This window comes from Rutidosis leptorrhynchoides, chromosome 6, assembly GCF_046630445.1.
Source record: "Rutidosis leptorrhynchoides isolate AG116_Rl617_1_P2 chromosome 6, CSIRO_AGI_Rlap_v1, whole genome shotgun sequence".
NCBI lineage: Eukaryota > Viridiplantae > Streptophyta > Magnoliopsida > Asterales > Asteraceae > Rutidosis > Rutidosis leptorrhynchoides.
The window spans coordinates 26766015-26838103 of NC_092338.1; the positions used below are offsets into that span (position 1 = coordinate 26766015).

At 33.9% G+C, this 72089-nt stretch overlaps 4 protein-coding genes across 8 annotated transcripts; 1 reads left to right on the plus strand and 3 right to left on the minus strand.

Annotated features, from left to right (window-relative positions):
• The first annotated feature begins 15071 nt into the window (after positions 1–15071).
• LOC139852892 (peroxynitrite isomerase Rv2717c) lies at positions 15072–17866 on the plus strand. 3 transcript variants are annotated; one of them, XM_071842234.1, is made up of 5 exons: positions 15072–15310; positions 16097–16237; positions 16430–16501; positions 17089–17223; positions 17553–17866. In XM_071842234.1, the coding sequence occupies exons 1-4, from the start codon at positions 15149–15151 to the stop codon at positions 17206–17208; spliced, it is 495 nt and encodes a 164-aa protein (XP_071698335.1). In that variant the 5' UTR covers positions 15072–15148; the 3' UTR covers positions 17209–17223; positions 17553–17866. The 3 variants fall into 3 exon arrangements, with proteins under 3 accessions (XP_071698335.1, XP_071698337.1, XP_071698336.1); XM_071842236.1 differs by having other exon boundaries at positions 16433–16501; positions 17553–17858; XM_071842235.1 differs by lacking the exon at positions 17553–17866 and having other exon boundaries at positions 17089–17422.
• A 484-nt stretch (positions 17867–18350) lies between these two features.
• On the minus strand, positions 18351–24294 carry LOC139851572 (succinate-semialdehyde dehydrogenase, mitochondrial-like). Its single transcript, XM_071840655.1, has 20 exons — positions 23943–24294; positions 23728–23841; positions 22988–23087; positions 22669–22717; positions 22481–22568; positions 22291–22401; positions 22136–22198; positions 21605–21715; positions 21282–21347; positions 21110–21187; positions 20946–21023; positions 20515–20581; positions 20313–20398; positions 20042–20074; positions 19894–19926; positions 19635–19735; positions 19438–19523; positions 19243–19349; positions 18767–18844; positions 18351–18685 (listed from the first exon to the last, which is right to left on the minus strand). The coding sequence occupies exons 1-20, from the start codon at positions 24051–24053 to the stop codon at positions 18653–18655; spliced, it is 1593 nt and encodes a 530-aa protein (XP_071696756.1). The 5' UTR covers positions 24054–24294; the 3' UTR covers positions 18351–18652.
• Positions 24295–29627: 5333 nt separating this feature from the next.
• LOC139853163 (uncharacterized) lies at positions 29628–40372 on the minus strand. 3 transcript variants are annotated; one of them, XM_071842543.1, is made up of 6 exons: positions 40326–40372; positions 40130–40240; positions 34174–34291; positions 33821–34048; positions 30254–30492; positions 29628–30178 (listed from the first exon to the last, which is right to left on the minus strand). In XM_071842543.1, exons 3-6 carry the CDS (start codon positions 34236–34238, stop codon positions 29841–29843), a joined length of 870 nt encoding a protein of 289 aa, XP_071698644.1. In that variant the 5' UTR covers positions 34239–34291; positions 40130–40240; positions 40326–40372; the 3' UTR covers positions 29628–29840. The 3 variants fall into 3 exon arrangements, with proteins under 3 accessions (XP_071698644.1, XP_071698645.1, XP_071698642.1); XM_071842544.1 differs by lacking the exons at positions 40130–40240; positions 40326–40372 and adding an exon at positions 34860–35498; XM_071842541.1 differs by lacking the exons at positions 40130–40240; positions 40326–40372 and adding an exon at positions 34375–35498.
• A 1952-nt stretch (positions 40373–42324) lies between these two features.
• Positions 42325–43975, minus strand: LOC139856101 (polyubiquitin 11-like). Its single transcript, XM_071845336.1, has 2 exons — positions 43918–43975; positions 42325–43159 (listed from the first exon to the last, which is right to left on the minus strand). Exon 2 carries the CDS (start codon positions 43157–43159, stop codon positions 42470–42472), a length of 690 nt encoding a protein of 229 aa, XP_071701437.1. The 5' UTR covers positions 43918–43975; the 3' UTR covers positions 42325–42469.
• Between the last annotated feature and the right edge of the window lie 28114 nt (positions 43976–72089).

Sequence of the window (72089 nt, forward strand, 5' to 3'; positions counted from 1 at the left end):
AAGAATTTAAAGAATGAGACAGAGTTCTTCTTTTCAATTCACGATTCAAGCTATTTCCTGGAAAATTGAAATCAAGATGGTCTGGACCATTCATAGTCAAAAGAGTTTTCCCATACGGAACGATAGAATTAATAAATTCAAATGGAATTGAATTTAAAGTTAATGGTCACAGAGTTAAACATTACATAGATAGTCCAATGGAAGTTGACAATGAAGTTAATCACAATTTCGATACCACAGCTAACTAAGTGTGGGGAGAATCAAGTCTTTTAAATGATAATATGTATTTCTGTTAGAGTTAGATTTTCTGTTTTCGTGTAGTTCTTGAAAATGGAACCCGAATGGTCTTTCCCTAGCAGACCCTAAAGAACTAGTCTTCTCCCCCCATTCTGAATTTTTATTTTTTTTTAGGTTTTTACGAAATGAAGACTTCCTGTGAACTAAACCATGGTCTAATGATACACGCTTTGATCACTAAACGTAATAATGACACACTTCCGAGTGATCTAGTATCAGTAATCAGAGAAAGATTGGACGTAGTAAGAAAAGAATCCAGATGCGAAGATAATAAGTTACAATTTGGTAAAGGAAAATCAAAATCCGCAGCGAAAAGAAGAGCATGACACCTTGAAAGATGTCACAAATGCGGAAAATGGTCACATGGAGGTAAATGTTCAAATAATCAAACCTATTCAAACACCGAATTTGTTACTTTATGCAGAGACGGACCGTTCATATGTTTAGAAGAAAAATCATTGAATGCTCGAGGTTACGCCTTTGTAGCTATGGAAAATCAATTAAACCGACTATCTTATGAATGGGATAGATCATATAACTAAGAAATATATTTCACAGGTAAGTCTGGACAGTTTTTATTTTTATTTTTATTTTTAACCTTTTGATAATAAACGCTAATTTGTTCGCTATAAAGTATTAAATTGGTATTGAATAAAATTAGGTTTGGCGACCGAAATTATTGATATCATTTAAAAATTTATTACATCACTGCGAAATTTAACGTGTATTCTTAAGGTATAAATATCTTTCATCAATCAACCCAAAATATATCAAAAATTCGTCATGAGTTAAATTAGGTCATGGAGCCGAAATTACTTTACCGAAAAGAGGGGCGCATATTTTTGATAATATTTGATTGATTAAAGTGGGATAAAATACCAAAAAGATTTTTAATTTTATTTTTACCATGTTTTTAAAATTAATATATAAAAATTAAAATAATATTGTAAACTTTTTAATCAATATATTTAAAATTGTCAATATTTGAAAAATTGATATTTTTAAGTTTGTATGTATAAAAACAAAAATATAATATAAGTTTGGTGTGAATTTTTAATTTTATGCATTTTAAAATTAAGTTTGGTGTGAATTTTTAATATTATGCATTTTTAATTAAGTTTGGTGTAAATTTTTAATTTTATGCATTTTTAAATTTAAGTTGTGTGAATTTAAAAACAAAAATTTACTTTATTTCGTTAAGTTAAAAATATGATTTTTAAAATTCATCGTAAGTTAAAGACTAGGTCTTTGAACTGAAATTGTTTTACCCGAGGGAGGGACGAGAACTTTTATTATCATTATTTTTAATCTTATTGAATTAAAGTATGCCAAAAACATTAAAAAAAACCCAAAAATCTTTGCTTTTAAAACCACGCTTTAAATAGACAAATTTTAAAATTTTGTCGAAGGACGGACTAAGACATCGATCCGAAACGACCTCATCCTAAAACAAAGGAAAACAAAATTTTAAATTTATTTTATATTTGTTTTATAAGTTAAGGATTATTAAAAAAAAAAAAAAAGCACCGCGACTCGCGGAGTTTGTAAGGTCCAAATGCCGCGACTCGCGGAGAGACCAAAATACAGAAAAAAATAAAACGGCCAGAACTGATCAGTCCACACCACCCACACTCCAAACTGCGAAAAAACCCCGAAAATATACGAAAAAACACTCTCAATTTCGTAATTTTTAGCCGTTTTTCATCAAATCTTTTACTAAAATCATGTTAAGAAGGATGCTATCAAGGAATTACTCAAGGAAAACGGTAAATTTCTACACCTAAACACCATTTAATCCGAAAACTAGTGTTCTTGAGCAATTTTTTACCCAATTCGATTTTGATGCTTTTTAGTGTAATTATGCTTAAATTGCTTATGTATTATGCTTGTATAACCTAGATTGATGCTATTTAACATGATTAGAAGCCTTAAACTTCAAATTTTGAGTAATCTAGGGTTTGTGTTCTTGAGCAAATTTGGGGCTTTTTGATATAAACAGGTTATGGCCGATTTTTGTCATGAATTATTACTAATAGTGTAACATGTTTAGGTAGTTAAATGATCCAAACTTTGAGCCTAAACATGATTTTTGAGAATTAAAGTAGACTTTTTCAAGTCTAAAATTCATGAATTTGATTTTTGAGAGATAATGTCATTTGAAACTTGTTTAATTGCTAGTAATGATTATTTTGACATGTTATTTGAGTTGAATGCTTATGAACTTGGCGAACATTTTCGTATATGCTTATTTGAAAAAGTGTAGATTTGATAAAAATATGAAAATGAGCATAAGTTTGATATAAATTGGACATGTCATTGTAATTATTTTGATTGATGATTTTGCTGACACAAATGCATATTTGGATGCACAAAAATTGTGTTTGATGTGTTTTTGCAGACTGAAAGGGATGAATCATCATCCCAAGCTCGCAATGCTCCTCCTGAGAATGCGGAACAACAGGATGTTGATAGCTATTATAAACAAGATATACCTCATCCAGTTATGACATTTTCAGATATGCACTTGGAAGATTTGCACCCGAACTTGAGATTTGACAGACGTTGGATAGATTATCCAAAATATCAAAGGGGCTTGCATAATCTTCATTCTAAAGCTGTTGAAATACCTAGGGTAATAGAATGGGCACCATTAGAAGCTGTAGAATTGGCCGGGTCAATTAGAGAATTACTTACACAGAGGTATAGTAATTCTACTTTTAACGATTGGGTACGATTATTCAGCATGCGTAGACCTGTATATAAAGTATGGTGTGAAGAATTATTGTGTAGTATAGAAATAAATGATCGGGTAGCTAGTTTAACCGATCGATCTTTTATTAGATTTTTGTTAGGAGGTTCGATGCGCCACATGTCTTTACTAGACATGACTCAGGCCTTACGTATATATACGCCTGAGGAGTTAACATCTGCCGATTGTAGAGGGTTGATATTGAACGGTAGGAAAATTGATGAAAATTTTGATACGCATGGTGTATGGAGTCAAATGACTAGCCATCACCGATTTAAAGGGGGAAATTACTCTTATTTGGATATAGATAGAGCAGAGTTAAGAGTAATTCATAGGTTTTTAGCCAATTCGATTACACAACGAGGTAAGAATAAGGAAAAGGTAAATGAACAGGATTTGTTTTACCACATGTGTATTCGAGACCCACAAAGCGCTGTAAGTATACCTTATTGTGTGGGTTATTATTTATCAGCTATGGTTAGGGGGATGAGACCGCACAGTATAATAGGAGGTGGTATATATATTACACTAATTGCTGAGTATCTCAATGTGGATATAAGTCGGGGGGGATTATTAGTCGAAGAACCAGAACCCCACGATACAATTGGTTTAAATGTATACCATGGTGCGAAGGTTTTGAAGAGGCGAAATAACACCGCAGTACAATACCATGGTAGACATCCACATGTTGAGAGAAACCAACAGCCAGGTAATGTGGGAGGGGGAAATGAAATGACAGAAATGCAAAGGTTTATAGCTTCACAAGAGTATGAAAATGCTAGACATCGAGCATTTGAAGATTGGCAAGTTCATCAAAATCAAATCATAGCTCATTACCAACATGTAGGTAGAAACTATATTCCTACTCCATCGCCCGTATTTCCTCCCTGGTCTATAGAGATCCAACCACCGTATCCTACGTATAACCCAGCCGAAGCATTCTATAACACATACGGTTATGCATGGAACCCCTACTGGTATCAGTATCATCCCTAGTCTACTTAGTTTTATTTATTTTATTATTTGTAATGTTGATACAATTAATATTTATGTTAATATTGTAATAGTTTTTATAATTTTCTAACTTTTATTATTAGATTTTAATAATTTTTGAATGTGGGGTAATATACCAAACTTCAAAAATATGTATATATGTTTGCAGTTTATCTTATGTACACAACAGGGTAAAACAACGCGTTTTCAAAGACTGGCATTAAGTTCAACAAAAGCAACTAATTTTGACGACAAGATGCAAAATATATGTGAAATAACCACAAGACGGAATGAAAAAAATGATGTGCACCATTTATCATTCAGAAAACAAACGCCAATATGTTTGGAAACTTTGGTAAAATTTAATCATTTCTACGCTAATCACCCTCAATAATTTAAATTGTTACTGATTTCTTGCAAATGAGGGCATTGCAAGATCTTAAGTGTGGGAAAAGGTTAAATTCTTTCGGATTTTTAAATTTTTTTACTTTATACACTTGGTTACCATTAAAAATACTAGTAAAGCAGTAGTTATATTAGAATCTAGTGCTCTCTGATAATAAAGAACATCCCTAGTCTTATATACTGACTACCCAATTCTAGTAAAATTTCAAAATTTCCAATTGATTGAACTCAAAATCATGTTTATACATATTTATGAACGATAAAACTAGGTGTTAACACCGAAATTATTGTTACCTTGGAAAGGACATAAATTGAGAAACAAACTAAAATGTTAGAATTCATTTAAGAATGGAATAGAGGAGAACAAAAAGGCAAATAAAAGAAAATAAAAGCCAAGTGTGGGAAAATTTACCAAGTTATTTTAAACATATGTCACATATTTCTGTAACAAATAATTGAAAATATTTTTGTTTTGAACGATAATTAACTGTATTACCCGATGAAAGAAAAGAAGAGATGGATCTACACGATGAATCAATTCCATCATTAAAAGGAAGTAAAGTCTTCCGGAAAAAAAACGCGCTTCTTGATTTAGGTCAGGAAGTTGTCGTCCAGACCAGCTGTAGGTTGACAAAAAATCTAGAAAAATCATCTCTAAAATCAGCAGGAAATCCACGGACCTCAGCATCAAACAGGGTCGCCAAGTGGTCAGATTTATCCTAAACATGAGAAGGATTTATCTCGTACAATGGGGAGGACACCGTGTAAATTAGCTTGATAAGACTAATGAATCAGATCCCCAGAAAGGATAATCTCCTTAAAGATTAAAAATCAGCTTTTAAGACTGATATTACTCAATCCTTGAGATTGACCTTAAAGATTGAGAATTCAAACTCATAGAATTCAATGATATCTAAACTCGAGCTTGAACGAGAAAATATTTTGATCAAAATTACAAACCGATTTGTTTTCTAAAAACCCATTTTAAATGCGTTCATTACCATTGAACGTAAAATCCTAGGAATTCACCTGAAATTCATTAGGTCACCTGAACCAAATCGGGTGTCAACCGTAAGAACGGTGGTTGCATAGTATGGTCAAAGACAGGACCTTGTGCCAGACCGAAAAATTATAAGGGTGAGCTTTACTATTGCTCCTACCAAGGATAATAATTGCGTCCGACACGTTATAGACCATAATTAAAAGCATGTCAGGGGACATTGCCTTAACAGTTGCTTGTTCAACGCTTTCCTTTACAACCGGACGGTAGTTTACCAAAGGTAATATACGGAGCAAGTATACTGGACGTGTTGCTTTCCTAATACAAGGTTAGCAAGTGGGTGACACAAAACCACAAGTTTTAAGCTAAAATTTTCAAATCTGAAACCCACCAAACCCACAAAAAGAATTTGCAAACACCGGTGAAGGGTTATTCCGGAAAACTTATCTAGGGTAAAAACTAGATTTAATTTTCAAAAGATCAAATGTTTTCATAAAGATCCAATTTCCTTAATGGATCTAAATTTTTATAGTCATGTGAGACTGTAAACCATATCGTTACTACCATTGTTTATACCGCCGTATAGAAATCACTGATGTACAAAGTGTGAAGAATAAAGAAGTGATTTTAGTATTTTAAGACTATATTGCTTGAGGATAAGCAACACTCAAGTGTGGAAATATTTGATAATGCTAAAAACGAACATATATTTCATAGCATTATTCCTCAAGAAAGACAAGCTTTTAGTTGCAATTGTTCTATTTACAAGTGATATTCGTTTAAATAATAAAAGGTGAAGACAAAAGGCAGATTCGACGAATTGAAGACGCAAACGACCAAAAAAGCTCAAAAGTACAAAAGACAATCAAAGAGGTTCAAATTATTGATAAGAAACGTCTCGAAATTACAAGAGTACAAGATTCAAAACGCAAAGTACAAGATATTAAATTGTACGCAAGGACGTTCGAAAATCCGGAACCGGGACCAGAGTCAACTCTCAACGCTCGACGCAACGGACTAAAAATTACAAGTCAACTATGCACATAAATATAATATAATATTTAAATAATTACTAAAATTATTTATATATTTTATTTATTTATATAATCCGTCGACAAACAAAGAGCCAAAGCTGGGTGAGCTGGAATTACAAACTCCGCGACTTGCGGAGTTTGAAGGCAAAAAATTACGCGACTCGCGGAGCCCCAATTTCAAAAACTGCCTATAAAAGCAAACGCAGTTTGACCGAAAAAAGATATCAATAAATCAATCCATCTATCTATACGTAATATTTATATTTATAATTTATATTTTAATTTTAATTTTAATTCTAATAATAAGGGTATGATAACGAATGTTGTAAGGGTGTAAGTCGAAATTCTGTCCGTGTAACGCTACGCTATTTTTAATCATTGTAAGTTATGTTCAACCTTTTTACATTAATGTCTCGTAGCTAAGTTATTATTATGCTTATTTAAAATGAAGTAATCATGATGTTGGGCTAATTATTAAAATTGAGTAATTGGGCTTTGTACCATAATTGGGGTTTGGACAAAAGAACGACACTTGTGGAAATTAGACTATGGGCTATTAGTGGGCTTTATATTTGTTTAACTAAATGATAATTTGTTAATGTTAATATAAAGATTTAAAATTGGACGTCCCTATAAATAACCATATACACTCGATCGGACATGATGGGCGGGGTATTTATATGTACGAATAATCGTTCATTTAACCGGACACGGGAATGGATTAATAGTCACTAGAATTATTAAAACAGGGGTGAAATTATGTACAAGGACACTTGACATAATTGATAACAAAGTATTAAAACCTTGGGTTACACTCAGTCGACATCCTGGTGTAATTATTAAACAAAGTATTAAAATCTTGTTACAGTTTAAGTCCTCAATTAGTTGGAATATTTAACTTCGGGTATAAGGATAATTTGACGAGGATACTCGCACTTTATATTTATGACTGATGGACTGTTATGGACAAAAACCAGACGGACATATTAAATAATCCAGGACAAAGGACAATTAACCCATGGGCATAAAACTAAAATCAACACGTCAAACATCATGATTACGGAAGTTTAAATAAGCATAATTCTTTTATTTCATATTTAATTTCCTTTATTTTATATTTAATTGCACTTCTAATTATCGCACTTTTATTTATTGTTATTGTATTTAATTGCACTTTTAATTATCGTACTTTTTAATTATCGCAAGTTTATTTTATCGCACTTTTATTTATCGCAATTTCATTATCGTTATTTACTTTACGCTTTAAATTAAGTCTTTTATTTATTTAATATTTTACATTTTGTTTTAACTGCAACTAAAGTTTTTAAAATCGACAAACCGGTCATTAAACGGTAAAACCCCCCCTTTATAATAATAATATTACTTTTATATATATTCGTATTATTATAAATTAAACTAATATAGCGTTAAGCTTTGATTAAAAGATTCCCTGTGGAACGAACCGGACTTACTAAAAACTACACTACTGTACGATTAGGTACACTGCCTATAAGTGTTGTAGCAAGGTTTAAGTATATCCATTCTATAAATAAATAAATATCTTGTGTAAAATTGTATCGTATTTAATAGTATTTCCTAGTAAAATATAAGCTATTTCATATAACCTCGCATAACATCAATTATGTAATCTCTAAAATCTTAGAGATTATTTATCCCAGTTCTAACCGTAAATCAGATAAATAGAAGGAAGAATAGAAACTCTGACAAGAATGATGCGTAAGGTACAAGCTAGACTTGTTTTACCAACAACATCAATAGTACCCTTAGTCTCACCAGCACAGTTAGTGCTGTCGACATCATTAGAATCATCAGCACCTCTAACATCACAAGCTCCGCCAGTTCAAGAAAGCACCGTGGATATTATTACAAGTCAACAACGCGTATATTTGTATCAACGAGTTATGAAATATTAACTCATTCCCTCTGAAGAATTTATATGTATATCTTATATATATTTTAAAACCATCATAAATCTCTTCGTACTAAGCTATTAAGTATGAATTGAAAAAGGGTAAATACTACTCGGTTAAATTCATATTACTAATGCTATGATGTACATCTTTCGTTAACAACTTAACCTTCGTTAACTACAATCTCTGTTTCAATCCAAAGAATTCCGTTTCATAATAAATCAAGTGTATTATTCAATAATATGGTTGATTTTACACTTTCATCTTCAATGTACTCGAAACTTTCTAGAAAACATCATTTGCACCTTGCGAAGTTTGCAAAAATTCCACGAATATCAACACCCTTCACCAAGGAATATCAATAAGAATAAATAATGAAGTATTGATTTCATTAGCGAAATACTCCGCAAAGATTATGTAATCTTTAATATTTTAGAGATTATTCATTTCTAATTCAAGCCGAAATACAAATGAGCTTAATATAATATTAACTCATTAAATCTGTATTACATCTGAAGAAAATATACATACATATATTTTCATAAAAACGGTAATAAAAATTCTTTTGTACAAAGTATTAATTGTGAAATCTTTAACGGGTAGGTAATACTCGAGAAATATATAAGTTCACAATTAATATGTTATATTGTACATTCTTCAACTTTGATTCAAAAATTATTAACTATGCTCACAGCGATATACAATCGTTTTCATACAAATTCAATTACATATTCTGATATTGACGGATCAGAATCCAAGTCATAACTCTTAACCGGTGAAATCATTCTTAGATCTCTACATCTTTCAAAGCTATACTTTGACTTCAAAACTGTGAAAGATCCTTTGGTATTGTTTTTACCAAAAATAACATTGCAATTCCTTTTCAAAGTATCCAGTATTATCAACCAGTCAACGACGACCTTTCAGACTTGTAATTTTGGCATATACGTTTTCGTTACTGGGGAACCTTTCATGTTCCACCACATTAGCAGAAAATTTACCAACAACTTCATTGATCTTTGACCTTCCGAAAAATCCTTATACTCATTGAAACTGTATCATGTACTCATCCACATATTGCAACGGTGATTGCCACATCAACTATCGAGAATTAGCAATCAGTATTTTGAATCTCGCAGCATTTTCTACGACAACAGTTATATATAGATAACATCTATCTTCTAGACTTACAGATTTCGAATGTGAAGTTTCTGAAAAACACCTTAAACTACGAACTAGTTCTCGAAATCTTGAAAAATGCTGATGAAGCAGCAAAAACTGTAAACGACCTTAACAGTAAAAAGTTTGATGATAAAGGATAGTGTGCTGACAATGCTCAGAAAAAGAGAAAGTTTGGAACTGGAAAACGGATTGAGCAAAGTATGAAAGAGGCTGTGGATAAATCACAAGGACGAAATCTGTCTTCAAAGAATCCAAATGATTCAGTATCTGCTGAAGCCATTAACGAATACCTTGCTTCTGAATCTAAACCCTTGCGGACAATATTCTTCATCATCCTCTGATATTAGAAATTCTAAGATATCATCGTATCTTTCATTATAAATATCCTCCATATTTCTGGAGATAATTCCATAATCATTCTTATCGAAAATCAATTTTCTCCTTACGATATATGTGTTACACCATAAAAGAAACTATTTTAGTTTCTAAATTCTGAAACTTTCAAGTTTAAAATATAAATGTTTTGAAGTAATGTTGGGAATTGAAGCATGGGTTAGTATAATATAATGACACTTGATCAACTTGATTATATTACAGTAAGTCATGCTGAGTTTCTAATGGAACGTGATAAAGGTTCACAGATCACACCCTCATCATAAACCATGTTACATAACTCTTTCATTCTATATAATCTCTAAATATATCAAGAAAATATATTTCTTGATGATTCGGTCTTTTCCGGATATTCTGGTAATTTGACAAGTCAGATTGTGCAATTACCGTTTCTTTCTTAGAACGTTAATTATGTTTTTTTTTCTGAAATTCTGGACCATTATTCGCTTGACTTAAGGTCGGGAAGAGAAAATGAAAGCATGAAGCTCCGAAATATAATGGAGAACATAAAGCCCGATAACAACCCCGAAATTACAAACCGTGTATATCAATGCGTATAGCAATATAAAGACACGGGAGAATGAAAAACACTATAACCCCAAGGTAATAGTAGAAGAAAATAACTTCCTCTGGTGGCAGATGAAAAAGAAGAATGAAGGATACGATAGCCAGGAAAATATCAAGAATCAGAACTAGATTAAGCATTTTCACAATCTATTGGATGTATGAAATAAGAAAGAAGATTATAGGAGTGGTGAAAATAAATGAAACGGAAGAAGTCAATTTATAGCAATCGAGACAGATTACGCATTTAATCAAAGAAAATCCTAATTTCCGCAAATTCCGAAGAATCAAATCTTATTTAGATTATGAAGATTTTCTATTCCTTAAATTCCGAAAATCAATCGTAACTAAGTCAAAAGCTAAGACGAATCTCTATTCTTTCATTTCACTCTTTTACGATAACTTCTCTCATACGCTTCGAGAAATCGGATTGTTTTATCCATATAATTCAACGGTGATAAAATTCTATTTATTAACTCATATTCGTCATGAAAACATTTCTATTGTTAGCCATGACGACCTCACTTAAATTTCGGGACGAAATTTCTTTAACGGGTAGGTACTGTGATGACCCGAAAATTTCTGACCAAATTTAAACTTTATCTTTAAATGATTTAATGTTTCCGACACGATAAGCAAAGTCTATGAAGTTGAATCACAAAATTTTAGAACTGTTTCATGTATTAAATTACATTTGACTGCTCTCGACGATTCATGAACAATTATATGTATGTATATATATATATATATATATATATATTGTAACGACCCGTCAAAATCGCTATTGACGCGGCACGTTAATCATTGATTCCACAGTGAGGTTTTGACCTCTATATGATACGTTTTGATAAAATATTGCATTCATTAAAATAAGTGACTTTCTAAACATAGAAAGTTATAAACATGTGGGCGAGTGCTTAGGTATAAGCAAAACCCCGAAATACATAAGTCTTTAATTTACAGGTTGACATCACAGTCCAGTTATTTATTACACAACGCAGTTTTATTTTGAATGCAATAAACTTTGTACAAAGCATGAGAGACTCCATGCAGGGAACAAGCACATCACAGCGGAAGCATTCTAAGGACCTGAGAATAAAACATGCTAAAAAGTCAACACGAATGTTGGTGAGTTATAGGTTTAATTGCTCGAGTCATAAACATATATAAAGATAGACCACAAGATTTCATCAAAAGTTTATCAATAGATTCTACGTAACAGAGCACCCTGGTAACTAAACTTAACGCTATAGTGATAATTACCCCATTCGTTTTAATACACGCAAACCAACGTGTCTTAAACTCAAATAACATACGTCCGTTAAAAGGCTAGCGCTCTAGCTCGGACGGGGATGTCAAGCCCTATGGATCCATATACAATTATTCGCGCCCACCAGTCCATATCCTATGTACTGGCAGCTACTAGTTACCAAAGCTAAGGGATTTTCGGTTTAACTCAGTGTAGAATTTAGTATGTACTTGTGTCTTATCGCGTTTAAAATAAATTGCATATATTCTCAGCCCAAAAATATTTAAAGTATTTAAAAAGAGAGACTATAACTCACAGTTCAATATTGCGATTCAATATTGTAGGCAAATTGCGTAGACGTAATGATGGTAGACGACTGTATGGTTGGTCTTGGATTCAAGAACAATACCCCGAATAATACCCAATATTTCCTTAGCTTAAAGCGGTTTGAAACCCGAATTAAAACACCCTCGAATATACCTTATTATTATTAAACTTAAATTATAATTATAATTATAAATATAAATATTGTTTACAGTTTAAGTGAAATTTTACGTCGAACAAGCTGCGTATTTATATTACTTTTCGATTTACTGTAGCTCATGCGATCGCATGAGTTTTCAGTGTTTTTGCCATGCGATCGCATGGCCGCCTTTTCTGTTTTTGTTTGCTAGTTCGTCGACATCAAATAGTGTTTACTGTAGCAAATAGTGTTTTACTGTAGCAAATAGTGTTTACTGTAGCAAATAGTGTTTTACTGTAGCATAGTCATTTTTACTGTAGCAATTAATGTTTTACTGTAGGAAAGTCGTTTTTGCTTGTACATCTTATAATATATATATATACATACATATATGTATATTTACATAATATTAAATCATAAAGAGAATTGGTTTAAATTAGTCGAAATTTTTCGGGTCATCACATATATATATATATATATATATATATATATATATATATATATATATATATATATATATATATATATATATATATATATATATATATATATATATATATATGTGTGTGTACAAGTAAAAACGACTTTCCTACCGTAAAACACTATTTGCTACAGTAAAATGACTTTGCTACAGTAAAACACTATTTGCTACAGTGAAACCGTATTTTGCTACAGTGCTACAGTGAAAACGACTTGCTACAGTGATTTGTTACAGTAACACACTATTTGCTACAGTAAAACACTATTTGCTACAGTAAACACTATTGCGCGTCGACGAACTAGCAAACAAAAATAGGATAAGGCGGCCATGCGATCGCATGGCAAAAACACTGAAAACTCATGCGATCGCATGAGGTACTGTAGCAGGCCACATACTATAAAAGATCGATTCATTCCTCTGTATTATTATTATTATTATTATTATTATTATTATTATTATTATTATTATTATTATTAGTATTATTATTATTATTATTATTAAGATTAATATTATTATTATTAATCTTATTATAATATTATTATTAGTAGTATATATACCTAAAATACTACGACGAGGTTATGAGCGTGTCACATTCAAAATGGATTTTTGAGAGGGATAGAGCTAAGGAAATTATGGGTTATTGCCAAGGAGGTTATGGGTAATGTTCGAGGGTATATTTGTGAATCAAATCTAGTGTTTATCATCTCTGTTGCGTCTACGTACTTTCCTACAATATTGAATCTCAATATTGATACGTTGAGATCTACGGTTATTTGGTAATCCGAGTTTCGATCACATTTTGGTGAACGACTTTATATGCTGCTAAGGTGAGTTTCATTTGCTCCCTTTTTACTCATTACATTTTTGGGCTGAGAATACATGCAAATACTTTATTAACTGTTTTACAATATTTATATGCGTGAGTTTCATTGATCCCTTTTTAATTGTTTTTGCAATACATTTTTGGGCTGAGAATACATGCACTTTATTTTAAACGCAATGGATACAAGTACATACTAAATTCTACACTGAGTTTGAACCGAAAATTCCTTAGCTTTGGTAACTAGTAACTGCCAGTTATAAGAACTGGTGGGCGCGAGTAGTAGTATATGGATCCATAGGGCTTGATATCCCCGTCCGAGCTAGAGCACTAGCCTTTTAACGGACGTATGCTATTTGAGAAGCGTACACGTTGGTTTGCGTGTATTTATTAAGATGATTATACAAAGGGTACAAATTATATATACGTTAAGTTTAGTTACCAGGATGCTCAATTTCGTAGAATATTTTGATAAACGTTTCTGGATGAAGCAACTAAAAACTTGTGATTCACCTTTACATACAGATTATACGAAACAATAAAACTATGAACTCACCAACCTTTGTGTTGACACTTGTTAGCATGTTTATTCTCAGGTTTACTATAAGTCTTCCGCTGTTGCTTATATGTTAGACAAGCTACGTGCATGGAGTCTTACATGACATACTTTTCAAGGAAACGTTGTATTCACCAAATCATCACCATGTATCTTATTTTGACTGCATTGTCAACGGAAGTACTATTGTAAACTATTATTTACGGTGATTGTCTATATGTAGAAATCATCAGATGTCGAAAACCTTTGATTTAAATATTCGTTTATGGTGTGCCTTTTCAAAAAAATGCAATGTTTACAAAACTTATCATATAGAGGTCAAATACCTCGCAATGAAATCAATGAATGACGTATTGTCCATATGAATTTGGAGCGATCGTCACAAATTTCATAATTAATATTAACTATTTGTGGAGCCCTCGCTTCGCGCCGGGGGCTTCGTTTTGAGTGCGAGTTAAAAAAAAATCTTGATCTACTTTGTAAAAAAGAATTTTTTCCGACATCTAACATTGAAGGGTTGTTCCTTTTGTGAAAAGTTGCTTCTTTTAGCGTTCTTTTTTTTTTTTTTTTTTAAAGTTAGTTGATCTATTTTGTAAGAAATAATGCTTTTCGACATCTTTTGATAGCATTAAAAGGTTGTTCATTTTATGAAATTTGCCTCTATTATCGTTGAGGAAAGAAAGAAAGAAAAAAAAAGTTAGTTGATTTGTAAAAAAGAATTTTTTTCCGACATATTTTGATAACATTGAAGGGTTGATTCTTTTACGAAAGTTGCTTCTTTTATCGTTGGAGACAAAAAAAAAATATAAAAAAGGTAAAATGACAAAAATACCCCTGATTACTATTAATGAATAGTGCTAGAATGTTTTGTATATTAAATATCTTGATAATAATTTAATTTAATTTAATATTTAATAATAGCAGAAAAGAAATTAAATTAAATAGGAACAACAAACCAAGCAGCCTCTTGTTCCACTATCTAATAACAGTGTTTCTTTCTTTGAGAAAGTCGCCGGAGAAAATTACGGAAGATGGACAGCGGAGATGGAAAGACGGCGGTGACGGTGCATCCGGCGATCGAAGGCCTAAGTTATCTACTGGGAACATGGAAAGGTGTAGGAGAAGGTGGTTTCCCAACAATATCCGCATTCACTTACGGCGAACAACTCACTTTCACTCATCCCGGTAACAAGGTTTGCTCTTTTTTTTTGTTAAATTTTCATTACTATTCTAACTAATTATAATTTGAGTTAATGTTACTAATATAAAGGGATAATTACTTGAGTTGCCATAATTTACAATCTTATTTAACTCCTGAAATAAAAAGTCAAAAGTATTTCGCATACAATTGTGTGAAGCTTGGGATATGCTCATAAACAAACCATTTCTGTGAATTTTATGCTATTTTGTGCGTTTTTTTCATAATTTCCCTACATGTTACATTCTAGTATTCTTATAGTAGTATATTGTGATTCCGATAGTACTTGCATTAAATAAAGCCTTTTTTTTTTTTTTGAATAGCGATTGGGATCACCCGAGGGGGACTAAACCACCCGTTGCGATCATCTCCCGTTTCGACTATGCCGATGCAGCGATAATAACCTCGCCCCCATCGCTGCCCGGGAGGAAACCTTGAAACCGATCCAAGGGCACGGCCAAGTAAAAACCCCCCTCCCCTTTACCCCCCAAACGATATGGGAAAGGTGCCATGGGTGGATACTTCATGGCAGTGATGAAATTGTGTTTTTAATATGTAGCCAACGCGGGTCGAACTCCTGACCTCCCATAAAGGAGGCAGGCCACCAACCGCTGGACCACATCACAACTTCTAAATAAAGCCTATTTAGTGTAAAAACATTGTAATTATTTGAATCTTGTATTAGTAACTCTTGAAATACTTGTTAAAAAAAAATTGAGTAAACATTTAATTTCATACTATTGTACTAATGAATGATGATTATATATGTGTGAGGGTGTAGCCTGTAATTGCCTATTCTCAGAAGACTTGGAAAATTAGTTCTGGAGAGCCGATGCATTCCGAGAGCGGTTTCTGGAGACCAAAGCCTGATGGAACTATTGAGGTTGTCATTGCTCAAAGCACTGGTCTTGTTGAAGTTCAGGTTATTTATTTCACCTTCTCAAATCGTCATTCAACATTAATTTAATTTTTGTCTTGTTATTTCTCTTGAGATACATTAACTTATAACCCATGTATCCATGAAAATTTATTGGCCTTATAATGAAAGAAAATTACTTTCAAGGATTTACATTTTTCGTGGTAGTTTATAACCTTTTTAGAGTTTAATCGTCAGCAGAAAGGAACATATGATGCAGAAAAGAAAGAAGTGAAGCTTGTAAGTGAGCTTGTTGGAAATGCTTCCAAGGTAATGCAATGAATGTGATCTACAAGTTTTAATAAATATTATGTTAACTTGTTTTGCTAATTCATATGATAACCATTGTTTCCCAAGCTTCTAAGGTTTTGAACGCGTGTTAGAAAGCCTATTTGATGTTTGCGTTTGATATACATGTGCATTTTCCATAGTAGTGAGGACTAGACTTGGGTTTTGGATTGATTTGTGGTGGCAATCTGGACTGACTAGGTGGACAGGTTAACATGTCAAAATGGGTCATTAATAAGAATATTCAGTAAAGGTTGGGGTGGGCCAGCAAACAATATTTTGTGCTTTATTTTTTAAACTTCACAGATAATTAATGATCCAAATGACTAAATATGATCAAGAAATCTACAGTTTGTAACTCATAACCCTTATTTTCTTAAAAAAAGATCTTGGAGGCTGTATGCTCTTTGAATAATACATTTTAGGTGACATTTTCATTTCAAAATATTTTGATTTTAGTTCTACTAATTTTATCCTTTAGAGGCAAATTAGACTCTAAATTGATTCATTTATTTGAAATTTAGAACTCATCATGTGATTTTGATAGTCCTGTTGTGTTTCTTTAACAGGTTAAAGAGATCACCCGAGTTTTCACTCTGATTGATGACGAGCTATCTTATGTGGTAGAGATGGCAACCAATCTCACCAGTCGTCAGCCTCATCTGAAAGCATCGCTCAAGAAGCTCTAATGTTCTTTTGATCAGGTCTTTGCACAAATCTATACATACAAGATATTTACTAGTTACACCTTTTCAGAACTACTGAATTTATAAGCATTGTTATACTTTTTTCTGATTTTATCGTCTCATAACAAAAAGAACCTCCATCTTGCAATTTTTGAACTTTGCTTACCAAATTTGACAGTTATACAATATCTGAATAAAAAGGAATTTTATTGTTGTACTTCAGTTGACAACTTATTTTTCAGTATCAAAGCATGACTAAATATTAGATACCTCCAGGTTCAAAATCACCCCATGTCGAAGAATTCATACGCTATAGTACAATTCACTTGCACTCCCTTTCACTGCAGCTTCCAGCATCACCGAAGATTATGCAATAGGTGCATTAGCACCAAGTTCAAGAAATACTTGCAACAATCAACACTTCGTATTTTATAATGTAAGTATTAAAAAACTGCAACAAATTTTAAAGGTTTTCATGTACCTATTGACGGTCTGAGCTGCAGCAGCCATCAATATTTTCCAACAGCTTTACTGTAATGTTATTTTTCTTACTTCTAGTCTGTCTAGTAAAGAATTTCCAATATTAAGAGCATCTCTCATTACCAGATTCAAGACAGAACAGTAATGTATTTAGAAGTTATTCGATGAATGATTCAACTTCTATGCAATAATATTCATATCATAAGAAAATGGCAATGATTAAGCCTTGTATGCATACATATCATATGTGCAAGTGTACAAGACTAGAAAGATTATGAACCGCGTTTGGTTTAAAAAAAGATATGTTTTTTTTTTTTTCTGTTGGAAAACAAGTTTTTGTCTGAAAATAGATAAACTGCATTCTTAACCATGCTGAGTTTATCAAAATTCAAATAACATTTATTTATTCATTTCAAGAAAATAGTAGTATAAAGTAAATTTATGTGATTATTTACAATATTTTACATGAAGGGGTAAATCATCAAGCATCATTTCCACAATAATTATAGTCTTTAGTTGGCATCTTTATTATAACTCTAATATAATACCTGGATATAAAATAAAACTAGAAATTAAAATTATTTTGGGACAGAAAAATGTTTTTGAATGGATCTATGAATGTGGTAAAAATATTGCATTCCATTGTACTTAATTTAAAACGTTCATAGCCAGATATTAAGGTTTTCTATTTTGTGAATGGCAGCATCTGATACACAATACTTTGGGTAGGATCTACATCTCTATCTTCTTATTCTGACATGATCATGAAGAGTCCACTTATTCAGATATGATTATGAAAACTTTAAGTTCAAATCCACCTAAGGAAAAACAACAGACAAACTTTACAATCTACAAACGCTTGAAACGACCCACTTCGAATGCCTCTCCTGTCGCCATCTCATCACGGGTTCTCTTCAGCATGTTATTATCACGCCATCCAAAAAACCACATGATGTTGAAAACAGAATCATCCCATGTTTCCCATGCAAACATATTTGATCTGCAGAATATTAATAACCAATAATCACATTCTAGTTCGGGGGACATTTAACCAGAAAATGCGAAAATGTTCAGAATTTACTTCAAGATACTCGTCCAATCCATATTTGGAACCTTCCCGTCCTAAACCAGACTGCTTAAAACCTCCAAACGGAGCTACCTGTATGTGATCCAAACAAGCAAGTCAACCATTAAATATAGCAATCTTCTTTTTCTAACCATTTCTGCACAAACGCATCAAATGTGACGATTTTGAGGCCATTTATACGATCACAAGCCAATCCGGTTTATTCTATGCCTCTAATGGGTCAAATGAGTATAATTCAAGCAGTTGGATAAACTGGAAATAGGTTGGGTCAACCAAAGCACATTCACAGTACATAAAACCTCCTCAATTGCTTTATTTAAAATCCAGAACTTTCGTAGTAACTTAATAGTTTTAAGTACATTTAAAACACTTCCCAAATATTCAAGAAAATCTTGTGTTTGTGGGTCGGCCCAATTTGACCAGTTACCCAACCAACCCAGTTAGCCACCTGTACAAAGATGGATATGTACCTCTGTAGAAACCAATCCTTCATTGACTCCAACAATACCGTATTCAAGAGCTTCAGATACACGCCACGAACGCTTGATACTGTTTGTGAATATGTAAGCCGCTAATCCTGATAACAGAAAATAGTATTTAGATGTACAAGTCAAGAGATACGATCGCATATCAGGAGTCAATATATATAGATCATATACAAAAACCTGCGTTAGTGTCATTAGCAATCTGTATAGCTTCTTCTTCTGTTTTAAACCGTATTACAGGTGCAACCGGCCCAAATACTTCCTGCCTGTAGAGATAAAGATTCAGAGTATTAAAAAAATGTTTAAGATTCAGAACATAAAACAGTCGTCACAACAACATTAAAATTCTAAAAAATACAATAAATGTACAAGATTACCTTGCTATAAGCATCTCGTTTTTTATATCACCTATAACTGTAGGCTCATAAAAAGTAAAGCCAAGGCTATGCCTCTTACCACCGAGAAGAACTTTAGCTCCCTGTATCAAACATTATCGAAGACAAACAAGTGTTCGACCATCACATAGAGAGTTGGTAAAAGTGCATATAAGCTAGTAAGAGTACAATTAAGGCAAATGTGCTAATGTCACGAATTAAGGATAATGTTTGGATTTTTAAAAATTCCAGAGAAACAAACCTTTGAGACAGCATCTTGTACAAATGAATCAACCTGCAAGAGAACATTTAAAGACGTCATGTGATATAGGAAACATACGAGTAAGACAAGAATACTTGAATAAAATATTAATTTATTAATAAATAAATAAACGAAATAATTATACAACCTTCTGTACAGCCGCCTCATTGATAAGTGGTCCCTGCAAAGAATATTAAACACTAGTTATTATTCTTAAATACTTTCTCACTAATCAGACAAAGAGAAGAATGCTCAAAATATGGCTAACGCAAAATGATCAGTGCACCTTGAGGATATTTTGGTAATTTCACATTTATTTATTAACTTTTGAATCTGATAACTAAGACGAAACGGAATGCATGGATAGTGATCTAAAGTTAAGAATATATATTAATAAATAAACTGTGTAAAATGATTACTTGGACCACTCCATCACTAAAACCATCTCCAACTTTAAGGTTCTGAACAGCATTTGTTAACGCTTGGGTAAATTTCTCATAGATTCCTACAGGGATGGTAGTTGTCTTGTCATGCAACATTATGAAAATAATGAAGGAATATATATAAACAAACATAAGCATTCAAAAGACCAAATTCCTATGAAAATTATTTAAAAAATACCTTCTTGTACAAGTATTCTATTTGCGCAAACACATGTTTGTCCAGTGTTACGGAACTTTGTTGCCAGCTGAAATAAGTAGAGCATATAAGCAATTAGTTGGCAACATCAACAATACACTAGAGATCACAGTTCTTTACAAGGAGAGTAATAAAAGATGGACAGGTGGTAATGGAAATGATTAATGATTAGTTTTGGGATGTTATATAGGTTATAGTAGCTTTAGTGTCCAAGACTCATACGATAAAGACATGTTAAGTTGTGCAATGCAAAAATATAACAAATGTGGTGGTCATTTGTTTAACATCATATTTTTGTAACATTTGATTTAATATGATCCTACATTAATAATGTAAAAGTTACTGAATTTATGCGAGATTTATAATATGCAACATCTGTTTATAATTCTCCCTATACGAAGTGAACAACTTACGGTCCCTTTCAATGCCACTTCCAGGTCAGCATCATCGAAGACTACACAAGGTGCATTGCCACCAAGTTCAAGAGAGACCTACAATACAACAATTAAAGAAACTGTAAAATAGTGGAATGCAACATAGTTTCAAGGTATGGAAGACATGTTTCTAGTACAATTACCTTTTTGACAGTCTCGGCTGCACCAACCATCAATTTCTTTCCAACAGCTGTAGAACCAGTAAATGTTATCTTCCTTACCTAAATAGATATAACATAACTATTAACACCCTACATTATAATCTTGAACGTCTGTGAAAAAAGATTAATAGTTGTATAATATAGGTTCAAATACCTGTGGGCTCTCAAGTAACGACGTTCCAATCTTAGTAGCATCTCCCATTACCACATTCAAGACACCCTGTGATTTTTGGAGAACATAAAGATAATTAGAAGTTATGCCACTAATAAGTTTATTTCATTTTGCTTCTAAGATTTTTTATTTGTGAAACTTCATTATCTTTTGGCTTCAAATAAATTTACAAAAGACTGAAGCTTTTTCTTTGTTATCGCAGTTCTGATTCTAACACTGTGTTCTCATTGAAACCCAACCCTATATATGTCTAGTTAACTTTTTCATATACATAAATCTCATTGGTGCAAGTTTAAAAAACATACTGGAGGGATTCCAGATTGGAGGGCAAGCTCGGATGCTGCTAAAGCAGTCAACGGTGTAAGTTCAGAGGGCTTAATGATCACAGTGCAGCCACACGCAAGAGCAGGGCCAACCTGATACAACATTAATACATAAAATTTCATCTCGATTTAAACACATCAGCTGTGAAAACTAAAAGTGGCAAACATATCTGGGTTGCTTAACGGGTCGTACATGGTAACTGTGTCTGGTTTGAACAGATCCAGTCATGTCAGGTTGCCTTGACCCGTAACACATTTTGTCCAAATGTTCCAATTGTTTTAATAACTCATTGTTAAATATGATTACATAATTAATAACTTCTATGATCGTCTGATTTTTTCAATAGGTTGACTTAGGAGGTTTTATGCATTACAAATTCACTTTGGTTGACTTTTGACTAGTGTCACCCACTTGACACCCTCCCCTTTATAATATTTTTTTTATTAGTTTACCCCATTTAACCCTTTAGAGATAATCATAGCATTACATTGTATTAAATATAAATGCCCCACCTTTCTAGTAATCATAGCTAAAGGAAAATTCCATGGAGTGATTGCAGCAACAACACCAACAGGCTGCAAAAGAAATGAAATCATTACAAATCTGAAAGTTAACAATTGGAATAAAATGCATACGTTTACCATAAGATTTTGTATAACTAAACCACCTGCTTTAGAACAAACAGGCGGCGATCTGACAGCGTTGATGGTATTATATCACCATAAACACGTTTTCCCTCCTCTGCATAGAATTCAATGAAACTAGCCCCATATGTAACCTGCAAAACATAAGAAACACGACTGTTATCCCGTCCTCAAAACACAAAGACCCTTATTCAAAAGATATGACATTTATACCTCCCCAATGGCTTCTTTTAAAGGTTTTCCTTGCTCCAAAGTTATAAGCTGGCCCAGCTCTTCTTTATGCTCGATCAATAAATTATACCTAAAATGATACGGTACTCCCAATGAGTCAATGATTAAGACTAATAAATCATCATATATCATAGATAAACATGAATAACTTCAGTATCAACATTTCATACCAATTACGAAGGCGATTACTTCTGTCAGTAGTAGTAAGCTTGCTCCAATCTACACAGACAATTGATCATATCGCTCACACACTTAACAGGAACACAAATAAAGCAACAGGTATCTACCATCAAGAATAAGTCAGCATAATCTCTACCATATTATAAAGCATTAAGGACTCCTTTACTTAAAAAAACTAAGCTGCACTCGATTTGCAATAAATATATTCATCCCCATCTAAATTTAATTTTGACCTGTTTAAATATAAATTTTATATTATAGATTATAGATAGATTATAAATTTATCTCATTAGTCAACGTGAATCATACGAGAGAAGGCATCATAGGCTGAAGAAATTGCATCTTTTGTTTCCTTCTCCCCCATGCATGCAACAGAGGCTACAACATCACCATTAGCAGGGTTGTTAACCTGACAACAACAACAACAAACTTAGTCTAACACCAAAGTATTTTCACCCCTTAAAGCATACATTACAATCAACTTTTAGAATTTCCCCCACATTTGCAAATTTTCTTCAAAATAATCTTTGTTGACCAAATCAAATCACTTATATTTCATGTTATCAAGTTACATAACACTCAACGTTAGGTTCTTTCAAATCTTTCCCTCTCTCTTTCCACTATATAAACTTTGAAAAACACATAGTTAAATTCAGATTAAATCAAGCGGTCGCTGAAACCACAAAAAAATACAGTAGCTTTTTGGATATTAATATTAGTGCGTTTCAAATGAGGAAAATGTCTAAAAACAGTATAACTACTGTTACTTTGAGTACGATTAGAACTCAACTAATAACAGTTACTACACATTCACCATAATCAACAGAAAAGCATAAAAATAATTGCATTATATTCGATTCCTAATTTCTATACTAATAAACTCTAAAACACCTAGTTTGAAAAGTCAACTCAATCTAAGCAATCAGTGAAGCTATAACAGCTAACAAGATACTAGTAGTATAACATAACATATCCTCCATAAACATCTACTGCTGATAGATACATATACATATACATATACATTTGTGAGCTTAACAAAAATAGAATACCTCAATAGTCCTTCCATCATAAGCATCAGTCCATTTGCCACCAATCAAACCTTTAGTTTGAAATAGTCCTGATCTCTTAAGACGAGCAACAATACTTTCCGTTTCCGTACTCATCTGATTACCAATTTGAACCTCATTTAACCAATCAATTAACATAAAAAATGTATAATCAAAACCCTAACTAATCATTAATCAATAAAATTAAACTAATTCACCTTGCGACTGTAGCAACGTAATGAGTATGAGTGCGAGAATGAAGAGTGCTGATGAAGATGAAAACTGGTGGTGCGATGAATTAAACTACGTGCTAAGGACGTGGTTATCATGATGTACACCTGAGGAAACTTAGCTGCCACGTGGTTGACACGCTCCGCCGCTTTCTGGTGGCGATACAGATGGCGATAGATTTAAGCTCGAGATGACGATGATGATGACGTGTTGATTTGATGCTGTTTCCTGAAATAGTACTCTGCTTACACGATCAAATCAAATGGCAAATTTGCAATCCGTTGTTACGCTGGAATGAGGGATTGAAAATACTTGCTAGTATAAAGTTTCAATTGGTTTTGATACGTGTTAATTTGTTTGTATCAATTTTATTCATCAATCATATTTAACTGTTTTAAGATTTTTAATTTGTTACTAGGGCTACAAATCATATCATGTCAAATAATTTTATTTATTACATATTACATATGTTGATTTATATAAAGGATTCAAGCTACTTAATACTCATATGCTTTTTTTTCGTAGGCTACATACTCAAAAAATACTAATGTAAATCACATACTTTTAAAAAGTGTACTGATATAAACAAAAAACAACCTGTTACTGACTAAATATGTTATCTTTTGTTTACATCGATATACTTTTTAAAAGTATGTGAACTACATTAGTAATTTTTTTTTTTTATATATAGCCTACACTGGAACAAAAAAAATATACTTTTTTTAAGCTCAATCTACAAAATCGATCAAGAATTATTCTCTCAACAAATTGACTTCAGATTAGTGAATCATAGCATCAAACAAAGTTTCGTACACCATCAGAACTGATAATCAACAATAAATTCATAGAGTTTAATCTCGATTTCATCCTTCATCGAAACCGTGTCCGATTTAAACTCCGGATCAATCTGAGAGGTTATAGAGAAATGTAAAAATACATATGTGATCGAAATCTCTTCGTGAAACTACCTGTAAATTTACAGATCTTAAATCGAAATGAATCCGAATTTCGAAGTCAAAGTTTTGAAAGAAAAAAAAAACTACCTTATTTATCAGGTCAACAAGTTAAGTTGGTTTACATTAACACATTTTTTCAAAGTTTATGGGCTACACTGGTATTTTTCTGGGTATATAGCCTACATCGGAACAAAAATATATATATATATATAACTACTTATTAGCCTTAACCCTTATATAAATGTGGTTAAAATCTATTACTACCTAAAAAGTGACACCCTGTGTCATAATTAAGCCCTAATAAATTCTATTTTATTATTCTTTGCAATTGTAATATGTTCTTAACTACATTAAATTTAATATTTGTTAAATGTAGATTTAATAACTATTTGTGACTTCTCATTTTCATCATATTAAATATATTAAAAATCATAGCAAATTAGTCTTGCAATAATGATAATACGTTTTCAATGATTAGATGTTATGTGTTGATGACTTATGATTAACCATATTAAAAGTCAATAATAAATTTTATATATCTCATGTTAACTACATCATATTTAGTCGTTTGTGACTTCTTATTTGCCATAATATTAAATAACATTAAAGATCAGAAGAAGCTATTTTCCCAATACGTTATAAGCCATATATAAATATGTTTGACGATATGTGAACAACACATTCAAATAGGGCAAAGATTAATTAATTGGATTGCTCATATGCTCATGCATCAAGCATTCAGCCATCAAGCATGATGTACATGAGTATGATTTTTGTTGTTGTAAATCAACTTTCGGTGACGATGCAATTGGTTTCTTTCGTTCAATATTTATAATTGCTTTTAGTTATTGTAGATGTGTTGGATATAATATAATTTATATACTAAAAGTATATTACTATTTCTTTTGAAAATCATATATCTAATTTTGTTGCAAACTATTTAATAGGTGGGATGATATTAAAATGGTCATGAACAAGTGAAGTGCAAGATTTAAGGATGAATGAAGGTACAAATTATTTGGTTTCACAATTCTATGTATGAGCTTTCGGTTTCCTATCCTTTCAATAGATTCTATTTATATGATAATTAATTGGTTAAGAGTTTTTTTTTTATGACGTTCTTTTACTGTATATTAAAGCTCAAAAAAAAAAAAAAAAAAAACGTTTGTCAACATTTCACATCTCTCATATTTCACATTAGTGAAATTGGGTATTTGTTGTTTAAAATATTAAGAAAATAAATTTGCATATCCTAAAACAATGACACAATATGGTTGTGATTCTACTGCAATCTAATCACATTAGTCAATAACACTCAATTGTTTTGGACGAAGGGTACGAGCACTGAGATTAGCTTTAGAAGAAATTCTCATGGAAACATTTCGAACGTGATTGAAGATCTTACCAAACATGATTATGCAACATGACGATTTCCATTTCTACTAATTGAAAAGCATGTGTATAAAAATGTTATATTAATTATATGATGTATTATTCTTCTTATTCTTATATATATATATATATATATATATATATATATATATATATATATATATATATATATATATATATATATATGAAACAATATTATTATGACTATAGTTCATAATTATAATTATGAATATGATTATGATTAATTATAATAATAATTATTTTTATTATTATTACATTTTAGTTCTAATTTATATAAGTATGATTATTATAGGTGTAATGTTTTTTATTCATGTAAATATATAGATCATGTTTATTTAATTAATTTCCATAAATAATTATATATATATATATATATATATATATATATATATATATATATATATATATATATATATATATATATATATATACACACACACACACACATATGCATTGATATCTATCAATGTAAATATAAAAATGAATAGTTTGAAACTACTGTTATTATCTATGTCATACCTTAATTTTAAATTTATGACAACATTATGATAAGGAAAATGAAAACATTGAAAGTAATCATATAATTTATGAGATATAAATTACACTTATTACGAATGAATGTTTATAACTAAATTTAATTAAGGAAAATAAAAAAATTAACAGTTATTGAAAATTTTATAACATTTATTAATAGTTAATTTCATATCAATTGTTATTTAATGTTATGAACCTCCAATTTGGTTCATGCTTATATTTAGAAGTTTTTTTATGTATTCCAAGTAATTACTTATTGTCACATATGAAGTTATAAAGAGAGACCTTTAAAAATTCAATGGTAAATTGTAAAGATAATATATGTTTTAATATTATGAATCGTATTACAATATGTAAGTTTTATAATGTATTTTGACATCATATGTTAACTCATTTGACCACATTTAGTAAGCTTTTATTTATATATAGTTTCATCATACGTTAGTACATATGACCCGAATGTGCAGATTTTCGTAGTGGCAAACAAAACATATGCACAAAAATCCTACTTGACCACTTGCATGATGGGACCAACATCAACTTTCACTTCAAGGTTACTTCCAAGTGTTATACACAAACCGTAAACATATTCGTGCAACGCACGGGCATTGCAACTAGTTATTATAAAAAAGACAAATTCTAATTAATGTAAAGAAAAATTAATATAATACTCTCCTCTCAAACAAATGGGAACTGATATTCTAATATGATTTTTACTTGTTCTACATAAAATTTCTAAAATGACCTTAATTATAAGTTTACCCAAACATTATACTCGTAAAACTCGTTGTTATAATATATATATTCAGAGATAATTTAGAAAAAGTATAAAATAATGGTGGAAGAAGTAAAATACATGTTGAAAATATGATCTTCTCAAATTAAATAAGTATCTATATTTTTATTCTACTTAAACTCAAAATAAGTGTCCATTTTCAGAAAAAATAGACGATCAAAATTGCTTTCCCCTTTCCTTTTCCCTTACCCTAGGTAGGCGACTAGGGGGCGCCACTTATGTGTTTTTTCTTGAGCCTTTGAAGTCGTCTTCAATTTTTTTTTTGAACGGCAAGCTTGCATTAGTGTATCATTTATTTCAACGACACTCATCATTTGCACACACACACGCGTTCGGGAGGAAACCCGAATCGCATTACAGGAACCCGATCCTTTAACCATCCCGAGGGGCAGGCGGACCGGGTTTGAATCCTGAATGGATCCGGGAGAAAACCCCCCTGAGGTCAATCTGGATATCCATATTTCAGGCAGATTAATTAATAGGATGAGCAGAGCGAGGCTCGAACCCATGACCTAACCCTCAGCCCCAACACTCAAGGTGAAGAGGATGCCGTTGAAGCAATGCTTCATTGGCTGAAGTCGTCTTCATTTGAAAGACATAGATGGGGGAGTCATTTCTTTCGTTATGCTTTTTTTTTCTTTATTGTTATTTTTTTTTTCTTCTCAAATCTAGTCTAAAATAAAGGACAAAAGTGACATTTGATTAGGGATGACATCGGGTCGGGTTTAGGTAATCTAAGACCCGAATCCGATTAAAAAAAATTCGGCCCAAACCCGGACCCGTCAGGTCCCAATTTATTACTAACTAGCGGGTAAACGGGTTTCCACACGGGTATTCGGGTCTCCGCTTACTTACGAACTATCTGGGTAAACTGGTGTTTTCACGGGTATACGAGTCTTAATCGGGTATACGATTCGGGTAATCCGGATCGAGTAAGCGGGTATACGGGCCGGGTATATGGACTCGGATATCTTTTCGGGTATACGGGCTGGGTAATCGGATTTGTGTTTAAAATCATTCCCGGACCCGAACCTGCAAAAAAAATTAAAAAATCATCCCCATACCCGGCCCGAACCTGGTCCAAAAATATCGAGTTTCGAGTTTCCTCGTATAGATTTTTTTGCCATCCCTACATTTGACCATTAAAAAGTACGAGTATATCTTTATATTTACCTAAAAGCGATGTAAACACCAATAAAACATTTATTTCAAACGCATTACTTTAAGAACTAATGAGCATTAGTGTCTCTTTATATTTTTTTTCAATGAGTTTCTAAGCGGAATTTATACACACAGGAAACAATATTTGATTTTGAATGGACAAATATTAAGCGACCTAACTAATGCATAATTCGAGAGTTGGGGATCCATTTTAAAGGAGGATATTATGGCTAACGTTTGGCCCTTTCATTTCCTTAGTTCGAGTAGTATCAATAAGTTTTCTATATGTCGAGAGAGTTGGATTTCGAATAAATAGCTTTGTTTAGCGTACTTTTTAATACCGAAGGATATTTTAGAAAGCAAGCATAAAATTACAAGATGTGAAGTGATTATGTATTGGATTTTGAAGAGAGTAATCGGAAACTCGGTGATCACACTCAGGTATTAAGATAGATGTTGACTAAGTCTGACATTTACCCATTTTGACCAATTAATTTCTACTTTGACTAATTCATCCCAGTAAATCGCCAATTTTTAGTGACCGATTAACCAGATGTTGAACACTTAATCCCTTTTGACATAGCATTGACCGACCAACTATTGGACCGATTTTCATCATTGGGATCGGACCTCTAAAAAAGATAATCAGCAAAGTGATACCGAGTTCTTCAACACGGCTTGTCAATATAAATAATAATGATGATATTTACACTTCCAGACAAGTGTCACAGTTCATAACTTGCATTGCATTTCTTTCAAAGACATAGTAATAAAGTAAATGTGTAGTCAAAGCCCATATCATACTTGTGAGATTCAACAAATTCTATATCTAGATCAGTTAGTTACTTACAAAAGCTTGTCACTAGATCATAACCTATTAAAAAGAAGTTAAGATTAGTCCTACACAAATGCAAAGCCATATCAGACCTTGGTAACATCTTAGGCATCCACCTAGAAGAACTGAACCCAAAATTCAAGTAGTCACTCCAAAACCTTTGTGCAATTGCCCAACTTCACCTTTCTTATTATATATCTAATAATGATAATGCTGCAAATTTGTTTTGAACTACCAGGGAGTTATGTTTACCATGTTCCATTCCCCGTTCTTTAACACGTTTATCATGCGCAGCAGTACCTTGATTCTTCCCCTTTTCATTATCTTTGGATTTTTTATTCTTTGCTATCTCCCTTTCATCTTCACCACGTTCCATTCCTCGTGCTTTAACACTTTCATCATGTGTAACATTGTTAGGTGCCAAGTCTAGATTAACTTCATCAAAACGAGGCATACTTCTAACAATTTCAAGAATTGGAATGAGTTCTCTATGAACATAATTAAGCCGGTCCTCAGAAATCATCGATTCTGAATATAAATCTGAAATAAGAGATTTAAATGAAATAAGAGATTTAAATTAAACAGTACAGTCATCGTCACTACCCCAAGTCGTTATATCATCAAATGAATATACATCATCATCATCATGCGTAGCACCACCTTGATTCTTCCCCTTTCCGTTATCTTCAACTTTTTCATTAGTTGGTATCGCCCATTCATATTCCCGTCCGCAATCCATATCCCAAACCCAACCTCTACCCATTCCATATTCATATACAACTTCTTTGGCTTCCTTATACCTTGCTATCACCCCTTCTTCCAGTGAGAAGATTTCTGGATACCTGACAATAGATTTTCACAAAAATCAGTAATCAAAACACACACTGATTTTTTACATACATAAAACAAATTTAAAGACTTGCTAGTAATAGAAGTTTAAGTAAACTAAGAATGAACAAGGATATGCAAACTGATTGTGTATTGATTGATGAAATGTTTACAACCCTACACTTGCTTAAATACATCACAAATCACAAACATAATGATTAACACACCATAACACACCAACTAAGCCACACTAGTAAAGCTACTTTACACCTATCATACATGTAGAAATGAATCACTCAACATGGGCAAAAGTGTGCCAACAATAAAGCAAAATACCAAATTAATTAAAAGCAAATGAATCAAGATGGACACTTTGAGTTGGCATCAATATTTTAACACTCCCCCTTGGTGCAAACTCCCGATCAACAATCCCTAACGCCTCTCGAAATTCTATGAACTTGGCCTTCATTAGAGCTTTAGTAAAGATATCGGCTACTTGAGCATTCATCCTTACATTTGCTAGCTCGATCTCCCCGCTTAGAACCTTTTCACGAATAAAATGATATCTCATTTCAATATGCTTAGTACGAGCATGAAAAACTGGATTCGAAGCAAGCTTGATTGCACTTTCGTTGTCACATCTCAGTTTGACAACATAATCTACTTTTTCAAGTATGTCACCAATCAACCTTCTTAATCAAGTACATTCTTGAGCAGCCATTGTTGCAGCTATGTATTCCGCTTCCGTGCTAGACAAACCAACAACATCTTGCTTCTTGCTACACCATGAAATAACCGCGGAACCTATGTTAAAACAGTAACCCGAAGTTGAATGGCTATCATTTGCGTCTCCCATCCAATCTGCATCCACGAAACCATTTAACAAAACATTATCACACTTCTTATACCACAAGCCATGACCTATTGACCTATTGATCCTTTCATTTGGCGAGAAATACCATTTGTTTTACAATAAGTAAAGAAATCATTTGACATGAATTCTCCACCATTATCACTCCTAAGAGCTTTTACCTTTCTCCCAAATTCGGATTCGGCCGCTTCTTTGAACTCTATGAACTTTGATAAGGCTTCACTCTTCTCCTTTAAAAACTTCACCCAAGTATACCGAGAATAGTCATCAATTAACACCATGACATAGCAATGACCGCTATAACTTGGTGTTCTTGTTGGCCCCATCAAATCCGTATGAATCAAGTCAAGTAAACCTTGTTTTCGGTTTGTTGACTTCTTATATGGAAGCCGGTGCGACTTTCCATATTGACATCCTTGGCATATCACCTCTTCACGAACATTCTTGAGTTTAGGAATTCCATCAACTAGCTTATGTGAGAATATCTTTTGCAACATTTGATATCCCACATGGCCTAGTCTTGCATGCCAAATAGCTCCGTTGTCGGTTTGGCTTGTTTTCTTCACATAAGCTTCACCCGCGGACAACACAAACAAAGAACCTTTCTTTTCTCCCGTGAAAAGAACATCACCCACAATCTCCCTGACATTCTCAAGGACTTTCACATCCGTTGGACCAAGAACATACTTCCCGGATTCAGTAATTTGAGGTACCGAAACTAAGTTCTTGGTCAATTTAGGAACAAGATAAACATCTTCCAAAGTAAATGTATCATTATTAACATCAATAATAGCATTACCTTCCTTTTTCACCGGATGTGTTGAGTTGTCGGTCGTGATTACAACTCGATTTTGATTGTGATCTCTAACGTCATGAAGAAGAGTTCCATCACCGGTCACATGATGAGAGCAACCCGAATCAACAATCCATTGATTCTTCTTGACAACCGTATCAATGGTAAAACATTGCTCCCATTTGACTTCATCATCATCGTTGCTTGAACAAGCCACGTTTGCTTTTGTGACTTTGGAACGACAATATCTCTTGATGTGACTAACCTTCCCACACTTGTAACATGTAGGAGGTTTCTTCTCATAGTTACCTTTGTAACTAGTTTGCTCTTCTTCCTTTTCTTTGCTTGAAGAACCTTTCTTGTGATTCTTTCCATTTGAAAACAAAACTGCGTCATTTTCAAATCCTTTAGCCATTTGCTTGGCCAAAGCTTCTTGATTAGAGAGTAATTCTCCAATTCTTCAACCGAAGGTTGAGTAGCCCACCCCTGAATAGAGGTTATGAACGGGACATACTCTTTCTTCAAACCGCGAATTAGATATCTTCGCATATGAGCTTCACTAATTTTCTCTTTGTCATCAATCTCTGAAATTTCAGAACATAGATTTTTGACCCGTAAGAAATATTCAGAAACACTCATACCTTCTTGTCTTGAGATTGCTAACTCGTTTTCCAAGAATTGTATCCTTGGGGTGTTTTTCTTAGAAAAGAGTTTCTCAAGAGTATCCCATACTTCTTTTGGAGTTACGAACGTGTTCAATGAACTCTTTGCTAATTGAAGTTCTCAATGCAAAGAGAGCCTTTCCACATCGTACCTTCCATTTTCTTCTTGACTCTACATTCTCTAGAGTTTCTATGAGAATTATGGCTTAACCTCCAGACACAAGTTCCCATAGATCATGACCTTGAAGAAAAGCCTCCATACACATCTTTCAATACCTGTAGTTGTTGCCTACAAGTTTCTCCATTCCATTGACCATACCACCATTGTTTACATTTGAGACTTCCATTTTGTATTAGCAAGAAACTAGTTTAGACTTTGAGTGATTGCACACAAAGTTTAACTTAGGACTAAACTTATAACCAAGTTTATAACCAAGCTCTTGATACCATAAAACAAATTTAAAGACTTGCTAGTAATAGAAGTTTAAGTAAACTAAGAATGAACAAGGATATGCTAACTAATTGTGTATTGATTGATGAAATGTTTACAACCTACACTTGCTTAAATACATCACAAATCACAAACATAATGATTAACACACCATAACACACCAACTAAGCCACACTAGTAAAGCTACTTTACACCTATCATACATGTGGAAATGAATCACTCAACATGGGCAAAAGTGTGCCAACAATAAAGCAAAATACCAAATTAATTAAAAGCAAATGAATCAAGATGGACACTTTGAGTTGGCACCAATATTTTAACATACATATATATACACACACATGTATAATAGACACACATGTATAATAAGGGGTATCCACCCCAAAAAAAAATTTACACAAATTTTTTTTATTTTTACCAAAAAATAAGATTTTTTTTTTAATGTTTACCTATTCTGACAATGAAAAATTTATTAAATTTTTACACTCACCCAGGGGTTTCAAGTTCCGCCATTGATGTATAAGCAATTAGCAAAACATATACGGAGTATTTGATTAAGACGTACCTGGATATGATGTCATCAAAAGCAGTCATAGTCTTATCAGCTGCAATATGTATAATGTGGCTGTTTTCATTAACATTAACAGCATCAACAAATGCATCAAGCGCCCTCTTCGAATCTTCGTACGGTCCCTCTATCCAGAAGTTGACAACATCAACAAATACACCCCATTTTTTTACCGACTTTCCACGAGCCTTCATATCTTCAACATCCACATACAGATCTACATGACTGGCAGCCAAGAGCAAACGTATAGATGAGTAACATATATACTAGTGTACGTAGTAGATAAAAGTAGTAGTTAGCTAGGGTGAAACATTTATGCATAATCATAAAATATATACATAGTTACATACCCGCCTCCAGTAAACAGAAGTATCCTTTTCCGCCTACTTTTGTCATGCCACGGAAAATAAGACATGGAATCAGAGACCGCTCTACTAAAGCCCAAGGCACCGCCTTTCAAAAAGTTATCTGAGAAACAAGATCAAATTGATTAAAAAGTGATCCAACCCTCCAAAGATATAATAACATTGAAACAAGAGTAGGAAGCTAACACGAAAGCTTGTCCAGGAGTGTATCAATATCACTAGTAGGAGGAACAAGGTAATCGTCATTAACAATACCCATACTCATTGTCAGTAGTGATGGGAAAATGATCACAACGGGCAATCTACAAAACGGAAACAAACATCCGTTTGACAAGCATTTCCCGACCCATATGAACCTGTGAGAAAACTAACAAATAAGGTATACCACAATCACCACAAATCAGCCCCAATTCTGTCCCAAATCAGCAAATACAAAATAATTGAGCACACACAATACACACGAGACTTTTTACGTGGAAAACCTCTCAAAATCGAGAGTAAAAACCACGGGACTCGTAAGCCACTTAATGTTCCACTATCATCAACAAAGAGAACAATACAATAGGTCTTCTCTAGATCATATAGAGGTATACAACATCATCATACTCTTGAACTACAACAATCAACAAGTATATGAACAACCTAAAAAGACAAAAGAGGAATTATCTCACCCAAAAATCTGCTCTCTGTTCCAGCAGCAAGAACACGACCTACAGACCTTATTAGACGAATTCAACGGTTGAAAATGTTGGCACTGATGTCAGGAAGACACAGTCCAAAAATTGTGAAGATTCAACGGTCGGATCTCCGGGGATCGAAGGTTTTCTGGCCTGCTGTCACTGTAGACGGGAATTGGGGTTTTGACTCTTTTTCTTGATCTCTCTTGCACTCTTGATAATGAAAACAGCTGCAACTTGATGTTTTAAGATGCCCTCCTATGCTTGACCAAGTCAACCAAGAAATGGGCCTAATTTTGTTGGGCTTGGGCTTGTTAATACTTACTCATATTTGAAAACCCAATAACAAAACCCAACAAATCTCCCCCTTTCCAATTATGAGGAAGGAATCGCCATCCCGGCGATCGAGCAACATACCTTGAGCTTCTCACTTGCTAAAGCCTTTGTGAACATGTCGGAACCATTATCATCGGTGTGAACTTTATCAAGTTCAAACGAACCATCTTCAAGACGTTCTCTAATCCAATGATACCGCACATCTATATGTTTTGTCCGCTTATGATACATAGAATTTCTAGCCAAATGAATCGCACTCTCATTATCACAAAGAACCACATATCGTGATTGCTTAAACCCAAGGTCTTGTAGAAACCTTTTCATCCACAATAGTTCTTTGCACGCTTCTGTTGCTGCCATATACTCAGCCTCGGTTGTAGACAATGCAACACACTTTTGTAACCTTGATTGCCATGAAACTGCTCCCCCTGCGAAAGTCATCAAATATCCAGAAGTGGATTTCATGTTATCTTTGTTTCCTGCCATATCTGAGTCTGTATAACCAACAAGCACCGGCTCTCCATTTCCGAATGTGATACCTAACTTTGAAGTACCTCGTAAGTATCTCATAATCCATTTAACCGCTTCCCAATGCTTCTTACCCGGATTTGACATAAACCGACTAACAACACTTACCGCATGAGCTATATCTGGCCTAGTACACACCATAGCATACATCAAGCTACCAACTGCTGACGCATATGGAACTATATCCATCTCCTCAACATCTTCCTTTGAAGTAGGACAATCTCTTTCTGTTAGCTTAAAGTTGTTTGTAAGAGGGGAACTAACCACTTTAGCATTCTTCATGTTGAATCTACTTAGCACCTTTTCAATGTATTGCTCTTGTGATATATGTAACGTCTTAGCACCTCTATCTCTAGAAATCCGAATGCCAAGAATCTGTTTTGCTGGCCCCAAGTCTTTCATAGCAAAAGACTTGCTCAATTCTCGCTTCAACTGCGCAATTCTTTTAATATTTTTACCAACAATTAACATATCATCAACGTATAACAACAATATGATGAAATCATCATCACCAAACCTCTGAAAGAAAACACAATGATCTGAAGTTGTCTTTCGGTAGCCTTGCTTTCCTATAACCGACTCAAACTTCTTATACCACTGTCTCGGTGCTTGCTTCAACCCATATAAACTTTTATGAAGTCTACAAACATAATTTTCTTTACCCTTAACCCGAAAACCTTCAGGTTGCATCATGTAGATTTCCTTATCCAAATCACCGTGAAGAAAAGCAGTCTTGACATCCATCTGTTCAACCTCAAGATCAAGACTAGCAGCTAATCCAAGAACCACTCGAATAGATCCCATCTTCACAACCGGTGAGAAAATCTCATCAAAATCAATACCCTTTTTCTGGCTGAATCCTTTAACGACTAACCTAGCTTTGTACCTTGGTTGTGAAGTAAGCTCATCTGTCTTCACTTTGAATACCCATTTGTTTCTCAAAGCTCTCTTGCCTTTAGGTAACTTCACCAGCTCATAAGTATTGTTCTCATGCAAGGAATTCATCTCATCTTGCATAGCTTCACCCCACTCTTTCTTATGCTCATCTTTCATTGCTTCTGAATAACATTCTGGCTCTCCCCCATCAGTAACTAATACATACTCATCAGAAGAATATCTAACAGAAGGATGACGGTCTCGGGTAGACCGCCTAAGTGGGACAAATGGGGGCACATCTGGTACTGGAATCTCTACCTGCTCCGGAGCATAATCATCATCAGTACCATGTTCATCATTATGAACATCATCTCCAACATGTTGTGGAGTAACTGGATCCAAATCAACAAGATCAGCACTAGTTTGAGGAACTGAATCTGTCTTCTCAACATCTTTTAACATCTGATCTTCTGTAAAAACAACATCTCGGCTTCGTACAAGTTTCTTCTGAACTGGATCATATAACCTGTACCCAAAATCATCTTCACCATAGCCGAGGAATACACATGGCTTAGTCTTCATATCAAGCTTTGACCTCTCATCTTTGGGAACATGAACAAAAGCTTTACATCCAAAAACTCGTAAATGACGGTAAGAAACATCTTTGCCGCTCCAAACCCTGTTAGGAACATCAAAACGCAAAGGAACACAAGGGGTTAGATTAATAATATGAACTGCCGTATTTAAAGCCTCACCCCAAAAGGAATCGGACAACCCTGCATGTGAAAGCAAACATCTAACTCTCTCAACCAAAGTTCTGTTCATGCTCTCTGCTAAGCCATTCAACTGAGGTGTCTTTGGTGGAGTCTTTTGATGCCGAATACCATTCTCCTTACAGTAAGCATCAAATCTGCCAATGTATTCACCGCCATTATCAGTCCGAATACACTTGAGTTTCTTTCCCGTTTGCCTTTCAACTAGTGTATGAAATTCTTTAAACTTTTCAAATACTTGATCCTTTGACTTTAAGGTATAAACCCACACCTTCCTGGAATGATCATCGATGAATGTAACAAAGTAGGAACATCCACCAAGTGTCCTAGTCTTCATAGGCCCACAAACATCCGAATGAACTAGATCAAGTATGTTCTCCATTCGAAAAGGAGAATGACTCTTAAACGCAACTCTGGTCTGTTTCCCTGCCAAACAGTGAGAACACTTACTCAAATCAATACCACTAACACCCGACAACACATTCTTCTTGAACAAGATAGACATCCCCTTTTCACTCATGTGGCCAAGTCTTTTATGCCACAACTCATTATAATCAACATTGTCCACTGCGTTAACAATGTTCTGGATGATCTTCGGACGCGTGATGTATAATCTTGAGTCTTTCTTGCCTCTTCCCACTATCATAGAACCAAGAGTTAGTTTCCAAATACCATTACCAAAACCGTTATAATAACCATCATCATCAAGAATGCCTGTTGAAATAACATTAAGTCTCATATCCGGAACATGTTTTACATTATGCAAAACTAACTCCATTCCCGTGTCAAATTTCAAACAAACATCTCCAATACCAACGATCTTTGATAACCCGGCATTACCCATCCTAGCAAATCCATAGTCACCTGGAGTGTAAGATGAGAAGTGATCTCTACAAATTGCAACATGACATGTAGCACCACTATCAACAATCCAACTCGTGTCATCATGAGTAAGATTGATCATATCATAATCAATACAAACAAAGAACTCATCTGTGATAGCGTTAACTTCAACCTTATCATCATCACCACCATCACTTTTCTTTTGTTTATTCTTGTCATATGCCTTTTTCTTCTCATTCTTCAACTTTGGACAATACCACTTTGTGTGCCCCTTTTCATGACAATTATAACACTCAACGTTAGCAAATTTGCCTTTGCGTGAGCTGCTACGATGATTGCCTCTTTTACCCTGACCTCTACTATGACTTCTCCCCCGCGTTTCTGTGACCAAGATATCTGACTGTGAAGAGGAACCTTGTGACTTTCTTCTCATCTCTTCATTCAAAATACTACCCTTAGCCAATTCCATGGTGATAGTACCATTCGGTGCAGAGTTGGACAAAGATGTCCTAAAAGTCTCCCAAGAGTCCGGTAATGTACCAAGTAACCAGAGACCCTGAATCTCATCCTCAAACTTGATACCCATACCTGCAAGCTGATTTATAATACCCTGATATGCATTTAGGTGATCTGTAATAGGAGTCCCATCATGGTACTTCAAAGCCATCATCTGCTTAATTAAGAACAACTTGTTATTCCCAGTCTTTCGTTCATATAACTGCTCAAGCTTTTTCCATAAGGCTTTAGCATCAGTCTCCCCAGTAATATGATTCACAACATTATCATCAACCCACTGCCGAATATACCCACATACTTGTCTATGCAAAATTTTCCATTGAGCATCAGATTTTTCCTCAGGTTTATCCTCAGTAAAAACAGGCAAATAATAATCTTTCACATAAAGAAGATCCTCCATTTTACCTTTCCAAACATGATAATTTGAACCATTTAAACTAATCATTTTACTTGTATTAGCTTCCATCTTTCACACAAGTCAAATCAAATAACCTAGCTCTAGATACCAATTTGATGGGAAAATGATCACAACGGGCAATCTACAAAACGGAAACAAACATCCGTTTGACAAGCATTTCCCGACCCATATGAACCTGTGAGAAAACTAACAAATAAGGTATACCACAATCACCACAAATCAGCCCCAATTCTGTCCCAAATCAGCAAATACAAAATAATTGAGCACACACAATACACACGAGACTTTTTACGTGGAAAACCTCTCAAAATCGAGAGTAAAAACCACGGGACTCGTAAGCCACTTAATGTTCCACTATCATCAACAAAGAGAACAATACAATAGGTCTTCTCTAGATCATATAGAGGTATACAACATCATCATACTCTTGAACTACAACAATCAACAAGTATATGAACAACCTAAAAAGACAAAAGAGGAATTATCTCACCCAAAAATCTGCTCTCTGTTCCAGCAGCAAGAACACGACCTACAGACCTTATTAGACGAATTCAACGGTTGAAAATGTTGGCACTGATGTCAGGAAGACACAGTCCAAAAATTGTGAAGATTCAACGGTCGGATCTCCGGGGATCGAAGGTTTTCTGGCCTGCTGTCACTGTAGACGGGAATTGGGATTTTGACTCTTTTTCTTGATCTCTCTTGCACTCTTGATAATAAAAACAGCTGCAACTTGATGTTTTAAGATGCCCTCCTATGCTTGACCAAGTCAACCAAGAAATGGGCCTAATTTTGTTGGGCTTGGGCTTGTTAATACTTACTCATATTTGGAAACCCAATAACAAAACCCAACAAGTAGGCCTATAGTATTCTTCGGATTAGACTGTAAGAAAGAAAACAATTCCCACAATTGGTACAAAAAAAATAAAAATAAAAAAATACATTGAGAGACTCCGTGTTAAACTATAAAATACCTCAAGTTTAAGCCGGCAATACGATCGAATACAGTCAAGTTGAAGCTCAAATCTATAAGGATCGAAGCTCTTCATATACGTAGAATTATCGATGCAGATCATCAAAGTCTCCTACAAAATATCAACCAATTAGATAATTCTATAGACAGATAGCATAAAAAGGAAAGATAGGAGAAAACGATATGTCGATATATACCTCAGCCACCATCGTTCCAAATTAAAAACCCTGGACGAATAATGGAGAATAATACGGAGTAGAATAATAGTTGGCCGTAAGCTTCGAATATATATATATATATATATATATATATATATATATACCCCGAGCAGTTTTAATTTACCGCCTCATAAAAATAAGAGGATTACAAAACAGTCTCTAAACTTATTAAATTAGCAAGATCAGATTTTAAAAAAAACTATTTTATGATTTTTGGTTATATTCGTACTCCAAACTAGTTTAATTGTAATCCACAACTTTGCGGGCAGGGCCTTCTCAATAAATTCGAAAGCCCTGCTCGAGACATAAAAATGTAACCGTGATATCCTGATAGACATTGAAGTGAGCAAGTGACTTGGGTCACTATCGTTTTTATTATACATTGAGATGACTAATGAGTTAAACAACAATAATTTTTTTTTTATACACTTGTAAATTGTAAACTAGGTAATTACAATTTAATTTTTTTTTTCAATAATATTCCGCTACTATATATAAAAATATGTATTATTATTATTAAAATTTTGAGCCCCTATAAAAGTTGGGGTCATGTTCGGTTGCACACTCTGTACATGTATCGAAGACTCCCCTATTTCCGGGATTATACATAAAAACTTTTATAATAAGTTAAAATGATATTACTAAATTTGTTAAGCATATTCATATTGGCTTATAACTAAAGTTATAAGTCTGTAAATCATGTTCATTGTAATCTAGTAGTTTTATAATGTGTGTTTCGTGTTATATTGTTTGTTTGTGGCTCTTGTTACTTCATACGGTATATGTTTTCTATTAGTGTATAGACCACCGTTATGTCATGCTGCATACTTAAGCATTGTGGTGAGTTGATTATGATTTATGTTAAGCCGAAAGAGAATAATGTAACTATTATTGTACAAGAGCAAAATGAATTTATACTGATGATGACGTATCAAGTAGGCCCGGTCTAACAGGGAACAACGTGTACAACTGATCATTGTGGTGAGTTCATTGTGTTTTGTGTTAAGACCTTTATTAGTGGTGATGGGGTTTCGATCGATCAATGTGTACAACTGATCAACGTGTACAAATGAATTCGGTTTCGGTTTTGATCGATCCGAAAACGTTTAAAAAATTCGGTTTGGTTCTTTTTGGTTTGGATTCGATTCGATATTCGGGTTGAAACCAAATGGTGCACACCCCTATTCAACAGGACTGTTGGTCACATTTAACATTAATATTATATGACTTAATATTGTTAAGGACTGTTTGGTCTAGTTGTATGAGGACTCATCAAATAAGAGTTCAAAGGAATTTGAAGTATGTTTTGAATCCAACCAAGCGATTAGTCAGGTCAAGTCATTGACTTCGGTCGTAGGTTGAAAGTAAAGAGGTAGCCATTTTGTTCTTCTAGATGCACGAATGAGGAGAGAAAGAAGCTAATGAGCCAAAGAAAGAAAGGAGAGAGAACTACTATTGAAAGAAGGAATCGTTACTTCTTGTTGTGCCGACACCCGAGAAGACTAATTAGAGATTTGCTAAGCGAAAGACACGAGTTCAAGTTTCACTTGCGGTATTGAATGAATATATTCATAAATCGTCATAGTACATTACCAACGAACGTTTGCTTCAATAGTATCTTGCCTCAATGTGGAAGGGCCCGTGATTAGTTGTCAAGCAACCCGGGTTCAATTCCTGGGGGCGGAAGGTTTTCTCTCCAATTTCTCGCGATTAATTGCCAAGCAACTCAGGTCCCGCGATTAGTTGCCAAGCAACCCGGGTAGGAGTTTTCTTCTAGCGCATGTGATTGCAAATGATGAGGGTCGTTAAAATAAATTATCTACTCATATGCAAATTCGCCGTTAAAAAAAAAAATCAACCACCAAATTACTATTTCTACATATAATGGTTTCAATCAATCAGGACTTCGAGAGTAGTAACTACAACGGAGTGAAAATAAGTAATAACCCATAAAAAGAATCAACTTGCACTTTGGAGAAGCAATTAAAACATAGCCAATATATAAGTCACAAAACACGTTGAGCATATGTATTTAAAACTTAGCCAAGTACCAACAATTATCCCAAACAAAAACTTAACAATTGTTCAATAAACAGGATCATTCACATAAACCAAAAGCTTCATCAAGTACCACCACGGAGACGAAGGACAAGGTGAAGGGTGGACTCCTTCTGAATGTTGTAATCAGCAAGGGTGCGACCATCTTCAAGCTGTTTCCCTGCAAAGATCAACCTTTGTTGGTCTGGTGGAATCCCCTCCTTGTCTTGAATCTTGGCCTTCACGTTATCAATCGTGTCCGAACTCTCGACCTCCAAAGTGATGGTCTTTCCTGTTAGAGTTTTCACAAAGATCTGCATACCACCTCTGAGACGGAGCACCAAGTGAAGGGTCGACTCCTTTTGGATGTTGTAATCAGCTAAAGTACGGCCATCTTCGAGCTGTTTACCAGCAAAAATCAACCTCTGCTGGTCTGGTGGGATACCCTCCTTGTCTTGAATCTTGGCCTTCACGTTATCGATAGTGTCAGAGCTTTCGACCTCCAAGGTAATTGTCTTTCCGGTTAGGGTTTTGACGAAAATTTGCATCCCTCCCCTGAGCCTCAACACAAGATGAAGTGTGGACTCTTTTTGGATGTTGTAATCGGCTAAAGTACGGCCATCTTCGAGTTGCTTCCCAGCGAAGATAAGTCTCTGCTGGTCTGGAGGGATCCCTTCCTTGTCTTGGATCTTGGCCTTGACGTTGTCAATGGTGTCTGAACTCTCGACCTCGAGAGTGATGGTCTTACCAGTCAGGGTTTTCACAAAAATTTGCATCTGTAGAAAGGAGCACGTGCACATAAATTAATTAGTTACAAAAATAAGAAGAATCTATTTCTATTAACTAATTAACTAACTATATGAAATGAATCCTTCTTCGGCACAATATACCAAGTATGAATACTTGTATAATTGTATTCATACGTAAATGAATCTACTTAGGAAAATTGGAGGTAACATGTTCTATTAACCTATGATTCGTTCATGATCGACCAAAATACCGCAAGTAAATGGTAAACAACTTAAAATAATCGTATTTCTCAACGTAAATATTCACCTGCCCAAGACAAATTAATAATTACTCCGTGTATTCTAATAGGTAATAAACAACAAACACAAAATCATTATACTTATATGTCACAGATTCATATGACTATATAACCTCGTAATTAAATAAGATCATCGGACATCAACAGATCTGGGGCATACATACAAATTCAATTTGTTAAAAGAGCTAATTGCATAATTTAGCCGGAATCGTGCGTATAAATCGCTCAATTAAAAACTTACAAGTCTTGTAAATTTTTCACATAAATTAAACCTAACGTAAAGAGATAATAAAGTAAAAAGAATCAAACGAGTAAATAACACGAAAATTTGAAAAGTTGCAAGTCTTGTTGTAAATATTCACATAAATTAAACCTAATCGTAAAGTGATAAAAATAAAAATAATCAAAACGAGTAAATAACACGATAATTCAATCTAATTTAAAAAACAAAATCAGAAACAAAAAAGATAGATGAGAGAATCATACCTTGAGATTATTGAAGAATTCGAATTGAGAAAAGGATAATGAATTTGATTGTTGTGACTTGTTGTGTGAGAAATAAGATTAGATTTAGGGTCAATTTATAGATGAAGAAGGAGAGGCGGTAAGGGAGGAAAGATATAATGACGATCTATTTAAATGACAAACAAATACAAATGTGACACGTATACGGTGGATAGTGAATAATTACTAAGACCTTTACTAGAGCATTTGTATCGGCACCAAGTGACACCGTCACTTGGTGAGGTGGCAAGGAAGAAATGCCGGCCAACGGCATAACGAGGCGGCTCTTTGCCACATTTCTTTGGCGTTCGACAGAAAGCAACGGGGAAAGTGACACCCGTTTTGCATCGTGATTGACTTATTGTTGTTGACCATTGCTGATTAAAATGAGTTCATGGTTTGCTGATTAAACGAGAGGGAAGAAGGGGTATGAGTAATTAAATTCATACTCGATAATAGACGAGTATTTAACAGTTTACGTAATGTTTAAGTTTAATGCTTATTTTGGTGCTGTTTGTTTTTTAAGATGTTTTTGTCTGAAGATCTGCGAACCATGTCTGCAGAGAAGATGTGGTCTGAAGGTCTTTATAGTAAACACTGAAGACTGTTTTTATGTCTGCAAAATAACTTAATTCTATCTTCAGATTTAAAGCATAAAAATAAACTATTACCACCAATATTTACATGTACCAATATAAACTTAGGTGATCCGTAATTAAATAATAATAATAATAATAATAATAATAATAATAATAATAATAATAGTAGTAGTAGTAGTAGACTCCAGCTTACTAATTTGACACGTATATTACATACATCCACTTGGACCACCCGTATGTCTTTAGTTTTTAACTTGGTTCATTCCACCAAGCCACCACTAATCCACAAGCTCTAATCCTCATTAATACTATGTATAAGACCGATTGTAACGGGGGTTGCTCACGCCGTGGGGGCATACGTGGCAACCGGCCACGCCATCGTCGGAGGCGTAACAGTGCGTGGGTGAGGGGCGGGACCAGAGGCGTGAGGCTGAATCGTGAGCTGGCGACGGGGAAGCTCACGGGTGTGGGTGATTCTGGTTGGGCCACGTGGAGGAAGAATAAGAAGATAGAAGATGAAGATATAGATATATCGAAGTAGTGTATATATTTATATTATTTATATAAATAATATATATAATAAATATGGAAGAAGAAGATACAAATATATAGAAGAAGAAGATGGAAGTAGAGAGAGACACAGATTAGAAAGTAGGTATTATATTTATACTTTATATTTATAAATTTATAGTTTACTCCGTATATATTTATATTATATATTTATAATATATTACTCCGTATATATTTATATTTTATATTTATAACTTAAAATTTTTATGTATATTATATGAAAAAATATCACAAAAAATATATATAAAATGTCACATCACCATTCCACTAACTCACACCACTGACCCACACCACAAACTCACATCACCACTACTTCAATCAAACCACCCACACGTCATAGTCATCAAAAAGTAACTCACGCTCTCAACCCACGCCCCCTAACGTTACGAATGTCTAAGAAAATATATAAATAAATATCCTTCTTTTTTAATCTATCTCGTAATTGTTATATATCAATCTCAAATCTTACTCCTTCATTATATATCTTGATTTCTTGATGTTCTTTTCTAAAATAAAAATCACGACTTCTTTATTTCCACGGAACAACTTATTTCAAATTTATTTTGTCCCTGTAATGTTCTCGGCAATAGCTTTTACCATCAAGAAAGATAGTTAAATTGAAATGGTTACATCATTAAAATAAACAAAGAAATTGATCAACAAAAGACAATTATCGATTTATTGCTGCTGGAGGCTGTGCCGTCGAAGGTGGTTCCGCCGGAGGTGGTGTCGTCGAAGGTGGTTCCGCCGGAGGTGCTGCCGTCTGAGGTGGTGCCGCCGGAGGTGGTGACGCTGATGAAGGTAGGTAGGTTAGTGGGAAGAATAGTAAGAAAGTGGAATTAAGTTGGAAGAGAATTAGGTAATGTGGACTGATTAAATTGTCTGTAGAAGTTGGAAGCTATAATTGAGAGCTTCAAATTTGAAGAAGTTTGGAGATGTTTTTTTTGTCTTATGTCTTCAAGAAAACAAACCATCTTCAATGAAAATGTCTGTCCGTCCGCAGACATAAGACATAAGGCCACTCCCTATCGTAACTAAACTATTCATCCTCTTAACCTTCCACATCAGCGCCACATCAACACCAATATCCTATAATTAACTCATAACTAAACACTCCCTACCATGGCTAAAATAATACTCCTCTTAATATACAACGTACAAGCAATAAAGCATCAAGTCCAAACAATAAAAGCCATTGGGACCCACAAATCTATAACTAAACCTCATACTTTCATTAAATCCATGGTGAAAGCGAATAACTAAAGCGAGTAACTAGCTCGTGCCTATGGTTAGTTATGGGTAATGACGGGTAATGAGCGGGTAACTAACGAATAACTAGCTGTAGAGAGTGGTCTAATAAGGTCTTCAATATAAAAAAGAAACACCACCTTTATGTTTTCAAACAACACTTTTATTCAAAATACAAACGGTTACATTTTTTGAAATATAACAGAATAAAAAAAACAGAAAAAGAAATAAATTAAATAAAACTGAATAAAAAAACATAAAAAGAATAATAAAATATCACATCAGCATTTCACTAAAAGAAACACCAAAAAAGAAACACCACAACTAGTGATATTGCTTTAAACATACATATTATTCGACGCAATATCATTTATATTTCATAAGTTTTTACTGTTTACTAAGACATTCAAATGTATAAATCACGAGAAAACGACAAAAGATAATACGAGCTCGAAGTTTGAAGAAAAGACGATAAACGATGGATTTAAACCAAATATATGTCGAGATAACATTACCCGAATACAAGTTCAAGATGAGCAAAGAATAAAAGTTCAAATGAAAAGTTCCAAATCGATAAACGTCAACGCGGGATCAAAAGAGAACAAAACATAAAATAAAAACAAAGAAAACTGTCGGCTGTTCTTACGCGAATCGTGTGGCAACCTACGCTAAACGCGTAGTATTTAACTCTTACGCGAATCGTGTGGACTCCTACGCGAAACGCGTAGTATCCAGTCCAGATCCAGATTCAACAGCAAATGGGACGGTTACTTTTATGTTTTAATATTCATTCTTTTTCAAGTGGTACAGCAAGGACTACACTTTTGACCTACTACACATGTTATAATAGGGAGTACTCTTGCAAAAAGAAGGCAAAGAAAAATAGAGAAGGAGTACACATACATTTTCAAGGAGACTACACACACAAAAAATCATTAGTTACTGTCATTTATTTTTAAGTATTCTGTACCAAATTAATTTTCAAGTTTGAAGAGTTAGGATAGTTTCAAATATTAAGGGTGTATTGTTCGTGATTAAGGGTATTATTGTACGCGCAAAAAGGGGTGTTATTATTGTAATTTTCTACCATTGAAGTTAATGAAAGTGAAGAATTTTTAGTAAGTATATTCTGTTAAAAATTATTGTTATCAATTTTTATAGTTATTGTTTTGTTTGCATATTTATATTTTTATGTTTACCCTAGTATAATGAGTAGCTAATTTCCCTAGTGTTTGCTTAGATGTAGAGCCCCTAGTGAAATGGATTGTTATCATTTGTAAAAGTTAAAATGTAACTTAAGTATTTTTAACATTGAGCCTAGTTAAAAGAACCATTATTATATAATTAGGTATTTAACCCTTGTCACTTAATTTATTAGATTTAAATAACGAAAGTTATTTTTAGCTATATAAATTAAGCTTCAACACTAAAAAGTGATCTAGACGAATTTATGAATAAGTTATTAACACTAAGTTATAAATAAACTTCGGTGGTTTGTGTAATATCACTAGTCATATAATAGTGAAATTGTAAAAAGGGAAACCGTTATGATTTGGGTTTTGGCGAAGGTCAAAACTGGGTTGGGTCTCAATTTAAATACTTAAGGACTAGTAACTATCTAAATATAATCCAATGAAAATTAGATTTAATTTAGTTAGTCAAAACTTATTATTTTTTCGAAAGGAAAATATAAGTTTTATACTAAACATTTTAATACGAGCTTAAACTTAAAACAATCCATGGACCTAGAGGTGACACATTTAAGTGAACACTTCCTTTTATTTTGTTAATTATTATTATTATTATTATTATTATTATTTACGTTTATTTTATTCAGTAAGTAAAACTATTAAAAAATATTTACATCAAAATACTCGAATTTGTACCAGAACTGTTTTGTCACATCGATTATAACATACGCGGATCGCGTACAACTCTACACGATACGCGTACGATTTAAAACATACTCGAAACGCGTATTATACTACGCGAAACGCGTATTATACTACGCGAAACGCGTAAGTATAATACGGGTACTGTACGAACTAGGTTAAAAATCTAGGGTTTTAATTATTTTATTATTATATTTAAGTTGTTAATTTATAATTATTATAATTTATAATTAGTAATTAGTTTATAACTAGTTAAAATATTAATATTCCTATTAATTTAGTTAAAATATGTTATTTAGTTAATTTAAATAAATTTATATTATAATTGCTCAAAATAAAATTCTAAACAATTAGTTTTATTAAAAAGCTATCATTTTATTAATTATCATTTAGTAATAAACTTATTAGTATGATTTCAATTAATTCACTTTTAAATTAATAATTATAAATAATGTATTCGTATAAATTAATAAGTAGTTCAATTAAATTAGGATTAAGTTATATTTTATTATTATTATGTAGTATTATCATTTCCTAATCCAAAACCCCCTTAAAATAAGTTTAACTTCAAAGACTATTAAAAACCATTGAACACTGTCTCCCTGTGGAACGAACCGAATTTACCGACAAACTAAACTACGCGGATAGGACTAGTTGCCTATATATGTTTGAAACCAACCTAAATTCATTAAAATACCATATATATAATAAATCAATTCGTGTAACAAAATAACTCAAATCCGTTCATAAATAAAGGTACTGTTTCAGCACATCAACTTTTTGGCGCCGCTGCCGGGGACTTGGCAGTTAAATAAATAGATAATTTTTCTGATTCGTAGTAGTAGTTGGATTTGTACGTGAACCGGGTTGTTGGATCACCAATTTTATTGGTCAATAGAAGGATCCTGCCCCTCTGCTGCATCTTTTGGCTATTCGAAACGTGGGCAAAATCAGAAGGAAAATCTGTTTGTTTAAGGGTTTTTATCATTGTTTTTATGTTATTCGATCCTCTCGAGGAAATTCATTTCCAAGAAAGTTCAAAGTTTATGAATAAATCCTTTAGTTCTTTGTACAATTTCCCAATTGTATGATCCGTTCAGAAAATCCTAAACTCGTTAAACTTAATCCGGAACCGCAAAGAATTAATAAAGGACAAAAACAACAAAAAGAAGCAGGAAGTACTAGTAATTTTAAAACACAGAAAAACACTAAAAAAGAAACAAGTAAGTAACACTAGAAAAGCTTTTGGTGTTATGATCTCATAATAGAAATTAATGCATGAACTTACGTTCCTCCAACACTGAATTAACTCCTTCATATCCTGAACCCGAAAGGGAATTCCACGAACGCTTAAGAGCTCAAGAAGTAGAATCTCTTGCTGAGAATTTACAATCACTTTCCTTAGAATCTGACTCTGAACTAGTTATCCAACCAATCATAGAGCCATTTATTAAAGAAGAAGAAGAGATGGCGGCTACAAATCAAACGATGGAAGCATTAATGAAGGCAACAAGAACAGGTCAAGGCCACACAATTATTCAACCCACTATGACTGACGGTTTTGAAATAAAGGGTCAATTTCTCCACATGGTGACTAATACATGTCAATTCGGTGGAGCCCCAAATGAGGATGCTAACGAGCATCTTCGTAAGTTTGTAAGCATTTGCAAGCTTTTCAAAATCAAAGATGTCACCGATGAAGTTGCATGTTTAAAAATCTTTCCATGGTCCTTAAAGGATGATGCAAGAGATTGGCTAGACTCATTACCAGAAGGTTATATTGAAGACTGGAATGATATGATGGATAAGTTTTTGTCAGAATTCTTTCCTGCTTCAAAAGCAGCAAAATTGCAAAGTGATATAAACCACTTTATGCAAAAGCCTAATGAAACTCTTTATGAAGCTTGGACCCGATTCAACAAAATGCTTAGGGTATATCCTCAACACGGGTTGAATACATTCCAAAAGGTCCAAATATTCTATAAAGGAGTCAATGTGGCAACTAGAAAAGATATAGATGTTGCAGCCGGAGGTTCGATCATGAAGAAAACACCTGAAGACGCTCACACAATCATTGCCGATATAGCAGCCCATTCCCATAATTGGCATCAAGAGATGGAATTCTCTAGATCATCAAAGGTTGCTAGTATCGAAAGTAATGATGAAATTGCTTCTTTAAAAGTCCAAATAGCAAATCAAGCAAGGCAAATTGAGAAGGTAACCAAAGAAATGCACGCAATCAGAGTAGGGTGTGAACTGTGCCAAGGTCCCCATCTTACTAGAGATTGTGATCAAAGTACAATGGAAGAGCAAGCAAATTTCTTAGGTTACTTGCGAAAAGGTGAAATGAATTTCAATGATTTTCCAGCAATAGAAGCAAACAACCGAAAATATCCTCCTATAAACAGCTATCAAATAGGAGGACCTTCAGGTTCAAATAATAATAACTACCAAGGAGGAAATCCAGGTTACCAAAATAACCGGAATTTCCCAAATCAAAATCAAAGAAATGCACCACCAGGTTACAATCACTTAAATAACCGAAATCAACCTCAACGAATTTATCAAAATAATTTCCAACATAATTAACCACAACCACAAGCACTCATACAACCACAACCCGAGAAGAAATCAGGTTTAGAAGATCTCTTGAGAGATTTTATGGTTAAGCACGAGCAAAATGCAGAGCTCCAAACTCAGCAAATTCGAAATCAACAAGCCACAATTTAGAATTTAGAAAGAGATATTGGAAGGATCTCACAGTTACTATCAGAGAGACCACCAGGTACTCTCCCCTCAAATACTCAAGTGAATCCCAACAACAACCAAACAAGAAATGAGCATGTAAATGCTATAACTACTAGAAGTGGTTTAACTATTAACCCGGAGACTCTAAAGTCCCCGAAAGTTTCTTTATCTCCTTCTATTTTACAAGTACCGGTTGATAAAGATGAGCAAGTTGACAACGAACAAGAAAAAGATGATCCACCAGAGGTCATATCGAAGAAAAGTGAAGAACCACCAGTAAAGGTGTATAAGGAACCTATTCCATACCCAAAAGCATTGAAGAAAGATAGACTCGCGAGTCGATATCAGAAATTTGCGGACATGATCAAGCAAATTAGCATTAACATGCCACTCGCGGAGGTTCTTAGGGATATGCCCAATTACGGGAAGTTTTTGAAAGATCTCATATATTCGAAGGGTAAATACCACGACGTTTCTGCCACATTCCTCCATGAGGAGTGTTCGACCATCTTGAAGAAACAAAATGTACCTCCAAAATTGGGAGACCCGGGTAGTTTTATCATTCCATGTATGATGGGTGATTCGGTAGTGTACGATGCACTAGCCGACCTAGGTGCAAGTGTTAACCTAATGCCTTACTCGTTATATTTAAAACTTGACTTAGGAGACTTAAAACCAACCCGGATGGGTATTCGATTAGCAAACCAATCATTTGATACTCCCATAGGTATAGCCGAGGATATTCTTGTAAAAGTTGGCTCACTTATCTTTCCCGTCGACTTTGTTATTCTAGAAATGCAAGAGGACACAAAAGTTCCTATCATTTTAGGACGTCCTTTCCTTAACACTGCAGATGCTATCATTAATGTCCAAAAAGAACAATTGAGTCTAGATGTGGGAAACGAGAGAATAATTTGTCACATTGACAAAGTCATGAAAAGACCCACTTCCACCGATGACTCTTGTTTTCAAATTGATGTTATAGATCTTTGTGTCGAGAATGAATTGCAGGAGCTACTGGAAATTGATATCCCGGGGTTAGCCCCGGTAAGTGAGAATGAATACTTCAATATTGATAAAGATTTTGATGAGTTGATGAAGGTGGTCACGGATGACGAGACCATCAAAGAAGAAATTCCCAAGGAAGAGGAATCGTTTGAGGAAATCAAGAATGAAGATAGATTCCGTATAAAGAATTCCTTGGAAGAACCACCCGTACTAGAGCTTAAAGAGCTACCCAAACACTTGGAGTATGCTTATCTCGAAGGTACATCTCAATTACCGGTAATTATTGCTTCACATCTTTCCGGTAACGAGAAGGATAGGTTAATCTCTGTTTTAAAAACCCATAAAAAGGCTATAGCCTGGAAAACAACCGACATTCCAGGGATAAACCAGTCTTATTGTACACATAAAATTCTCCTTGAGAATGACTTCAAACCAGTAGTACAAAGACAACGCAGGCTAAATCCCAACATGAAAGAGGTTGTTAAAAAGGAGGTAGTCAATCTTCTTGACGCCGGGTTAATCTATCCCATCTCCGATAGTCCTTGGGTTAGTCCAGTACAAGTAGTACCCAAAAAGGGGGGTACAACCGTTATTCTAAATGAAAAGAACGAACTCGTTCCAACTAGAACGGTTACCGGCTGGAGAGTCTGTATTGATTACAGACGTCTCAATGATGCCACAAGAAAGGATCATTTTCCGTTACCTTTTATTGATCAAATGATTGAACGATTAGCGGGGAAAGAATATTATTGCTTTCTAGATGGTTTCTCCGGTTACTTCCAAATTCCAATTGATCCCAACGACCAAGAAAAGACCACATTCACTTGTCCTTTTGGTACCTTTGCCTATCGCCGCATGCCATTTGGTTTATGCAATGCACCCGGAACCTTTCAAAGGTGCATGATGGCAATTTTCGATGATATGGTAGAGGATTGTATGAAAGTCTTCATGGATGACTTTTCCGTGTTTGGAGATTCCTTTGAATCGTGTCTTTTTAACCTTGAACGTATGCTTATCCGATGTGAGAAAGCAAATTTGGTCCTAAATTGGGAAAAATGCCACTTCATGGTAAAGGAGGGCATTGTACTTGGTCACAAAATATCTCGTGCAGGAATAGAGGTAGATAAAGCTAAAATTGAAGTTATATCTAAGCTACCTAAACCGTCGAATGTTAAGGCCATTAGAAGCTTTCTTGGTCACGCTGGATTCTATAGGCGATTTATCAAAGACTTTTCTAAAATCGCCCGCCCATTGACCAAGCTTCTTGAAAAGGATGCTCCATTTGACTTTGATTCTAATTGCGAAAATGCATTCTCGATTCTAAAGTCAAAACTCACACAAGCTCCCCTTATCGTATCTCCGGATTGGAGTATGCCATTTGAGCTAATGTGTGACGCAAGTGACTATGCCTTAGGTGCTGTCTTAGGACAACGACCCGATAATCATTTTCTTCCAATTTATTATGCAAGCAAAACGCTAACGGGGGCTCAAATTAATTATACCACCACGGAAAAGGAGCTCCTAGCGGTTGTTTATGCGTTTGATAAATTTCGGTCATATTTGGTGTTGTCCAAGACCATTGTTTACATGGACCATTCGGCACTTAGGTACTTATTCTCGAAACTAGATGCAAAGCATCGTCTCATACGTTGGGTTCTTTTACTTCAAGAATTTGAAATTGAGATACGTGACAAGAAAGGAGCCGAGAATCTAGCTGCCGACCATTTATCCCGACTTGAAAACCCTGAATTAGATAAACTCGATGATACAATCATCAAGGACACATTTCCGGATGAATCTCTAATGAGGGTTGACAAGGAATCTGAAATCCCATGGTTTGCTCATTTTGCAAACTATCTTGCTTCAGGCATTCTTCAAAAAGGACTTTCTTACCAACAAAAGAAGAAATTCTTTGTGGATTTGAAATCCTATTTCTGGGAACACCCGACCTATTTCGTGTTGGTGCAGATCAAATAATTCACCGTCGTGTGTACGGACAAGAGGCTCAACAAATTCTTGAGCATTGCCATCAAGGGCCCACCGGCGGTCATTTCGGACCAAACCACACTGCAAGAAAAATCCTTGACTCGGGCTTTTATTGGCCCACGATCTTTAAAGATGCCCATAATTTCGTTCGGACTTGTAATGCATGCCAACGAATGGGTAACATCACAAAAAAGGATGAGATGCCTCAAACCGGCATCCAAGTTTGTGAAATCTTTGATAGTTGGGGAATCGATTTCATGGGACCATTTCCAAGTTCCCATAAGTGCAAGTACATCCTAGTAGCCGTTGACTATGTATCCAAGTGGGCTGAAGCAAAAGCTTTTCCTACAAATGATGCTAGGGTGGTGGTGAACTTCTTGAAAAATCTCTTCTCACGCTTTGGAATTCCAAAGGCGCTCATATCCGACCGAGGAATACATTTTGCCAACAACCTTCTTGAAAAGGTGTTGAAGAAGTATGGCGTAACTCATCGTTTCTCTACTCCGTACCACCCGCAAACAAGTGGTCAAGTGGAGAACACGAATCGTGCCTTGAAACGCATACTTGAGAAAACGGTTAATTACAACCCTAAGATTTGGCAACGCAAGTTAGACGACGCGTTGTGGGCTTTTAGGACTGCGTATAAAACACCAATCGGTACCACACCCTTTAGACTTGTATATGGTAAAGCATGTCATCTACCTGTCGAAGTTGAACACAAGGCATATTGGGCTCTGAGATTGTGTAATACTGACCTTGTGCAAGCCGGAGAAAATCTTTTCTTACAACTTCACGAACTAGATGAATTAAGATTACAAGCATATGAAAATTCTAAAACATACAAAGATAAAACTAAAAAATGGCACGATGCACGATTAAAAAAGAAAGAATTTGAACAAGGGGACAAAGTATTAGTATTCCAATCACGTTTTAAGTTTTCACTTGGGAAACTTAGATCCCGATGGACTGGACCATATATAATAAAACAAATTTTTTCATCTGGATATGCAGAATTATATAGCAAAGACGGTGGAACTTTCAAAGTGAACGGTCATCGACTCAAATTATACTTTGAAGGAATCAATACTACGAAAAGAGACGAGATCACATTCTACCCTAAGGACAAGTAAATTCAGGGTAACTTTAAGGTTTTAAACTCCATTCTCGATTTTTATTTTTAACTTTAAGAGTGGGGTTAGATTGGTCTTTCCCTAGCAGACCCTAAAGAACTAGTCTTCTCCCTCCATTCTACCTTTTTATTTTCTTCTTTTCGTTTTTATTTATTGATTATTTTCAAGATGCGCAATCAATATGTCTACAACCACTTCTTTTTAATGTGCGATAAAATTTTACCGAGAGATGTGGTGTTAGATATAAAGAGAAGATGCGATCAGGCGAGTAAAGAAATAAGGCAAGAACTTAACGAGAAAAATTATGCCAAAGGAAAATCAAAATCAGCTAAGAAACGTCGAGCGCGTCATTTGAGCAAATGTGTAAAATGTGGAAAACCAGCTCATTATGGAAATTGTCCAAAGAACCAGACAGACTCTAATTTCGAGTACGTAACCTTATGCCGAGAAGGACCTTTTAAATGTTCAAAGGAAAACCTCTTAAACCAACGAGGTTACGCCTACGAAGCTATGGGGGGCGAAATGATGCGACTACACTACGAGGCGAATCAACGCGGTTTCACAATCTAAGTCTTTTTCTCGCCAATTGTGTTTTTTGTGCATTTTTTGTTTTTTTGTGCATTTTTGTATTTTTGAATTTTTGTGTGTTTATGTTTTGGTGTGTTTTAGTTTGTATTTGTTTGCTGTGATGTTATTAAAAAGGGTCTACCGTTTAAAATTGATAAACCTTGAGTTTAACCTGTTTTCATTGAAAACGATAATGCTAAGTGTAATAACTGAATTGTCGTTCTTCAAATTGCACGAAATTTATTATTGGATTCATAATATATCTTTTATATGGTAAACCACCAAAAACAGAAGAAAAATCAAAACTTCTAAAATTATACTTTTTTTATCAATAACTGTAAAAATATATAACTTATAAACCTTTGTCGTGGGTAATGATAGGTGTAACAACCGAGATTGTCTCTACCTAGTTGATAGGAAACAAAGTTTTAAGTTTGAAAATTAGTTGGTTTAAAAGTATATATATAAAAAAAAATATAGTGTGTATTTTTAATTCATTTAATTTTTATTTTTCATGTACTTGTTTTTAATTCTAAATATTAATTTTCTTTTATAAATTTTTTTTTTTAAAAAAAAATAAAAAAATTGGAGTGTTTTATTTTCAAGTTGATTTTGAAAAATATTAAAACGTTAACTTTTGAAGTATTAAATTATAAATTAAAATTGAAAATTTATAAACGGATAAAGACTAGGTATACCAACCGAAATTTTTGTTACATCAATTATAAATTTAAAATTGATATTTTGAAATTTAAGTACTTATAAAGTTGAAAAAAAAGGGCTAATACTTACGCGAACCGTGTGGTATACCACACGAAACGCGTACAATCGAAAACTACGCGAAACGCGTAACCCCACGCGAAACGCGTATGTTAAAATACAAAAAAAAAACAAATATGTCGAATTCTGCTTCTCCTTCCCATTATTATTATTGTTTTTGCTGCTGTGAAGATGAGAAGAACACCCGAATTCTACCAAAATCACACCCAAAACTCAATTAAACACTCTCAATCTCATCCAATTCATCTACCTTTCAACATGCCGAGATTGGTAAGGGTCCTCAACCCATTTTACCACTTGTTCTTCAAATTTTTCATTAATTATTTATATAGCTTTAATCCGAATTTTATGCTTGTTATTGATAAATTTAGCTTAATTATTGATATGGCTATGTTGTAAGCATGAATATAAACCCGATTAGCATAAAAATTTGATGTTTAATTGACTATTGAAAAATTAGGGTTTATACAAATTGAGGAGCTGCTATAAATTGTGTTATTTGGTTACAATTAGATGTTTTTAGTTGTGTTGATAGTAGTTAGAACCCTTGAACATAAGTTTGATTGTTTGATTTTGTGATTTTATTTTTAGTGTAAATTTGATACTTTTTTTTTGTAATTGTCATGAATCAAGTGTGTATTGTGATGATGATTAGAAGCTGGATTATACACAATGTGATTGAATTGGATTATATATACTTAGCTCATTGTGTATTTCCATTTGTGATTCACATTTTTGTTTTTAAAACTTGATTTTTGATTAGGAATTTTTGATTTATTTTTGTTTGTTTTTATTTGTTGTTAAGATATTGATTCATGTGGTGTTGAAACAAGCTTGTATGTCAAGAATAAATTCGTTTCTAACATTAACATACCCAATTGGGACGGTTCTCTTGTTTTAAAATGTTATGCAGGGATTATTCAGAATGAGAGCTGTTAACCAACAGCAAGGGGAAGAACAAGTAACCCCAGAAATGGAACAACAACTACAGAATCTACACCCAAACCTGAGATTTCCTGATGATGTACCTAACCGATTACAAAAGGTTAAGGACTTACTTTCTCTGGTCACTAGAAACATCTCTCCAGTATACGTTGTGGACTGGGCTCCTTTAGGACCACCAGTCAATTTAGATTTGCAAATAAAGGGAATTTTAAACCAAAGTTTTATAAATGAATTTGGAATGACTTTGGTTTTTAATGATTTTGAGAGATTGTTTAGTTTAAATAGCCCTGTATACAGAGAATGGTGTTTAGAATTCTACTCTACCGTTAGAATAAGTTTACACCCAGAAAATATCGATGATATTAATTTTCTACAATTTAGGCTGGGTGGGGTAGATAGAGCAATGTCCCTAAGTGACGTGACTACCGCATTAGGAATTTACACCGTAGACGAGATGATAGCTCCCGGTTTTAGGGAATATATTTTTACAGGGGCTAGATATACAGGTAACTATGATTCTGGTTTAGTCTGGCGATCTTTCACTAATAGAAATACATATGAGCCAGGCCAGGAATCTTATCTAAAGATCACTGATGTTCGCTTCAGAATAATTCATAAGTTTATAGCGAACACAATAAACCAAAGGTCATTTACTAATACAGATAAAATTAATTATATTGACCTTTGGTACTTGGATGCGATCAGAGATAGGGATACATTTATTAGTATACCCTATGGAGTTGCTTACTTTTTGGCCCATGTTGGTAAGGGTGCTCGAGGGACGAGTGACATGTCGGGGGGTCACTATATCACATGTCTAGGAAGCTGGTTCGGACTCGACCCGAGTGAATCAGAACCTCCAATCCAACCGGTGAATCAAGCTGTTAGAACTTTAGGATTGGACGTGTATAGGACAGCTAAGGCCATACAAGTGAGGGGTGGGGTAATTAGTTTGAGACGGCAAGAAGTAGTCGCTCACGCTCCTATGGAGGAGGATGAGGAACCCGCTAGGGAAACTAGGAGGAGACGAAGACAGCCAGATGAGGCTAGTACGTCTAACGTAGGTGTTTCTGATTTCGATATGCTACAAAATTCGTTTAATTCATTGAGTTTAGATTTAAGGAACTCGTATGATAATTGGGGACGGAGATCAGAAGAACAGTACACTAGTTTGTCTAGGCAAATAGGGGATATTAGGCATACCCAACTGGCCCAGGATACTATGTTAGAAAACATCCGCTACGATCAGAGGGGCCAGGGAGCACAGTTAGAGTGGGCGCATCATCAGGCTTATTTATACGCAGCTAACCCACAACATTACGCACCCTCAGCTTTTCCATCATACCCCCAGTGGCAAGAACACGGTGACCCTCTACCTCCACCTTATGATCCCAACGCTGCCCTTGCCGCGAGTCAGGAAGCCTATAGGCGTTTTTACGAGGAACAACGCCTAAACGAACAACGGCAGCAACAGGAGCGAGAACAGGAAGATCAGGGAGGCCCTGCGTGGTCATTTTTCTAGTTTTTCTTTTTATTTTTAGAATTATTTATTTTGTATTTGTTTGTATAAAATGATTTTTATGGTGTGTTAATTTATTCTTATCTTTAATTATCTTTACAAAAACTCTAGTGTGGGGTAAAATTTTTGTACTACTAAAGTACAACTCCATCTCGTTTGTGATTGACATATTTGTTGACAGGTACTTATGATGATGAGATTCGACATAGCGATACACGAAAGTATTATTGTGATAAAACGGATTGGATATGTTCATACGATAAACATTTTACAATATCCAATTACTTAACAAAGGAAGTTCTATATACTGTACACTTTTTGTCCTCTCAAATTTATACATTTTAATCTGATTTTATGTAATGAGGGCATTACATAATCTTAAGTGTGGGGTTGGGAATATATAAATTCTCGAGAACTTATAACTTGGTGGTTTTTATGAAAAATTTTACATTTTTTAAACAAATATAACTAATCAATTTTTAAGGTAATTACGAGCAATTAAAGATTAGGTGTCAAAAACTGAAATTATTGTCTCCATACATTAAAAATACATAAGTTTATCTGATTGAAATATATAAAAGAAAACCAAGTATAACAGAATTTATAAACTCTATATGTTTAGAACTATTTATCACATGTTTCTACGAAGTATTACAGATATCATCGCTTTGGAATGTATAAACCTGAACATCTCGTAAAGGAAGTAAAGTCTTCCAAAATGACACACTTGCTAACTTATGTTAGAAGATGTAGTCCAGAACAGCTGTAGGTTGACGAAAAATCTTGAAAAGTCATCTCTATCATCGGCTGGAAATCCACCTCACCTCAGCATCAAATAGAGTTTTTGGTGGTCAGACTTATCCTAACCATGAGATGGATCTGTCTCGTACAATGGGGGGGCACATTGCAAATTAGCTTTTAAGACTAATGAATCTAATCCCCAGATGGATGATATCCGTAAAGATCAACCGCATCTATGTTTGACCGCGGTCAACATACATATGCCATAACAAATTGAGGTGTGCAAACTCATAGTTCACCGATGATATTTGGACACGATATAATTTTACTCTAAAACTTGTGCTATTTTATGAATTATATTGTGTAAAACCTTTTTTAGAACATTCGGTTTCAAGTTCCATGATACTTCAATTATGGGGGCGGATAGCTTGCTAATCGCCGACTGAGACTTTGGTTTTCAGTTACCCTCAACCGGAATTTGAGGTTAAAACCAGAAAACGTGTCTAGTGTAAAAACTAGCATGACATTTTATAAAATCATAAAACGTTTTCACAAGGTCCAATTTTCCCTAAGGATCCAAATTTTTAAACCTTAATCACGAGTTTCAACTTTGTTTCTGTGTCAGAATTTCGTTTCGTGTGGTGTGCGTGTGATTCAATAAAAATTGTGTAGTGTTTCCAACTTATTCCATATAGCGTGTGTTTCATTTCATGTAGCGTGTGTTGTGTGATTTAATGATCGATAAGGAAAAATATGTAATGTTCCGATTCTATTTAGAAGATGTAATTGCTTGAGGACAAACAACGTTCAAGTGTGGGGTATTTTGATATTGCTTTAAACATTCATATTATTCGACGCAATATCATTTATATTTCATAGGTTTTTACTGTTTACTAAGACATTCAAATGTATAAATCACGAGAAAATGACAAAAGATAATACGAGCTCGAAGTTTGAAGAAAAGACGATAAACGATGGATTTAAACCAAATATATGTCGAGATAACATTACCCGAATACAAGTTCAAGATGAGCAAAGAATAAAAGTTCAAATGAAAAGTTCCAAATCGATAAACGTCAACGCGGGATCAAAAGAGAACAAAACATAAAATAAAAACAAAGAAAACTGTCGGCCGTTCTTACGCGAATCGTGTGGCAACCTACGCGAAACGCATAGTATTTAACTCTTACGCGGATTGTGTGGACTCCTACGCGAAATGCGTAGTATCCAGTCCAGATCCAGATTCAACATCAAATGGGACGGTTACTTTTATGTTTTAATATTCATTCTTTTTCAAGTGGTACAGCAAGGACTACACTTTTGACCTACTACACATGTTATAATAGGGAGTACTCTTACAAAAAGAAGGCAAAGAAAAATAGAGAAGGAGTACACATACATTTTCAAGGAGACTACACACACAAAAAATCATTAGTTACTGTCATTTATTTTTAAGTATTTTGTACCAAATTAATTTTCAAGTTTGAAGAGTTAGGATAGTTTCAAATATTAAGGGTGTATTGTTTGTGATTAAGGGTATTATTGTACGCGCAAAAAGGGGTGTTATTATTGTAATTTTCTACCATTGAAGTTAATGAAAGTGAAGAATTTTTAGTAAGTATATTCTGTTAAAAATTATTGTTATCAATTTTTATAGTTATTGTTATGTTTGCATATTTATATTTTTATGTTTACCCTAGTATAATGAGTAGCTAATTTCCCTAGTGTTTGCTTAGATGTAGAGCCTGTAACATCCCGCCTTTTTCCGTTAAATTTATTTTTAACACCGTTTTTTTTTTTAATAATACCTTTCGTTATTTAAATTTGTAGTTTCCGTTGACTAACGTTCATAATAATTCTGTCATTTAATTATAACATCACTCGTTTACTCGAGCGTTTTTAAAATATTCGTTTGGTTAATTCTCGCACCCGCTCTGAAACTTGAGGGACTAGTTCCGCCACTTGACCAAAGAGGTGGCTAGTAGTTGACTAGTCAACCACTCACCACCTCCACCCACTCATTCATCCATTTTCTATTTTTTTTCTTCCTTTTTTTCTTTCTCTCAAGAACACAAACATAAATCATCATCTAAATCCGGATCGGGAAGCAAACTTCAAAACAAATTACATATTCGTGATCCTCTCTTCATCCTCTTCGATTTGGTACAAATTTCATCCATTTTGGGTAACTTTCTAAAATCACTAATTTCCTTTAAATTCGTGTTTTTGACTTGAAATTGTGTTAGTTAGTGTCTATGGCTCGTGTATAATATGAATATATGTTTTGTTTGCTCGATTGGTTGATTTGGAGTAACTGGTATGAACTTTGAAATGGGTGTGCTTAATCTTTGATTTTGGATGATTAAATGTTGTTTAATTGTTAAAGTTCATGTTTTAATTGTATTATTAGTATCACTAGCTTCGTTTTGATGCGTAGGTTGATTAAGAAAACTTCAAACACGTGATTATTGATTTTTGTGAATTTTGGTTAGGGTTTGATAGACTTTGAAATGAACTTTTGATGCGTTGAATGCTTGTTAATGTTGTTAGCATGTGTTTAGATGCAATGTATGCTTAATTACCTTCGAAACGGCATATCGTATGTGTAAATTGGATTCCCGAATCATAAAATACGTTTTACGAACTTGAAACTTTGAAAATAAACCTTTCTTGATCAATTGACGAGTTTTCGGTTATTGTAATTGATGTTTTTGCTTGTGAAAGGTAGTTAATTGTATTCCTTGTCAAAAGAGCTTTCCAATGATATAAGATGCGTATTCTAAGTGTTTATGGTTTGCGTTTTGTGCTAAATTGAATTTTGGATCAAGACTTGAACTTTTGAAACTGACCAGGTACCAGGCCACGCCTAATGTCGCGGCGCGACACCTCTGGCCGCAGCGCGGCAATAGCCGTGTTTGGGTTCTGACCTACTTTGTCAAATTTCAAAAAATGTTTGCTATGCTACGCACCTCCGATTAACATGTAACTTGGCCAACATGCTCACATATGACTTCTAAGCTTAGAAAAATAGTTTGGGACCCGACCCGAACGTGTTGACTTTTTCGTTGATTAAAAGTCAAACTTAACCAAACTTTTATACAATCGTTCTAACATGCTTTTATACTTGATTCTTGCATGAAACTTGACAACGTGATTCACATGCTATACTATTCGAGTCGTAACGAGCCATAGGACTAATTGAACACATTTCGCTCGACCTTGTGTCGTAACCGGTTAATTGATACAACTTACTTGTTTAGGTCAAGGCTAAGCAACTTTCATGCACACGTTTACTTTGTGAAGTACCTTTATACTCGTGCACTCGAGGTGAGATCATAGTCCCACCTTTTCAACAACTTTTTATACTTTTAAATTGTGGGCTGAGGAACATATACTTTGTTACATCTTATACTACTTACTTTTATGTTTTGAACACAAGTTCGATGAAACAAACATTCTACAGCGAGTTTAGAACAAAAATCCTCAATTCGATTATCATTAGTTACACTTGCCGGGTGTAAGCGAGAACTTATGTTGTATGGATCCATATGGGTTTGACAAACCCTCATTCAAACGGTTCGCTACCGTTTACGAATGGAATATATTTTCGTGGAACAGTGTATGTTCTAACACTAAGTGATGGGGTTCTATGGAAGGAAATGTTAAGCATTGATAATTGGGTGCTCGCGAACCAACTTTTGGAATGCAACTTTTGGATGATCAATTTATGGAAATACTAAATCTTGTGGTTCAAAATATAACTTTTATTAATACACCTATGATTTCACCAACGTTTTTCGTTGACAGTTTTCTATATGTTTCTCAGGTTCATACATGGCTATTTGATACATGCTTCCGCGTACATTCATACTTGCTTGGGGTCAAGCATACATGCATACACTCTGATTTCATGCTTGGAGTCAAGCATACATACATGCATACGCTAGTGATAGCACCTTTGGATTCAAACATATTGTTTACATACTTACGCTATTTATAGCAACTGTGATTTTAAACTAATTATGTCGCAAAATATTTCATTTGTACTTTACTACTTTTGTAAACTTAAACTTGTTGTCGATCCGTTTGGTGAACTAAACTTTGCAAGTCATGCACATTTCAAATGAATGCGACATAATTTTGGTCAAACGCGTCTCATATAGGGACTATGACCACGCAACGGGACCTAAGTAGCGGCGCCGTCAATAACGGTTTTGGTCGGGTCGTTACAAGTGGTATCAGAGCGTTGGTTGTAGGGAACTAGGATATGCATTAGTGTGTCTGACAGAGTCGTTAGGACGCATTAGTGAATCTAGACTACAACCGGATAGTTAACCATTGCATTCTGACATACATTTGCTATAGATAGCACTTACTTGACTACTTGTGCATTATACTTGAATCATTCTTAGGCAAACTTCTTAATGGTACCAAGTTTTCATCTTACGAACTCGTATTCCGCCACTTTTTAGTAACACACGTAAATTCATGATTCATACACGTATGGATGACGACGACTTCATTAGTCACACTTGTTCGGGAACTCTGTCTCCCGGATTGTTATTTGCCACCGTTTCAACTTACTATCGGTTTCCCACTGGTGTTTCTTACTATCTACTTTTTGGTGTTACTACCATCACTACTCTAGGTGAGTATCGTCATCAACATTTATCACTACGGTTGCGTGCTACTCGTTATCATGACTCGTTACCCTTTTCATACCTGAATACCTTATTGTCTGACTCGAACCACATTGACGTGAACAATCATTTATACACTTCCCTCGGGAAATGCATCTTCAGAGTTGCACAAATTCTTTTGATTAATACGAGTCACGATAGAGACGTCGTTACACTTTGTTTATTTTAAATTTTCACGATTACACGAACTTGATTCTATGGAGTGATGTGGGAATGGAGGTATGAGTTAGCGTAATATAACGTCATTTGATCAACGTTGTTATATTACGGTAAGTCATACCAAAGTTCTAATGACACGTGATGGTGGTTGGACTCGATCAACCTAATCACCACCATGTACCATGTACATGACTTCATTTTCTTGTTTGAACATCCGACAACTCCGAGAATACTGATAACAACCATACCCAGGACACATCGTCGATTATTATCAAACCATACTTATGCTTCCGAATGAATGAAAAATTCCTTCGACTTCAACCATATGCTATACGTGTATACTATCTCGTTTTCGCACAATTTTATCGACGAACTACAAAATGCTTGGTATGCTCACATCGAGGGGGGAACCTCTCTCGCTTTACACTCGCACTTTCGTATAAGGAAATCTTTATTCTAAATTCTTAATGGAGAGAGAGACTCTTCACATTATACTAGTATTCGCCTCGAGGGTGAATAGTCATAACGAACGTTTTCAGAAACCGATAAATCTTTCGCGGCGCGAAATTCTTGAGAAACAAAAACTTGTTCCAACAAACGTTTTCACGTCCTAACAAACTCTTTCAAATATACCTTACGGAGATGTACCTCGTTTCGGATCGAGATCCTCGTTTCACTTCTAGATTTTGGAGTGCCTCACAAAAAGTCTCGGGACCACGTTTAAACATGAGTACAACACATCAACTATAAACCGACGAACAAAGCAAATGTACAATTCAAACCTTGGAAACCGTAATACGAGCTTGTGTTATCAACTCCAAATTTACTTGAGAAGAGTATTTTCCTTTAGCCGAATTCTCTTACTACAATAATTTTCATTCGAGTATTAACGTCACACTTTTCGAGGACCCGTATAGCCGCAATTATCGTTTTCTTAATCGTTGAACCGAAGTAGGTGACAAGCGAACCACCGGACCCGAAATCATTCATGAAACAACCGGAAAATTTTTCAATTCCAAGAAAGGCTCAAGGCGGATCGTAGTCGCCAAAAGAACTATGCCGATGTTAGACGTGAACCTCTCGAATTCCAAGTGGGTAACCGCGTAACGTTAAAGTCGCACCTTGAAAAGGTGTAATCCATTTCGGGAAACGTAGATAGCTAAACCCGCGATATTTTTAGTCCTTTTAAAATCCTGGGGCGTTTTGGACCCGTTACTAGCCATTTAGATTTTTCAACTCATTCGAGTCTCCGTTCATCCTAAATTCTACGTATCAAACTTAAAGGCGTGTCTTGCGAAACAAGAACTTGTTATCCTCTTCGATGAACTTACTATCAATGATAAACTCCACCTCATAGGAGGACCGATTGAAACTATAAATCGTGAAACCAAACTTTAAACCAACGTAAAAACCCCGACTGTCAAAGTTCGTTGAAATACTCAAGGAAGTACCTTCACTTATTCGTAGAATCGGCAACACAACATCTCGAGGAAGAAACAACGACTACTACTTCCAACTAAATTTTGGGACGAAATTTCTTTTAAGGTGTAGGTAATGTAACATCCCGCCTTTTTCCGTTAAATTTATTTTTAACACCGTTTTTTTTTTTTTTTTAATAATACCTTTCGTTATTTAAATTTGTAGTTTCCGTTGACTAACGTTCATAATAATTCAGTCATTTAATTATAACATCACTCGTTTACTCGAGCGTTTTTAAAATATTCGTTTGGTTAATTCCCACACCCGCTCTGAAACTTGAGGGACTAGTTCTGCCACTTGACCAAAGAGGTGGCTAGTAGTTGACTAGTCAACCACTCACCACCTCCACCCACTCATTCATCTATTTTCTATTTTTTTCTTCCTTTTTTTCTTTCTCTCAAGAACACAAACATAAATCATCATCTAAATCCGGATCGGGAAGCAAACTTCAAAACAAATTACATATTCGTGATCCTCTCTTCATCCTCTTCGATTTGGTACAAATTTCATCCATTTTGGGTAACTTTCTAAAATCACTAATTTCCTTTAAATTCGTGTTTTTGACTTGAAATTGTGTTAGTTAGTGTCTATGGCTCGTGTATAATATGAATATATGTTTTGTTTGCTCGATTGGTTGATTTGGAGTAACTAGTATGAACTTTGAAATGGGTGTGCTTAATCTTTGATTTTGGATGATTAAATGTTGTTTAATTGTTAAAGTTCATGTTTTAATTGTATTATTAGTATCACTAGCTTCGTTTTGATGCGTAGGTTGATTAAGAAAACTTCAAACACGTGATTATTGATTTTTGTGAATTTTGGTTAGGGTTTGATAGACTTTGAAATGAACTTTTGATGCGTTGAATGCTTGTTAATGTTGTTAGCAAGTGTTTAGATGTAATGTATGCTTAATTACCTTCGAAACGGCATATCGTATGTGTAAATTGGATTCCCGAATCATAAAATACGTTTTACGAACTTGAAACTTTGAAAATAAACCTTTCTTGATCAATTGACGAGTTTTCGGTTATTGTAATTGATGTTTTTGCTTGTGAAAGGTAGTTAATTGTATTCCTTGTCAAAAGAGCTTTCCAATGATATAAGATGCGTATTCTAAGTGTTTACGGTTTGCGTTTTGTGCTAAATTGAATTTTGGATCAAGACTTGAACTTTTGAAACTGACCAGGTACCAGGCCACGCCTAATGTCGCGGCGCGACACCTCTGGCCGCTTCGCGGCAATAGCCGTGTTTGGGTTCTGACCTACTTTGTCAAATTTCGAAAAATGTTTGCTATGCTACGCACCTCCGATTAACATGTAACTTGGCCAACATGCTCACATATGACTTCTAAGCTTAGAAAAATAGTTTGGGACCCGACCCGAACGTGTTGACTTTTTCGTTGACTTTGACCAAGTTTGACTTTTAGTCAAACTTAACCAAACTTTTATACAATCGTTCTAACATGCTTTTATACTTGATTCTTGCATGAAACTTGACAACGTGATTCACATGCTATACTATTCGAGTCGTAACGAGCCATAGGACTAATTGAACACATTTCGCTCGACCTTGTGTCGTAACCGGTTAATTGATACAACTTACTTGTTTAGGTCAAGGCTAAGCAACTTTCATGCACACGTTTACTTTGTGAAGTACCTTTATACTCGTGCACTCGAGGTGAGATCATAGTCCCACCTTTTCAACAACTTTTTATACTTTTAAATTGTGGGCTGAGGAACATATACTTTGTTACATCCTATACTACTTACTTTTATGTTTTGAACACAAGTCCGATGAAACAAACATTCTACAGCGAGTTTAGAACAAAAATCCTCAATTCGATTATCATTAGTTACACTTGCCGGGTGTAAGCGAGAACTTATGTTGTATGGATCCATATGGGTTTGACAAACCCTCATTCAAACGGTTCGCTACCGTTTACGAATGGAATATATTTTCGTGAAACAGTGTATGTTCTAACACTAAGTGATGGGGTTCTATGGAAGGAAATGTTAAGCATTGATAATTGGGTGCTCGCGAACCAACTTTTGGAATGCAACTTTTGGATGATCAATTTATGGAAATACTAAATCTTGTGGTTCAAAATATAACTTTTATTAATACACCTATGATTTCACCAACGTTTTTCGTTGACAGTTTTCTATATGTTTCTCAGGTTCATACATGGCTATTTGATACATGCTTCCGCGTACATTCATACTTGCTTGGGGTCAAGCATACATGCATACACTCTGATTTCATGCTTGGAGTCAAGCATACATACATGCATACGCTAGTGATAGCACCTTTGGATTCAAACATATTGTTTACATACTTACGCTATTTATAGCAACTGTGATTTTAAACTAATTATGTCGCAAGATATTTCATTTGTACTTTACTACTTTTGTAAACTTAAACTTGTTGTCGATCCGTTTGGTGAACTAAACTTTGCAAGTCATGCACATTTCAAATGAATGCGACATAATTTTGGTCAAACGCGTCTCATATAGGGACTATGACCACGCAACAGGACCTAAGTAGCGGCGCCGTCAATAACGGTTTTGGTCGGGTCGTTACAGAGCCCCTAGTAAAATGGATTGTTATCATTTGTAAAAGTTAAAATGTAACTTAAGTATTTTTAACATTGAGCCTAGTTAAAAGAACCATTATTATATAATTAGGTATTTAACCCTTGTCACTTAATTTATTAGATTTAAATAACGAAAGTTATTTTTAGCTATATAAATTAAGCTTCAACACTAAAAAGTGATCTAGACGAATTTATGAATAAGTTATTAACACTAAGTTATAAATAAACTTCGGTGGTTTGTGTAATAAACTAGTCATATAATAGTGAATAAGTTATTAACACTAAGTTATAAATAAACTAGTCATATAATAGTGAAATTGTAAAAAGGGAAACCGTTATTATTTGGGTTTTGGCGAAGGTCAAAACTGGGTTGGGTCTCAATTTAAATACTTAAGGACTAGAAACTATCTAAATATAATCCAATGAAAATTAGATTTAATTTAGTTAGTCAAAACTTATTATTTTTTCGAAAGGAAAATATAAGTTTTATACTAAACATTTTAATACGAGCTTAAACTTAAAACAATCCATGGACCTAGAGGTGACACATTTAAGTGAACACTTCCTTTTATTTTGTTAATTATTGTTATTATTATTATTTACGTTTATTTTATTCAGTAAGTAAAACTATTAAAAAATATTTACATCAAAATACTCGAATTTGTACCAGAACTGTTTTGTCACATCGATTATAACATACGAGGATCGCGTACAACTCTACACGATATGCGTACGATTTAAAACATACGCGAAACGCGTATTATACTACGCGAAACGCGTAAGTATAATACGGGTACTGTACGAACTAGGTTAAAAATCTAGGGTTTTAATTATTTTATTATTATATTTAAGTTGTTAATTTATAATTATTATAATTTATAATTAGTAATTAGTTTATAACTAGTTAAAATATTACAATTCCTATTAATTTAGTTAAAATATGTTATTTAGTTAATTTAAATAAATTTATATTATAATTGCTCAAAATAAAATTCTAAACAATTAGTTTTATTAAAAAGCTATCATTTTATTAATTATCATTTAGTAATAAACTTATTAGTATGATTTCAATTAATTCACTTTTAAATTAATAATTATAAATAATGTATTCGTATAAATTAATAAGTAGTTCAATTAAATTAGGATTAAGTTATATTTTATTATTATTATGTAGTATTATCATTTCCTAATCCAAAACCCCCTTAAAATAAGTTTAACTTCAAAGACTATTAAAAACCATTGAACACTGTCTCCCTGTGGAACGAACCGGATTTACCGACAAACTAAACTACGCGGATAGGACTAGTTGCCTATATATGTTTGAAACCAACCTAAATTCATTAAAATACCATATATACAATAAATCAATTCGTGTAACAAAATAACTCAAATCCGTTCATAAATAAAGGTACTGTTTCAGCACATCAACTAGTCCACTCAAAAAAGAAACACATCCTAATCATCAAAAAAGTACAAAAAGACAAGTGACACGACAAAGAAACGCCTATACCATTATATGATTTGTTTTGTTAATTGATAAACATTTATTTTGAATCTTTTTCCTTCTGACATGATATAACGACCCGTCCTAATCCATATGGACGAATACATTACAATTGGTTACATCGTGAGGTACTTGACCTCTATATGATACATTTTACAAACATTGCATTCGTTTTTAAAAGATAAACTTTCATTTCATTGAAAGTTGACAGGCATGCATACCATTTCATAATATATCCAACTATAAACGACTTAACAATAATCTTGATGAACTCAACGACTCGAATGCAACATCTTTTGAAATATGTCATGAATGACTCCAAGTAATATCTCTAAAATGAGCAAATGCACAGCGGAAGATTTCTTTCATACCTGAGAATAAACATGCTTTAAAGTGTCAACCAAAAGGTTGGTGAGTTCATTAGTTTAACATAAATAATCATTTCCATCATTTTAATAGACCACAAGATTTTTATTTCTCATAAATATACGTACCATGCATAAAGACAAAAATAATCATTCATATGGATTGAACACCTGGTAACCGACATTAACAAGATGCATATAAGAATATCCCCTATCATTCTGGAAAATCCTTCGGACAAGATAAAACAACATCGAAGTACTAAAGCATCCGCTCCAATGGATGGGGTTTGTTGAGCCCAATAGATCTATCTTTAGGATTCGCGTCAATTAGTAGACTGGTTTACTAATTCTTAGGTTACCAAGTAAAAGGGGCATATTCGGCTTCGATCATTCACCCATATAATGTAGTTTCAATTACTTGTATCTATTTCGTAAAACATTTATAAAAATTGCGTATGTATTCTCAGCCCAAAAATATAAAGGGTAAAAAGGCAAATGAAACTCACAATACTGTATTTTTTAGTAAAAATACATATGACGACATTGAACAACTGAACGATGCAGGGTTGACCTCGGATTCACGAACCTATATTAGTTGCATTTCTATTAAAACGTATGATAGAAATATCAAAATTTCATTTATTAATGTATATTATTTATATATTTTATAGCTATAAGATTTATACTAGATTTCATTTAAAAATATATATTTTATGTGATATCTTAAATTATATGTTTTATGTATATATCTTGTACATGTAGTTAAAGTGATTAACATAATTATTTTGATATCTATACATATTTAGAATTGTATGAAAGAATATACTTAATCTGTTTAAAAATATTAGTTTTGATATTTATGATTTACTAATAATAATAATAACTTTATTAAAATAATAATATTAATAATAATAATAATAATGATACTTTCGTTTAATAATAATAATAACAATACTAATAGTTATAAAAATGATACTAATACTAATATTAATGAAAATAATGATATCTTGTATTATTTTCATAATAATAATAATACTTCTTAATGATATTAACAATAATACTTATACTAATAATAATAATAATCTTACTAATAATGATAATATTAGTAATCATACTACTTAATAATAATAATAATAATAATAATAATAATAATAATAATAATAATAATAATAATAATAATAATAATAATAATAGTAATAATAATAATAATAATAATAATAATAATAATAATAATAATAATAATAACGATGATAATCATAATTGTTAACTAAGGTTATGTTAACAATAATAATAATTATTATAATACTTGTGATAATAACAATAATTAATAATAATGATAATAATAATAATAATAACAATAATAATGATAATAATAAGTTTAATAATAATAATAATAATAATAATAATAATAATAATAATAATAATAATAATAACAATAATAACAATAATAATGATAAGTTTTTAAAAATAAAACTACCTTTAAAAGAGTTCCTAAAAAAACAGCCCCACACCAGGCTCGAACCCGAGACCTCCTGGATACCCGTCTAATACCTTAACCATCCTGCTGTAATCGTTTTTCTGATTAGACTCCTTAACCAAATTTATTTAACCCGCGTTCTAT

What these genes read in the sequence shown, in the direction of transcription:
- LOC139851572 (XM_071840655.1), bottom strand. Translation starts at nt 24,053, where the DNA reads ATGATAACCACGTCCTTAGCACGTAGTTTAATTCATCGCACCACCAGT. An exon ending in AGTAATCGCCTTCGTAATTG is followed by an intron (nt 22,569 to 22,668) that starts GTATGAAATGTT and finishes GTATCATTTTAG; the next exon opens with GTATAATTTATTGATCGAGC. An exon ending in TGCTAATGACACTAACGCAG is followed by an intron (nt 19,350 to 19,437) that starts GTTTTTGTATAT and finishes TTCTGTTATCAG; the next exon opens with GATTAGCGGCTTACATATTC.
- LOC139853163 (XM_071842541.1), bottom strand. Translation starts at nt 34,453, where the DNA reads ATGAGTATGGGTATTGTTAATGACGATTACCTTGTTCCTCCTACTAGT. An exon ending in ACTCCTGGACAAGCTTTCGT is followed by an intron (nt 34,292 to 34,374) that starts GTTAGCTTCCTA and finishes CTTGTTTCTCAG; the next exon opens with ATAACTTTTTGAAAGGCGGT. An exon ending in TGATGATATAACGACTTGGG is followed by an intron (nt 30,179 to 30,253) that starts GTAGTGACGATG and finishes ATTTATATTCAG; the next exon opens with AATCGATGATTTCTGAGGAC.
- LOC139856101 (XM_071845336.1), bottom strand. Translation starts at nt 43,159, where the DNA reads ATGCAAATTTTTGTGAAAACCCTGACTGGTAAGACCATCACTCTCGAG.
- LOC139852892 (XM_071842234.1), top strand. Translation starts at nt 15,149, where the DNA reads ATGGACAGCGGAGATGGAAAGACGGCGGTGACGGTGCATCCGGCGATC. An exon ending in TCACTCATCCCGGTAACAAG is followed by an intron (nt 15,311 to 16,096) that starts GTTTGCTCTTTT and finishes GTGAGGGTGTAG; the next exon opens with CCTGTAATTGCCTATTCTCA. An exon ending in TTGTTGGAAATGCTTCCAAG is followed by an intron (nt 16,502 to 17,088) that starts GTAATGCAATGA and finishes TTTCTTTAACAG; the next exon opens with GTTAAAGAGATCACCCGAGT.